The sequence below is a fragment of the Cajanus cajan genome, chromosome 8, assembly GCF_000230855.2.
Source record: "Cajanus cajan strain Asha chromosome 8, NIPB_CcT2T_4, whole genome shotgun sequence".
Classification (NCBI taxonomy): domain Eukaryota; kingdom Viridiplantae; phylum Streptophyta; class Magnoliopsida; order Fabales; family Fabaceae; genus Cajanus; species Cajanus cajan.
Window position 1 is genome coordinate 47,846,002 of NC_138524.1, and position 72,089 is coordinate 47,918,090.

The window sequence follows — 72,089 nt, forward strand, 5'->3', positions numbered from 1 at the left end:
TGTATTTTTTCAGTAGGGAAAAAGGGGGTGGCATTTAGCAAAGCTAGGGAGTGTGCTTAGAAATTGGGCCTGAGTTGGGCCTAGGCAAAATTTTGCATATTAGACTCATTTTGCTCCTAATTTTTCATAGATTTGATTTATCTAGGTCTCATCATCATATGATGAACCTAACTAAACCAAATCAAGGATTTTCAAATTAATTCATGGAGCAATTTGGGAACCAAGGCCGCCTGGCTCACTTGTCTTCCTTGGCCGAAATTCTTAGCTACACTTCTTGGTTTTTGAAGCTTGCCTTGCAAGCTTCTAAACCTTAGTAGGTTAAGCTTACCTTACTATGGTTCTTAAGTGAACCATGGTCAAGGTTAGCTTCTCCTACAAGCTTGCTAAACCGTGGGAAGTTAAGCTTACCTTACCATGGTTCCTAGTGAACCATGGTTAAGGTTAGCTTCTCCTAGAAGCTACCTCTCCCTATATATTTGTAATTACCTCTCATGTACTCACTTTTGACAAAATTGAGAAATAAACTTCAGATTTCTCTCTCAAGAGTCTTCTCAAAACCGAAGAGAAAACCTTCTCTTTAAGGTTTCACCAAAGGTTCTTCAACCTTTACTTGGTTCCTCAAGCTTCTACATCAAGCTAAGGAGTAACTGAATCACCTAAGGCTTCTCCTCCATTGAAGACTTCTTCATGGAGATTGAAGCTTCTTCTAAGGTCAACCTCAAGGGTTCACGGTCCTAAGCATGGAACACTTGAAGAACATCAACCTTCTCCAAGTGACTTCCATCATTTTTGGTATCTAGAGCCTAGTGCTCTTGAGGTTTTTGTTTCTAACTTTTCCTACTTGAATCCGTGTTGTCTAATCTTCCTTTTCTATGTCTTAAACTTGTGTTTTCTGTATGGATCTAGTTCTAATACATTGTTTGATGGATCCTATATGTCAAGTATGAACTAATTGATTCATTTTTGCTTGTTCCTATTCTTGTGAATCAATTTCGGTTTTGTGCTTTTAGGTACTCTTGAACTTGTGCGTTTTTGTATTTGCTTGAGTCTTCTCCATTCATTCACATGTGTCCATGATTGGACAACATGCATTGAGTATAGATTTTGTTTTTGAATCAATTGTTTTGTCTTAGAAAGTCATGTGTAGTCCTTTGTATGTTGAAACTTCCTAGACTAGCTTGTTTGACCTAATTTTTGTTTTGTGTTGTTATGTCCGAAATTTGTGTGTCTTTTGCTTATTGAATCTGTACCTTACTATATGTGCTTTTTCTTTGCATGTTTGAGTTCTTAATTTGCTATTAGTTCTAGCAAATTTCCTAGAGTTAGGTTTCTATTATGTCTTGTTAAAAGTTTTGTCAAAAAAAAAAAATTGTTAAACACTTTTCCTATTAGGTTTCTTTGTGTCTTGTTGTGTGGCTGAAACCTATTGCAATTTTTTGAACCTTAAAACAGAGACAAAACAGAGGTGTAAGTGTTCTAAATGCATGAGAAAAAAAAAGAATGAGTGCTTGAAAATTTGACCTAAAAATACTACAAAATTATGAAGCACTAGTGAAAACATGCTTGTGAACACCTCTTGTTTTGTGTGAAATTTTTGCTGCAGTTTTTCTAACCTAAAACCGAGAATTACAAGTGATCAAAAGGCATTTAAACTCCTGATTAATCAAAGGAAAAGAAGTGAAAAATATTTTGCAAAAAGAAAATAAAGAAAATAGCAAAAGAAAAAGCCAAAAGGAGTGAAAAATCTAGTAAACATAGCTCTCGGTTTTGGTGTGTGTTTGCTTACATATTTTCGGTCCAGCCACATAAATTGTGTCTTATTTTTGTTTCTAATCTTAGCTTTTGTTTTGTAATCCATTCTAGTGCCTTTGATAGGATATCTCTTGTGTGCTAGCTTTCCAAATTAGCCTTAATTGTTGCTTGTCATTTTTTGTGAAACTCCTTCTAGTTTGTCTCAATTCATTCTACCATTTGGTGTAGCCATTCTAAATTGTGCATTTTCAGTTTTTACACTAATATTCCAGTCTTGAAGGTGGTTGAGTGCTTCTTAAAGGTGTAGGAGGCCAAGTCAAAGGAAATCAACTTGAAGGCTTTGGTGGTTGCTTAGGGAGTTTGTTCTCTCTTGGTGGCAAGACTCTTGAACATACCTAGGAGTGACCAAAGTCAAGGTTGCTTCTAAAATAGGAGTGAAACACCTTGTGAGGCTGCAGCTTGGTGGCTGGATTGGAGCAAGAAGGAGCCAAATTAATTGTGAAAATTTTTGTGAAAATTTAGAGACTAATTTTAGTGACGGAATTTTTAGTTTCAAAAAGTTGTTTTTCCTTACAAAATCCGTCTCTAAAATTTATCTCTAATTAGTGGCTAATTTGTTTTCTTTGAAATTAAGTGCAGCCACTAATTTCATTTGAATGTGAATTTACATTTCATGTGGAGTGTGAATTTGCATTTCATTTGAGAAAAATTTGAATTTCAAATTTTCTTGTAAATTTTTATTTCCAAATTTTTGTACAAGGCCTTTATTAAGGAGTGTCTTGGAGTGCTTTTGGTGTATCTTCATCTCTCCTTAAGAGTTCTCATAGTCAAATTCGTGTAGTACTTGTGAGAGGGTCCTTGAAGGTCTTTGGTGCCTTTCAAGCTCTCACCTAGGTTTAATTGCTTTCAACGCCTAGTTTATGTTTTCTTGTCTTTAAGTTTTCAAGCAATTTATGTTTTAAGCAATTTATGTTTTCAGTCATTTAAGTTTTCAAGCAATTTATGTTTTCTTTCCCTTTATGATTTCAAGCATTGTTTAATTGTACACTTTAGGCACTTGCTTGTTATTTTTCTTTGAAAAATAATTTTGTGAAAATTGTTTTGTGCAAGGCAAAAGTACAAGGGGGTTTAGAGATTTTTACTTGAAGAGGCTTGGTTATTAAGTGGCTCTTTAGTAGCTCACCTCCCTCCAAAGTTCAATTTGTACTCTTAGACCTCCAAGTGCCAAGTCTAAAGCACTTCAAAAATCTTATTTTCATAAAAACTATTTTTGTGTGGAAAAATCTTCTTGAATTAAAATGTCTCAAAATTCCTCCAATAGTGAAAGTGATGGCTCTCCAAAAAGTATTTCATATATCACTAAAGAGCTTAAATCACTTAAGCTATGGAAACAACAAGAGTCCATTCAAAGAGAAAAAGAAAAGATTGAAAGAGAAGGACAACTTGCTTACTTAGAGGAAGAATTGAGAATTTTAAGACAAGAGGAAGAAAAATTAAAAGAAGACATGAGAAAACATAGAAGAAAGAGTAGGAGCTCACATTCCCAATACACATCCCCTAATGAAAGTATGAATCAAGGGGATCACTACCAACATACTCCTAGGAGGACCACTAGGCCAAGGGAAGTCAAAGTTGACCTCCCACAATTCTTTGGCAAAGATGACGTGGAGTTATATTTAGATTGGGAAATGAAGGTTGAGCAACTCTTTGCTTGCCACAGGGTGAGTGAAGAAAGAAAAGTCCCTCTGGCTGCCCTTAGCTTCCAAGGGCATGCCATGTATTGGTGGACAGCTCTAGAGAGAGAGACGCCTCCACAATGATCCTCCAATTCAATATTGGAATGATCTTAAAAGTGCTATGAGAAGGAGGCACATTCCCACCTACTATGGGAGGGAGCTTATGAATAAGCTCCAAAGGCTCCAACAAAGGGATTTGTCTGTAGAGCAGTACAAGCAACAAATGGAGCTTTTAATGATGAGGGCATGCATAAGAGAAGAGGAAGCTACAAATGTAGCTAGATTCTTAAGTGGTATTAATTTAGAAATAAGAGACCAAGTGGAGCTACTACCCTACAGGGACCTAAATGATTTGGTCCAACTTTGTGTAAGGGTAGAACAACAAAGAATGAGAAAATATTATAAAAAAGATAGCTCCCACTCTTCATTTCTAAAGAAAGATTCCAAGAAGGAGGAAAAAATTTTGAGAAAAAGAAAACTTTTGAACCCTCCAAGAATCTAGCAACAGGAAAAGATAAGGGAAAGGGGAAAGACACTACACACACTTGTTCTAGGACTAGTGATATAAAATGCTTTAAATGTTTAGGGAGAGGTCACATTGCCTCCCAATGCCCCACAAAGAAGGTCATGATCATGAGGGGGCATGACATTTATAGTATCCAAGATAAGGCTACTACTTCCTCTAGTAATAGTGAGGAAGAAGCAAGTGAGCAAGAGGAAGGTGTAGAGTCTACTTTTCCTTATGAAGGGGAGCTCTTAATGCTTAGGAGACTCCTCAACAACCAACCTAGTGATACTCTATCACAAAGGGAGAACATTTTTCATACTAGATGCAAAGTTTTAAACAGTGCATGTTCTCTCATTGTTGATAGTGGTTCATGGTGCAACTGCTGTAGCACTAGGCTGGTTGAGAAATTGGGCTTGACTACTAGTCCCCATCCTAAACCTTATCAACTTCATTGGATTAATGAGGATGGTGACTTAGAAGCTGACCAACAAGTGAAGGTCAAGCTTTCCATTGGGAATTATGAAGATGAAGTGCTATGTGATGTAGTACCAATGGAAGCTTGTCATATCTTATTAGGAAGGCCATGGCAATTTGATAAGAAAACCATGCATAATGGCCTTACTAACGAGATTACCTTTACACATAAGGAAAAGAAATTTTTGCTTCATCCTCTTTCTCCTCAAAAGGTGGCTGAGGATCAAGCACAGATGAAACTGAAAAGAGACAGTGAGAAAAGATTTCAAAAAAAAAGGAAAAAAGAGAAAAAAAAAAGTCCTTGAAACTTAAGGATAAAGAGGAATCTAGGGAGAAAGGAGTTCCCTCCCTAGAGGTTTTTAATCAAGAGAAGAACTCTTCTAAACAAACCCTCTTGGTTCAACAACCCTCTTATATCCTTCTCTGTAAAGGAACTCTCTCTTGCACTACCACATCTAGTGGACATGAGACTTTACCTAAGGGGGTAAAAGCAGTTTTAAAAGAGTTTGATGATCTATTTCCTCCCGAGGGTCCAATGGGCCTTCCTTCTTCAAGAGGAATAGAACATCAAATTGATTTGGTGCCTGGGGCTAGCCTACCTAATAGGACTGCCTATAGGACCAACCCCCAAGAAACAAAAGAAATTGAGTCTCAGGACCAAAAGTTGTTGGAAAAGGGCTGGGTTCGAAAGAGCTTAAGTCCTTGTGTTGTTCTAGTGTTGTTGGTTCCCAAGAAAGATGGCAAGTGGAGAATGTGTTGTGATAGTAGGGCCATCAACAACATCACTGTGAAGTATAGACATCCTATCCCTAGACTTGATGACATGTTAGATGAGCTTCATGGAGCCATCATATTCTCTAAAGTTGATCTTAAAAGTGGTTATAATCAAATAAGAATTAAAGAAGGTGATGAATGGAAAACCGCTTTCAAGACCAAGTTTGGATTGTATGAATGGTTGGTGATGCCCTTTGGACTCACCAATGCTCCTAGTACCTTTATGCGTCTCATGAATCATGTTCTAAGGGATTGTATAGGTAAATTTGTTGTAGTATATTTTGATGATATTCTCATATATATTAGGTGCCTAAGTGATCACATAGGACACTTAAGGCAAGTTTTCAATATTCTTAGGAAAAATCAACTTTTTGATAATCTAGAGAAATGTACATTTTGTGTAGATAGTGTTGTATTCCTAGGGTTTATCATTAGTAAAAAAGGGGTTCATGTGGACCCCGAGAAAATCAAGGCCATCCAAGAATGGCCCACTTCTAAAAGTGTTGGAGATATTAGGAGCTTCCATGGGTTGGCAAGCTTCTATAGGAGGTTTGTTCCTAATTTCTCCACACTAGCCTCCCCATTAAATGAGTTAGTCAAGAAAAATGTGGAGTTTATATGGGGAGAAAAACAAGAAAATCCCTTCCTAACCTTAAAGAATAAGCTTACTCATGCACCACTTCTAGCTTTACCTGATTTTTCAAAAACTTTTGAGTTAGAATGTGATGCCTCTGGAGTTGGCATAGGGGCGATTTTGTTACAGGGTGGGCACCCTATTGCATATTTCAGTGAAAAACTTAAGGGTGCCTCTCTTAACTACCCTACCTATGACAAAAAGCTCTATGCTTTGGTTAGGGCCCTTCAAACTTGGGAACACTACCTGATTCCCAAGGAGTTTTTCATTCATAGTGACCATGAGTCACTTAAGTATTTGAGGGGTCAAGGAAAACTCAATAAAAGGCATGCTAAGTGGGTAGAGTTTTTGGAACAATTCCCATATGTGATCAAGTACAAGAAAGGGAAAAATAATATTGTGGCTGATGCCCTTTCTAGGAGACACACTTTATTGATCTCCCTTGGATCTCAAATCTTGGGATTTGATCACATTAAGGAATTATATTCCAATGACTCAGAGTTTAGTGAAAATTATACCCAATGCTTGGTTAAGCCTCAAGGAGGTTTCTATATTTCTGAGGGGTACTTATATAAAGAAGGACGAATTTGCATACCCCAAGGATCTGTTAGAAAACTCCTTGTAAGAGAAAGTCATGAGGGTGGTCTCATGGGGCACTTTGGAGTTGAAAAGACTCTAAGTTTTCTAAAAGAAAAATTCTTTTGGCCCCATATGAGAAGGAATGTTGAGAGGTTTTGCTCTATATGCATAGCTTGTTTACAAGCAAAGTCTAAAGTAATGCCTCATGGCACCTATACACCCTTGCCTGTTGCTAACTCTCCATGGGTTGATATTAGTATGGACTTTATTTTGGGCTTGCCCAAGACCAAGAGAGACATGGATTCGATTTTTGTGGTAGTGGACAAATTTAGTAAAATGGCCCACTTTATACCCTGCCACAAAATAGATGATGCAAGCAACATAGCAAGGCTCTTCTCTAAGGAAGTGGTTAGACTTCAAGGTCTACCCAAAACTATTGTTTCAGATAGGGATACCAAGTTCCTTAGCCATTTCTGGAAAACTCTTTGGAGTAGGCTAGGAACTAAACTACTTTTCTCTACTACTTGTCACCCACAAACTGATGGGCAAACAGAAGTAGTTAATAGATCCCTATCTACAATGTTAAGGGCAGTCCTTAAGGGTAACCATAAGTCTTGGGATGAGTACTTGACACATATTGAATTTGCTTATAACAGGGTAGTCCATAAGACTACCAAAATCTCACCTTTTGAGGTTGTGTATGGTTTTAACCCTCTTACTCCTTTAGACCTAATACCCCTACCAGATTCTTCTCATTATTTTCATAAAGAAGGGGTATCTAGGGCTGAATTTGTTAAGAAATTGCATGAGAAGGTTAAAACTCATATACAACAACAAAATGAGAGAACTGCTTTGGATAGAAGCAAAGGAAAGAAAAACCTCATTTTTGAGGAAGGAGATTGGGTTTGGCTTCATTTGAGAAAGGAAAGGTTTCCTTCTCAAAGGAAGTCTAAACTCAACCTAAGAGGAGATGGTCCCTTTCAAGTCCTCCAAAGAATCAATGATAATGCCTACAGGTTAGATCTTCCCAGTGATTATGGAGTAAGTAACACTTTTAATGTGAGTGATCTTATTCCCTTTGCAGGATATGATGAGGAATATGAACCTACAGATTTGTGGACAAATCCTTCTCAAGAAGGAGGGGATGATAGACCATGGGCCAAGGGCCCAGTTACCAGAGCTATGGCTAGAAGAATACAGGAAGAGTTGGACCTTGTGAAGACTAGTGGACTTGTCAAGCCCAAGGTATTATTCACTTGGAATGCTCTATCATAAAGAGAAGGCCTAGTTCTACTTGTGTATATTGTACAGTTTATGCATAGTCTCTTGTATAGGTTATTTTTTGCCTTTGTATTTGTGAGGCACTTTACTTGCTTTTTCTAGTGTTTGTATATTAATTTTAAGGTAGGCTACTTGGAGAGTTTAACTCCATTTAACCTCCCTAGTTGATACATTCATTTTGTATTTTTTCAGTAGGGAAAAAGGGGTGGCATTTAGCAAAGCTAGGGAGTGTGCTTAGAAATTGGGCCTGAGTTGGGCCTAGGCAAAATTTTGCATATTGGACTCATTTTGCTCCTAATTTTTCATAGATTTGATTTAGCTAGGTCTCATCATCATATGATGAACCTAACTAAACCAAATCAAGGATTTTCAAATTAATTCATGGAGCAATTTGGGAACCAAGGCCGCCTAGCTCACTTGTCTTCCTTGGCCGAAATTCTTAGCTACACTTCTTGGTTTTTGAAGCTTGCCTTGCAAGCTTCTAAACCTTAGTAGGTTAAGCTTACCTTACCATGGTTCTTAAGTGAACCATGGTCAAGGTTAGCTTCTCCTACAAGCTTGCTAAACCGTGGGAAGTTAAGCTTACCTTACCATGGTTCCTAGTGAACCATGGTTAAGGTTAGTTTCTCCTAGAAGCTACCTCTCCCTATATATTTGTAATTACCTCTCATGTACTCACTTTTAACAAAATTGAGAAATAAACTTCAGATTTCTCTCTCAAGGGTCTTCTCAAAACCGAAGAGAAAACCTTCTCTTTAAGGTTTCACCAAAGGTTCTTCAACCTTTACTTGGTTCCTCAAGCTTCTACATCAAGCTAAGGAGTAACCGAATCACCTAAGGCTTCTCCTCCATTGAAGACTTCTTCATGGAGATTCAAGCTTCTTCTAAGGTTAACCTCAAGGGTTCACAGTCCTAAGCATGGAACACTTGAAGAACATCAACCTTCTCCAAGTGACTTCCATCAGGCCGAATCCTACACTAACCCTAATCTACTTGGGCTTGAGTCAAAGCCCAAGTAAACAAAGAGATGGGCTTTTGATGTATGGAAAACCGCAAGTGTACGGTTGTCGTCAAGTAATAAATATCGAATCACAGGGACTACGTGTTTGACCTAGAATTACTAGTATTTTAATTTGAATTTTAAAACAGATGGAATTTTTGTTTTGAGATGATAAGATCAGATTCGATGGTAAAAGAGATAGTAATGCAATTAATGAATAAGATAAAACTTTAAGATAAGATAAGGAGATTTCCGGGAATCTAGGGTTCGCACAAAGAGTTCCAACATTATTGAATTATTATTTTCATTAATTAATTCTATTCCATCTTGAAGGTAGTCTTAACCTAATTTAATCCTTGCACCTTCTCAGGCTACGAGGACGTGTTTAATTAAAATTAATCTCTACTCTCGTGGTAATTACGTTCAATTAAACCCATTAAGATCTTTGTTAATCTATTGCTCCTCGAAAGCTTAAATCTACTCTCGTGATTTAACACTCAAGTCTGTTCCTTTAGGTTCCGATAATTAGGTTCTCCTCTCAGTTCATCCCTAATTATCTATGATTATGAAAATTAAGATTAATTGTTTATCATAATTATAATCAAGTTCTCCTCTCAGTTCATCCTTAATTAATGTTATTATGAAAACAATAATATTAAAGTTCATATATAAAATATAAAAGAACAGATCAAGAATTGGAATAAAATTAAGAAACTGAATAATGCATTAATAAAGAGGTTCTCAGAGGCTAAGCCCTGATCCCAGAAAAAGGGAAACTACTCACAGGAGTTCATAGTAGTTCTCCAAGAAAAAAGAATAGAAGAAAAGCAAACCTTAGAGTCGATGGCACAGGCGCCCAACCTTCTCCAAGTGTCAAAAACTAAAAACTCTCTCCCATCAAAAAATCCCCGTTCTAGGCTAACCTAATCTAATTTATAACCTAAAAGGGTAAAAAGGTAAAACTACCAAGATAAAAATTACAAAGATAAAATAAAAAATAAAACATAAAACTTAAAAAGCTGGGACGCGAAGTGAATCACGGCCGTGACTGAGAATCACGACCGTGATCTTCTCTGGAGCACATCTATGAAGGGTCAGTGGCGTTCACGGGTGTGATTGGGAATCACGGCCGTGATTTTCTCTGGTGAATCACGGGCGTGATTTAGAATCACGGCCGTGATTTTCCCTGTAGCTCAGCATTTCCTCTTTAATTCTTAAATCTTGATCCTGCTCAGAGAAAACACAACACATACCAAGAAAAGCATAAAATAGGAAAATGATATAAAAATTTATTAAAAACATGAAAGATATGCATGATTATGCTATGAATTCTTGTGAATTAAAGTGCTAAAATATGAGTAAAATACACAACATCAAATAACCCCAAACTTGAACTTTTGTTTGTCCTCAAACAATAATTAGCACTTTGAAAAAAAGTCATCAAGAATTAACTGAGCATTTAAAATCTTCACTCTTAGTCTCACAAGGTCCAATTAGAATCTTAATCTTTCATTACTAGCGCCAACTCTTAGTTTCTAAGAGTTTCATGATGTCAAATCTTGTAAAGCTCATTAGTCAAATGAAGATAATTTAACAGAATTAATTTTTCAATGCTTGTGACAGAAATAGGGGTAATATTTTTATTTTTGTTTTTGTCTCACCTAAAACATTTCCCCAGTAGCCAATCAGTGTAGAGAGGATGATAATTTCAAGAACACGTAGCCTCAAAGGGGTGCTAGCTATTTTACTAAACAATTCCCCAGTAGCTAATTAGTTCCCTTAGTTTTCTAAGGTTAAGAATATTCTCCCTCTAACCTATGACCTCAAAGGGGTGCTAGGTGATTTTTTTTTTTTTTTTTTTTTTTTTTTTTTTTTTTTACCCCCCAAAAGCTTTTAAGCACGAATTAAAAAGAATTTATCTTCAAGAGACTATTTTTATAATTCTCGATCATTTCAAGCCTCAATACTAAGAACCAAGTGCTAGCCACAAAACCAGCTAATTTTTCAACCTTTTGTTCTGAGACTTCAAGATTCAATTCATCACATTCAGTGTTTTCAAAGACGAACAATTTCATTAAAAATATTTACTTTTCAAACACAAATTCAAGCTGGGATTAACTGAATATGTATATATGCATGATTTTTTTTTTTTTTTTTTTATTTTTAATTTTTTATTTTATTTTATTTTATTTTTTTTTTTTTGCATGAATGAATGAAATGCGTACATCCTCCTAACCCCAAACTTAAAGATTTGCTTGTCCCGAAGCAAAGAGCTAATGAATGCATGATAGATTATTTTGACAAAATTATAAAATGCATGAATATGCAACCAACCCACAACAGAAAGAAATGCTTGTCCCTAAGCATCAGAGTAAAATTTTCCAGAGAAGATCACGCCCGTGATTTAGAATCACGGTCGTGATTCTCTCTGGGGTTTTCCAAAAATTTTCCAGAGAAGATCACGCCCGTGATTTAGAATCACGGTCGTGATTCTCTCTGGAACTCTGAAATTTTTGGGGTTTTTTTTTTTTTTTTTTTTTTTTTTTTTTTTTTTCATGATGCTTGAGTAGGTTCCTGAAGAACCATAGAGTATAATTTTTCTAAGTGTTCCCCATGGAAATATAACTTCAATCTCTGTGCATTGACCTTGAATATGTCGCCTTTATCGTTTCTGATTTCTACAGCTCCATAGGGATATACTTTTTGAACTGTAAAAGGCCCTGACCATCTTGACTTCAATTTTCCAGGAAACAATCTGAGTCTGGAATTAAATAATAGCACTGAGTCCCCTTGCTTGAATTCTCTTCTATGTATATGCTTGTCATGCCACCTCTTTGTTCTTTCTTTGTAAATCTTAGCATTTTCATATGAGTCTAATCTGATTTCATCAAGCTCATTGAGTTCCAATTTCCTTTTTTCTCCAGCATCCTTTAGGTCATAGTTGAAGTATTTTATTGCCCACAAAGCCTTGTGTTCTAGCTCTACAGGAAGATGGCAAGATTTGCCATAAATCAGCCTAAATGGAGACATGCCAATAGGTGTTTTGTAAGCAGTCCTGTAGGCCCAAAGAGCTTCATCTAATCTTAAAGACCAGTCCTTTCTTGTTGTAGATACAGTCTTCTCAAGAATCTTGCTGGCATAGTATATAGCATGAACCTTCTTGTCCTTTCTTTGTCCCAATACAGCTCCTATAGCATAGTCACTTGCATCACACATGATTTCAAAAGGAAGGCTCCAGTCAGGAGTTTGCAGAATAGGAGCTGTAGTGAGAGCTTCTTTCAACCTGTAGAATGCATTCTTACAAGAAACATCAAAGTTAAAAGGTACCTCTTTCACAAGTAGATTAGATAATGGTTTAGAGATTTTTGAAAAATCTTTAATAAACCTTCGGTAGAAACCGGCATGCCCTAAGAAACTTCTAACACCTTTAACATCAATTGGAAGAGGCAATTTATCAATTACTTCTATTTTTGCTCTATCTACCTCAATTCCTCTCCCAGATATTAGGTGTCCTAAGACAATTCCTTCTTGTACCATAAAATGACATTTTTCCCAATTTAAGACTAAATTCACTTCAGAGCAACGCTGCAATACTTTAGTTAGATTTAATAGACAGTCATCAAAGGAAATACCATAAACTGAAAAGTCATCCATGAAAACTTCCATCTCTTTTTCTAATAAATCACTAAAGATTGCAGTCATACATCTTTGAAAGGTAGCAGGTGCATTACATAGGCCAAAAGGCATTCTCCTATAAGCAAAAGTACCATAGGGACATGTAAAAGTAGTTTTCTCTTGGTCTAATGGATGAATAGGGATTTGATGAAAACCGGAGTATCCGTCCAAATAACAAAAGTATGAATGCATTGCTAACCTTTCAAGCATTTGATCAATAAAAGGTAAGGGAAAGTGATCCTTTCTAGTGGCATTATTTAATTTTCTATAATCAACACACATACGCCACCCAGTCACAGTTCTTGTGGGAATTAATTCATTATTATCATTTTTAACTACTGTCATCCCACCTTTCTTAGGAACCACATGAACTGGACTTACCCAAGGACTATCAGATATAGCATAAATTACCTTAGCATCCAATAATTTCAAAATTTCTTTCTTTACCTCTTCTTTCATCTTGGGATTTAGTCTTCTTTGAGCTTCAACAGAAGGTTTGGATCCTTCCTCCAAGAAGATGCGATGCATACAAAATGAAGAACTAATTCCCTTTATATCAGCCATAGTATATCCAATAACTTTTCTAAATTTTCTCAACTCATTGAGAAGTTTTTCAGTTTCTTTTTCATTTAAAGCTGAATTTACTATGACTGGATAAGTGGAATTAGCCCCCAAAAACTCATACCTTAAAGATGAAGGAAGTGGTTTAAGTTCTAACTTTGGAGAGTTTTCTTCTTGCCAATCTGTTGAAGACTCAAGAAGACTTTCTACTAGAGGATCTTTTTCTTTACACGGGGGACTTGAATCGATCAAGCAAGCATAATTAGGTTGAATCCCCTCAAGATCTATGTGCTTTCCTCCAACTAGAAAATTCTCCAAGGGATCCCTCAAAATAGATCTCATGACTTCTTCCTCCATGTCTTTAGGCAATATATCAACCCTGCAGCAAATATTTTCAAGAGAAGGTTGTCTAACAGATTTAGCAATATTAAATTCCATTGTTTCATCATTAATGGATAAAGACAATTTTCCATGTTTGACATCTACTATCACGCCTGCTGTAGCCAAAAATGGTCTACCTAGTATGATTGGTATTTGGTTGTCCTCTTCCATTTCTAAAACAACAAAATCTCCCGGAATTAAAAATTTACCTATCTTAACTGGAACATCTTCTAAAATTCCTATGGGATATTTTATAGATCTATCTGCTAACTGGATTGACATTGCTGTAGGCTTTAATTCTCCCATATCTAATTTCTTGCAAATTGATAAAGGCATTAAACTGATACTTGCCCCAAGGTCACATAAGGCTTTTTCAAACCTTAGATTTCCAATGAGACAAGGTATAGAGAAACTACCAGGATCCTTAAGTTTTTTGGGCAAATTATGATGGATCAATGTAACAGTCTCTCTATCATCCAATTTCCTTCGGTTAGCTAAAAGATCCTTAAGAAATTTAGCATATGTAGGCATCTGTTGTAGAGCTTCTACAAATGGAATGTTTACATACACTTGTTTGATCATATTTAAAAATTTTTCAAATTGTCTATCAAGTTTAGTCCTTGCTAACCTTTGAGGAAAAGGAATTGGAGGGTGATAAACAGTTTGAGGCTTTGATGAAGATACTTTTTCTTTTTCTAATCTCTCTTTTTCAGGTTTTTCAACCATAGGAGAAGCGTCTTCATCAATCTCAATATTATCATTTTGATTAGACACAGGTCCGTCTAATTTCTTCCCACTCCTTAAAGTAACAGCATTAACATTTTCAGCTGGGTTTGCAACTGTTTTACCTGGGAACTTACCTGGAGAATTGTTTGAACTAGGCATCAACTGTGCAATTTGATTTTCCAGCATCTTGTTGTGGAGAGTAATATTCTCAACCTTGACAGCAAGGTTTTGAATAGAATTTGCCATTGAGTCATTGGTCTGTTTTTGATTAGTGACAAAATTCTCCATAAGGCTTTCTAATCTTGAAACACTTTGTTGAATTGAGGGTGTCTGTACTGGATTTCCTTGCCCATTAATGAAGTGATTGGACGGACGGAAATTAGGTTGCTGATTGCTACTTCCTTGAACTGGGTTATTCTTCCAAGAAAAGTTAGGATGATTCTTCCAACCAGGGTTGTATGTGTTGGAATATGGATTACTCTCCTCTCTTCGAGGAGTGTCATAGAAATTATGAGAAGCTGCCACTTGTTCAGTAGTATCTTCTTTTTCTCCAGTAAAAATTGAGGTACAATCTACTGCAGTGTGCCCTTGTTCCCTACAAAGGTCACATACTTGATTTGTAGCCACTGAATTAACCTTAGCTTTTTCCATCTTGTCTAATCTTTGATTAAGAGTATCAAATTTTGCTAAGAGTAACTCAATATTGTTCACTTCATATCGCCCCGGAGTTCCTTTCCTTGCTGTGACTTCTCTTTCACTGTATTGGCTGTGATTTGAGGCTACATTTTCCAAAATAATCATGCAGTCATTAATAGGTTTCCCCATGAAAGATCCTCCAGCTGCTGAGTCTAATATCATGGTGCTTTGTTGGTCCAATCCTTCAAAGAAAAATTGGATGGTAAGCCAACGGTTGAAGCCATGTTGTGGGCATGCTTGAAGATATCCTTTGAACCGCTCCCATGCTTCATAAATAGTCTCTCCAGTGCCTTGTTGGAAATTAGTGATTTTCTTCCTCAATTCTTTAGTTTTAGAAGGAGGAAAGAATTTCTCTAGAAAAGCTCTTTCACATAATTCCCAAGTTGCTATCTTTTCTCTAGGCACTGTTCTTAGCCACACCTTTGCCTTATCTCTCAAGGTGAGTGAGAATAAGCGGAGTCGCATTCCATCAGAAACTTCATCATCAAATTGCTGGGTCTCACAGATTTCCAAGAACCCCTCTGAGTGGTCATTAGGATCTTCTGATGGTAGTCCTCCAAAGGTGTTCTGTTTGAGCATATTCACCAGAGAAGCTGGTATAGTAGCTCCAGTTTGCATCTCCCCTCCAGGTATCCCACGAGCTATGGGTGCAGAGTAATCCCGAAGCGGTAAATTATCTCGTTGTGCAGCCATGTCAAATTCTCTAGAAAGGTTTCTTTTCCTTCTCAGGAGAGTTCTTTCAATCTCAGGATCAAGTGGTGTTGGTTTCCCAAGACGTAGAGATCTCTTTTGCATTAACCCTAAGGCACTGCAAAAAAAAAGAAAGTGACCCGTGAAATCTGAATTGGAGAAGTAAACACTAAAAAAAAAAAAATTATTTATTTATTTAATTATTATTATTATTTTTTTTTTTTAAATTCGAATTAAAATAATTGTAATTTAAATCAAGAGACGTAGTCCCCGGCAACGGCGCCAAAAACTTGATGTATGGAAAACCGCAAGTGTACGGTTGTCGTCAAGTAATAAATATCGAATCACAGGGACTACGTGTTTGACCTAGAATTACTAGTATTTTAATTTGAATTTTAAAACAGATGGAATTTTTGTTTTGAGATGATAAGATCAGATTCGATGGTAAAAGAGATAGTAATGCAATTAATGAATAAGATAAAACTTTAAGATAAGATAAGGAGATTTCCGGGAATCTAGGATTCGCACAAAGAGTTCCAACATTATTGAATTATTATTTTCATTAATTAATTCTATTCCATCTTGAAGGTAGTCTTAACCTAATTTAATCCTTGCACCTTCTCAGGCTACGAGGACGTGTTTAATTAAAATTAATCTCTACTCTCGTGGTAATTACGTTCAATTAAACCCATTAAGATCTTTGTTAATCTATTGCTCCTCGAAAGCTTAAATCTACTCTCGTGATTTAACACTCAAGTCTGTTCCTTTAGGTTCCGATAATTAGGTTCTCCTCTCAGTTCATCCCTAATTATCTATGATTATGAAAATTAAGATTAATTGTTTATCATAATTATAATCAAGTTCTCCTCTCAGTTCATCCTTAATTAATGTTATTATGAAAACAATAATATTAAAGTTCATATATAAAATATAAAAGAACAGATCAAGAATTGGAATAAAATTAAGAAACTGAATAATGCATTAATAAAGAGGTTCTCAGAGGCTAAGCCCTGATCCCAGAAAAAGGGAAACTACTCACAGGAGTTCATAGTAGTTCTCCAAGAAAAAAGAATAGAAGAAAAGCAAACCTTAGAGTCGATGGCACAGGCGCCCAACCTTCTCCAAGTGTCAAAAACTAAAAACTCTCTCCCATCAAAAAATCCCCGTTCTAGGCTAACCTAATCTAATTTATAACCTAAAAGGGTAAAAAGGTAAAACTACCAAGATAAAAATTACAAATATAAAATAAAAAATAAAACATAAAACTTAAAAAGCTGGGACGCGAAGTGAATCACGGCCGTGACTGAGAATCACGACCGTGATCTTCTCTGGAGCACATCTATGAAGGGTCAGTGGCGTTCACGGGTGTGATTGGGAATCACGGCCGTGATTTTCTCTGGTGAATCACGGGCGTGATTTAGAATCACGGCCGTGATTTTCCCTGTAGCTCAGCATTTCCTCTTTAATTCTTAAATCTTGATCCTGCTCAGAGAAAACACAACACATACCAAGAAAAGCATAAAATAGGAAAATGATATAAAAATTTATTAAAAACATGAAAGATATGCATGATTATGCTATGAATTCTTGTGAATTAAAGTGCTAAAATATGAGTAAAATACACAACATCAGCTTTCCTTGGGCTTGGGCCCACTCCTCATGTATCCTTCTTGCCATAGCCCTAGTAGTTGGGCCCTTGGCCCATCGGCTTCCTCCATCATCCCCTCCCTCTTGAAGAGGATTTGTCCTAAAATCCAAAGCATCCTCCTCTTGGGTAGCCAGTCCTGTAAAGAGAGATAAATCAGAAACATTAAAACTAGGACTTACACCATATTCAGAAAGGAGATCTAAGACATATGCATTATTATTTATTTTCCTAAGGACTTGAAAGGGTCCATCCCCTCTAGGACTAAGCTTTGACTTTCTTTTGGAAGGAAATCTATCCTTCCTAAGGTGTAGCCAAACCCAGTCACCTTCCTTGAAGACAACTTCCTTTCTTCCCTTATTATTATATTTTTGGTATTTTTTTGTTTGGGATTGAATATGATCTCTAACCCTCTCATGTAATTTCTTGACAAACTCAGCCCTAGATGTTCCTTCTTTATGAATAAAGGAAGCAACATTGGGTAGGGGTAATAAATCCAAAGGGGTAAGAGGATTGAAACCATAGACAATCTCAAAAAGAGACATGTTAGTGGTCTTGTGAACCACTCTATTATAGGCAAACTCCACATGAGGGAGATAGTCATCCCATGACTTTTTATTGCCTTTGAGGATTGTCCTCAACATAGTCCCTAGAGACCTATTCACTACCTCAGTTTTCCCATCAGTTTGGGGATGACATGTGTAGAAAATAGAAGTTAGTTCCTAGCCTTTCCCAAAGTGTTTTCAAAAAATGGCTAAGGAACTTAACATCTCTATCTGAAACTATAGTTTTGGGTAACCCATGTAGTCTCACAATTTCTTGAAAGAATAATTTAGCAATGTTACTTGCATCATCCACTTTGTGGCATGGAATAAAGTGTGCCATTTTGCTAAAACGGTCCACAACCACAAATATGGAATCCTTTCCTCTTTGGGTTCTAGGCAAACCAAGGATAAAATCCATGGAAATATCTACCCAAGGAGAAGTGGATATTGGCAAGGGGGTGTATAGTCCATGAGGTTTAGTGGTAGACTTTGCTTGTAAACAAGCAATGCAACTACTACAAAACCTCTAAACATCTCTTTTCATATGAGGCCAAAAGATTTTCTCTCTCAAAAGTGAAAGAGTTTTCTCAATCCCAAAATGCCCCATGAGCCCACCCTCATGGCTCTCCTTGACCAAGAGTTTCCTAATAGATCCTTGGGGTATACAAAGTTTATTTTCTTTAAAAAGATACCCCTCAGAAATATAGTACCCTTGATAAGGTTTTTGAATACATAAAGAATAAAAGTTAGCAAAATCAAGGTCTTTCTCATACAATTCCTTGATGTCATCAAACCCTAGTATTTGAGAACCTAGGATGTTTAACAAAACATGTCTTCTTGACAAAGCATCAGCTACTACATTTGTAGAGCCCTTTTTATATTTGATGACATAAGGAAATTGCTCAAGGTACTCAACCCATTTTGCATGCCTTTTATTTAACTTATGTTGACCCTTCAAGTATTTAAGTGATTCATGATCACTATGGATAACAAATTCCTTGGTCACAAGGTAATGTTCCCAAGTTTGAAGGGCACGAACTAAAGCATATAACTCCTTGTCATAGGTAGGGTAGTTCAAGGCAGCCCCATGAAGTTTTTCACTGAAATATGCTATGGGGTGTCCACCTTGTAACAACACAGCTCCTATGCCAAGACCTGAAGCATCACATTCTAGCTCAAAGGTTTTGCTAAAATCAGGTAAAGCTAGAACAGGTGCTTGAGTGAGTTTATGCTTAAGCTCTTGAAAAGCTAAGTTATGTATTTCTTGCCACTCAAAGACCACATCCTTCTTCACCAACTCATTGAGGGGTGAAGCTAATGTAGAGAAGTTAGGAACAAATCTTCTATAAAAGCTTGCCAAACCATGGAAGCTCCTAACTTCACTAACATTAGTAGGAATAGGCCATTCTTGGATGGCTTTGATTTTCTCGGGGTCCACATGAACCCCCTTTTTGCTTACCACAAACCCTAGAAAAATAACATTATCCACACAAAAAGTGCACTTGTCTACATTGGCAAACAAGTGATTGTCTCTAAGAACAAGTAGGACTTGTCTTAGGTGATCCACATGATCACTTAGACTCTTGCTATAGATTAAAATGTCATCAAAATAAACAACTACAAACCTACCAATGCAATCCCTAAGGGTATGATTCATTAGCCTCATGAATGTGCTAGGTGCATTAGTAAGCCCAAAAGGCATTACTAACCATTCATATAAACCAAACTTAGTCTTAAAAGCAGTTTTCCACTCATCACCTTCCTTGATTCTAATTTGGTGATATCCACTTTTAAGATCTATTTTGGAGAATATGGATGACCCATGCAATTCATCAAGCATGTCATCAAGCCTAGGGATTGGGTGCCTATATTTTATTGTGATTTTGTTGATGGCTCTACAGTCACAACACATCCTCCATTTTCCATCATTTTTTGGCACCAAGATGACAGGCACAACACAAGGGCTTAGACTCTTTTGAATCCAACCCTTATCCAACAACTCTTGTATTTGCTTCTCTATCTCTTTAGTCTCTTGTGGATTGGTCCTATAGGCTGGTCTATTTGGAAGACTAGCCCCAGGCACAAGATCTATTTGATGCTCTATTCCCCTAAAAGGTGGAAGTCCCACTGGGCCTTCTCTAGGGAATACATCATCAAATTCTTTTAAAAGATTTTTGATTTGAAGAGGTAGAGAAGTTTCCAAAGAACTTGTGGCAGTGCATGTGAGTGTTCCTCTACACATGAGGATATGAGAAGATGGTTCAAGAAAGAGAGAAGTTTTGTGTAAAGGTTTTGTATCAAAATTCTCTTTTTGAACTATCTCTAGAGAGGGAACACTAGTCTCTCTAGAATCCTCTTGTTCACTAATTTTTAGAACTTTTTTTTTTTGCAATTTGTTTTTGTTTTCCTTTTTCTTGCTCACATTTGGTCTTCATTTGTACTTGATCTTCCATCACTTGTGAAGGTGATAGAGGATAAAGCACAAACTTTTTACCCTTATGAGTGAAAGTTATTTTATTAGTTAGGCCATCATGATGAGTTTGTTTGTCAAATTGCCATGGCCTACCCAATAGAATATGACAAGCTTCCATGGGAACTACATCACATTTAACTTTATCTTGATAGTTCCCAATAGAAAACTCTACTTCCACTTGTTGGTTGACCACCATATCCCCATCATCATTAAGCCAATAAAGTTGATAAGGTTTGGCATGGGGTGTGGTAGTCAAGCCCAACTTTTCAACCATTCTAGTGCTACAACAATTGCACCATGATCCACTATCCCTATGAGAGAACAAGCCTTGTTTGAAATATTACATCTTGTATGAATGATGTTCTCTCGTTGTGATTGTGTTTCACTAGGTTGGTTATTGAGGACCCTTCTCATCATAAGAAGTTCCCCATTGTAAGGGTAAGTGACCTCACATGACTTTTCCTCACTTGCTTCTTCTTCATCCTCACTTGAAGATGAAGAAGTAGTAGCTTCATCTTGGCTACTATAAATATCTTGGCCCCTTAGAATCATGATTTTTTTGTTGGGGCATTGAGAAGCAATGTGGCCTCTCCCAAGACATTTAAAGCATTTTATGTCACTAGACTTAGTGCTAGTGTGTGAGGTGTTTTTTTTTGTCTTTTTCTTTTTCCTTACCCTTGTCTAGATTTTTGTGGGAGTCAAAAGTATTTTTATTTTCAAAAGTATTTTTCTTGCCCTCCCTCTTGTAATCAACCTTTGAGTAAGAAGATGAGTATGAGCTTGTTTTGAAAACTTTTCTCAAATTTTGTTGTTCAACCTTGATACAAAGTTGAACCAAGTCATTTAAATCTCTATAAGGAAGAAGCTCAACCTTATCTCTTATCTCAAAAGTTAATCTACTCAAAAATCTAGCAATGGTAATGTTTTCTTCCTCCCTAATTCATTAAGTATAACTCCATCGTTTGCCTATACTCTTCCACAGTCAATTTTTTTGATGGAGTCTTTGGAGCTTGTTGATAAGCTCCCTAGTGTAATAAGAGGGAATATGCCTCCTTCTCAAGGCACTCCTTAACTCATTCCAATATTGAATTGGAGGATCATTATGAAGACGCCTATCCCTCACAAGGGAGGTCCACCAATACATGGCATGACCTTAGAAGCTTAAGGTGGCTAAGGAGACTTTTCTTTCTTCACTCACTTGGTGGCAAGTGAAGATTTGTTCCACCTTCATCTCCCAATCAAGGTACCCCTCAACATCATCTTTCCCATGAAAATAAGGGAGATCTACCCTAGATTCCCTTGTCTTGCGGGTCCTATGAACTCTTTTAGGAGGTTGTTGGTAATGTTCACCTAAGGCTAGGCTATCATCATGCATTGACTCTCCTAGGGTTGAACTATGTTGGGAGCTATGTCTACTTCGGTGCTTGTGGTGTAATTTTTCTTCTTTCTCCTTTAATAAACGAATTTATTCCTCTAAAAGAGCAAGTTGAGCCTCTCTTTCAAGTTTTTCTTTGAGTCTTTGTTTAGACTCTTGCTCTTTCCAAATTTTAAGTGATCTTAATTCATGTGTTACTTTTGACATGTCATTGTAATCACTTGAATTACTATCACTTTGAGGAGTAGAAAATTCTTCCATTATAGGAGAAAGGTTTCTTTTAATGAAAGAAGTTTGAAAAGTAATTTTTTTTATGCAAGGTTAAGACTAAGTACTTGGAGGATTAAGTATACAAATTGAACTTTGGAGGGAGGTGAGCTACTAAGAGCCACTTAAAAACCAAGTCTCTTCAAGTAAAAATTACTAATCCCCTTTGTAGTTAATCTCTACCAAACCCTTTTCAATGAAAATTATTTTTGATGATTTGTGATCTAAAATATGTTAGTCGAAACGAAAGCAATTAAAACAATTAAGATTGCAAGAATTTAAACTTTCTAAACGTGTCCTAGGGTGAGAGCTTGAGAGATACCAAAGATCAATCAAGAACCACTCCCACCAAGTTCTAACGAAAATGAATACCTAAGGAGAGATGGTTGTATACCAAAGACACACCCAAGACACTCCTTAAAATGGCCAATTACAAGGTAAATACAAAGCTAAACAGCAAAGAACAAGTAGCTTAAGAAGAAATTAGAAAACAGCCACCAAGAATTAGTGAGAGATTAGTGACCATTTTTGTAACAAAATTTTCAAGTTAGTAAGGAAAAGTTGGTCTCTAAATCCGTCACTAATACTTCTATTTTTTTTTTAAATTTCAATTACAAATCAATTTGAATCTCAATGATCTTCACGGTTGACAAGTCCAGCAGTCACACAAATTTTTCCAGCTCCAAGTGTTTAGTGTTTATGCTTTTGAGTAGCCAAATCCGAGAGCCACCTATGTCTTTTCCTTCTCCTTTTCTTAGTCCTCTTTTGATGACCCTTGTAGAACTAGCTTCTAGGGAGATAGGATAGGTCAAACATAGGTCACACTTGAGTTCAAACAATGATAATGAACAACAAAGAGAATTTGAGAATTATTGAAGACAAGAGTAGAGTAGAAGAAGACAAGATAGATGACACAAGATAAGAAATGGCTAGGACAAGAAAGAATTGACCTAAGAAAGGTTCTAAAATTTGATTCACAAAACTAAAACACTCAAGATATGTAAGTTGAAAATATGATGTAACAATAAGCAATATCAAACCAAGAAGAATTCTTGTAACAAAAACTCCTTAATTGGCTTTTTCTTTTGAAAATTAGTTTTAGCACTTTTTTTTAATCACTTTGTTTTTGCATTTTCTTTTAATCTTTCTTCTATATATTTTTTTTATCTTAGGAGTTGCCTTTTTCTTTCAAATATTATGTAACATATAAGCCTCGGTCACACTTAAGAAGCACTAAAAACCGGATTCAAATTTGAATTCTAAATGACATCCAAATTAGGTTTAGATGTAATAGAAATGTAACATGCTTTTGATGCTTGCTATTTTGAATGGCACATGCACGGTTTTGGCTCCAATTTCCAAATTCAAAATGATATACAAACACAAATCTTCAGCACACACAATTAACACAAGATCAAACACTCACGGATTAAGGAAAATTTTTTTTTTATGACATTTTCTAGCATAGGAAACCTAAAATTTTCTAAGAAAACTACTAATGATCTAGTAGTAGTTTATGAACTCAAAGTGAAACAAAAATTTATGATCATATACCAAAGGCTATGGATCTCGGCCAAATCCAAAAATATTTTCAAGATGCAATTCAAAAATTCAAAACGGATCCACAAGCATGGCTAGGAAAGATGAACATACAAGAACTACACATTACTACTAGACATGGATTCAAAAAAAATGGACTCAAGCATACAATGACCGAATAAAATTTCAAGTATGACTCAAAGAAAACAAAAAGATCATAGGCAGAAAATTCCTAATAGGCAAAAAGAATGGAGCATGATTCATGGAAGCATATTGTCATAAAAGCATAAATGAATCATTCAAGCATATGATACTAGATCCATCAAATTTTGAGACAAAAAATTAGATCTAGGAAATAGTAAACTCTCGGTGACAAAAACTCAAGGAAAAGATGAACACAAGATGAACACAAAAAAAAGATAGCCACGGATCCAAACTTCAAATGACAAGAACAATGACTTATCTCTTGAAGAACCGAATGCTCTTGATACCACTTGATGAGATTCCACTTGGAAATCTCAAGAACACTTCAAGCCTCTTTGGAACTCCTTGGAAGATCTTCAAGGAAGTGGACTCCAAAATGGCTTCAATGTGACCTAGGCTTGCTTCTAGCTAAGGCCGGAGAAGAAAGCTTTCCTAACTCTACAAGGAGAGAAGCTCAAGTAGGGTAGCGTTTAGGAGGAAGGTGACTTCGGAGAAGGAGAATTCTAAGAGAGAAAAACTCATTCAATCATCCAAAGTGAATTACAAGGCTCGGTCATAAGGATTTATAAGGGGAAAATTAGGTCAAGGTAACCATGGGTTAGCCTAAGGTTAAGTGGAACCAAGGTAGGGTTCACTTAACCTTAGGCGCCCAAAATTTGAATTCAAAATTCAAATTTTGGAGCCTAAACCCGGATCACCCATGTGCAAGTCATTTGGAATGTCATTAGGCTTCCATTTGAGTTGCATTTCGGATCACACCATGTGCATGTGTTGCACATGGCCGAAATGCACACCAAATATGAATCTAATTACATTCTAATGCAACTACACATGCAACCTAAATAACCCTAAATTCAAATGACCTTCAAATGAAAATCCTAAGCTAAATAGCCGTGAATACAAGGCCCAAAATAAATACAAGGCACTAAGGCCCAATCCTACACTAACCCTAATCTACTTGGGCTTGAGTCAAAGCCCAACTAAACAAAGAGATGGGCTTTCCTTGGGCTTGGGCCCACTCCTCATGTATTCTTCTTGCCATAGCCCTAGTAGTTGGGCCCTTGGCCCATGGGCTTCCTTCATCACAATCCTAGTATGACGGATGAGCTAGTAGGGATGAATCAACTAACCAAGCATGGTTCGAATTGAGTAGTACAATTTCCCATTGAGCTTCGAGCTTCTTTGAGGGGAAAAGTTTTGATTTTATTTTAGGTCATCCAATTTTTTGAGTTACGGCTAGGTCAACTTTGTCAAGTAGTTACTTCAATGTGTACACTAAAGTTGGAGAGACATGTAACATAGATTGAAATGTGTTGTTCACCTATTAGTGGTTCGCATCCTTTTGTAGGTAATCCTTATGGAGAGACATGTAACTCATTTTTACATGTTTAGCTCACTGAAAGTGATTATTAGTAGTAATGACTAATGTATAATTGTTTAAGATAATAAACCCCAATGCTTATAAGTGACTATCCCATAACCATTAAGATAAATAAGCTTGGAAGCTTGTAAGTTATTAGCTCATAATTATTTAAGATAAATAAGTGGGAAAGCTCATAAGTAATTGTAATCATTAAGATGAGCTCGAAAGATCTTGAAAACTCGTAAATGATTAGCTTGTAATTGTTAAGATGATAAACTCAAAAGCTTGTAAATGATTGGTGTCTAATCGTTAAGTTGAAGAGTAGGGGAACTAGTAAATGATTAGCTTGTAATTTGTGGAGAAAAGAGAAACACTAGAAGTGGGTTGAATAGTGTTACTCAAAAACTCACATTTTTTTGCATAGCAATGAAGTAATAGTGTGACAAATATATGAAAGGGAAAACGAAACAAAAAAATGAACTTAGGGATTTATACTAATTCGAAGCATCAAGACTACATCCAATTCTTAATCCAGCCAGATCAAGTTCCACTATCTTATTCAAAGATACAAGTATTCTTGGCAAATCACTTTTGGATCAAACCTAAGTATTCTTTGACTTGCCTCTTCAAGAAACTACCCACTTTTTCTTTAAACACAGCCTCTCTAGGCTTTAACAATCGAGTATTCTTTTAAAGACTAGTCTAGGCTCAAACCAACAAGTTTTTTTTATAGTCAAGCTTCTTTAGACTCAAACCAACAATGATTATTCTACAATCAAGCCTTTTTAGGTTCAAAACAATAATACAAAGTTAAAACTAGGTAAGCTAACTACGTTGTTTCATTTTACTATCAAGATGTGATAAACCAATTAAGTAAAATTTACTTTTATAGAAAGAAAGAATATAATTTTTTACAATTATTTATTTCTCTCTTCTTTTTAAATTGCAAACTTCCTTTTATAGGGCTTCAATGAAGATGACCATTGCAATTTTTTTGAGCTTCTTTCTCATGACTTGCTTCATCTATTTTCACAATTTTCTTCTTGAGGAGAGAAATGTTTATTGGTGTAATAAATGTTTGCATTAAATTCTTTCACCAAATTGTTACTTTTTATCTGATTAAAGAAGATACTTATCACCTTTTGAGTACCAAGTGGGTAGAGCCATGCATATGTTAGGATGTTGCAATGCTAAAACAAATTTTGACTACATTTTTCCGTGTTTATAAAGATCTGCTTATCCTTTTTTGACTCAAAGCATGTCTTTCTTTCCTTTTTGTAAAATGTTGGTGGTCTCACCTAAGATCGGCCTGGGGGACGATCACTCCGATGAGATTGGTGAGCCTCCTCTCCTGGGTACGTTAGTCGTGTCGGGATGGGGGTGGTACCTGCAAAAGAGAATCTGATGCTAAAGTTAGTCCTTGATTGTGTAGATGTCTCGTATTTATAGTAGATGTACCTTGGTGATTTTAGGGTTTTCTCTCTTTTAGGCGAGAATGGGTTTGAAGTCAGCCCAACATTGGCCGCGAGCCGCATTGATTATGGGACCGCGCATGTGGATAACATTGTAGCATAATTTAGATCTACGTGGAGCTCGATATTTGGTACGGGCAGCACTAGCCCCCCAAGCTCTAAGCTCTTTGGGCGAGGAGTTCATGCCGAGTTGGAGACGATTGGGTGAAGGGTCGTGACCTTTCGTTTCTACGTTTTGAGTTGAATGCCACATGTTATCAGAAGGTCACCTCATTGCTTGAAACGTTGGCAGCTGTAATAAAGAGTGACAACTCATAATGATGGGACGCACCCTGTCATTGTGAGCCCCATTTAATGTACCTTTGTTCCTGTCGGGTACAAGTGTTTTAAACTCAAGGGTCATATTTCCCTTTCCCTCACTTCTTTTTCTTCCCTCCATTTCCTCTTAGAGTTTATCTTTGCCGTCGTGTTTTGTGTGTTTCCGGTGATACCTTCGTCGTTCCTTATCTTTGTCTTTCGAGTTTTCGAGGGTTGCTCCAGGTATTTCTTCTTCGTACTCGCACTTGTTCCTCTTCTATTCCCTCTTTCTCAATGTCGTGAGTATGTCTAATGACAGAGAGCAAATTTCCATTCTCGTTCGAGTTACCTCGGCAAAGGGCAAGGGGAAGGCCCCGGTTCAGGGGAAAAATATGGTGGCTACCGGTGGGGTAGTCATCGATGAGGGTAACCAGAAGAAGAAATGGGGAACATTCGAAAAGATTCATATCCCCCCATCTCGGTGCCCGGTTACGAGTGGGTTACGGGTGATGTGGGAGAGTTCGAGAGTAGGTTTAGGACCTTTCTAGAAGTGAATGCCCTTTAGAAATCGCTGATGATATGTACGTCGTCCATTTCCAAGCTTATCCGGGTTGAGCCTTGCCAATCTGGTGAGTGTCTATATATGTCGGGTACAGTGAATACCCCATTCTTCTACATGTACTGATGTCTCTTTAGGGACCTCGGCGTTTGTCTCCCTTTCACTCCATTTGAGTGCTCTTTTTTGAGGCACGTCAACGTTGCCCCTAGCCAACTTCACCCCAACAGCTGGGGTTTTCTCCGAGCATTCCAAGTTTTAAGCTCGGCTCTAGGAATGGATGCGTCGCTTCCCATCTTCTTTCACTTTTACTAGTTGAAACTGGGAGAGCCTCCCTTAGGTTGGGTTTCCCTTAGTGGTAGCCAAGTTGGGGGCTGTTTCAATTGTACTATCAGTCTTACAAAAATTTCAAGAAGGAATTTGTCCAAGTTCGCCCAATAAGTATCGACCTTAAGACTGAGGATGTCTTCCATCTCGAGGGGAAGCTGAGGTTTCCCTTCTTTTGGCAGGAAAATCCAGTTAAGTTTAATGGGACCAATTGCGTTCGCTTGGCGGCTTCGGAACAGGCCGACATAGACAATCTCAAGGAGCTGCCACGTCCGCTAGATAGCAAACTCATCCTTGCCCTTGCAGACTTAACAAATAAAGAGAAGGTTTAGAGAGTGAGTATCTTTGAGATTGTAATTGATGAATTCACTCATTATTTGCTATTGCTTTAATAGAGTTTGTGTTTGGGTTTTCAGATCTAATGGTAAAAAGCAAGTGGCGTGAACTAAAGGGGAAGTTCAATGTCACCGAGCTCGAGGTTGATGATTGCGCTGAGGAGGGGGCCGCCAATCTCCGACCTCGCCACAAAAGGAAGAGGGGCTTGAAAGAGGTGGGCGAGGCTTCATCTGGCCCGGTGACAGAAGAGGTGACCTCGGCCGCTCCAAAACAGGCGGCGATGATAGACTTGACTGTGAGTCCTCGTGCGAAATCTCTGGCTAGGGAGCCTGTTATTGAGATTATCCCGGAGAAGCCAGTATTGGTTATTTCCTCGTATTGTAGGATTTGCTTTACTTTTGATTTTTCTAAGTTATTTTACACAAATGTTTGTTCATTGTAGGTGGTGTCTACAGTTGTTAATCCCGAGGTGACCCGTGAAGCTACTGATTTGGGGGCACCGTCTACGCTTCCTCTGTCGACGACTTCGTTGACTCCAGGGAGCGCTGGGCCTAGGTTGAGGTGCTTGTACTAGAGGTTCGATGTGACTCGACCTTTGGCCCGTTTGGACCATGTGAGCATGTCACCGGATGTGGCGTTGTTGTGGAATCCCGAGTTGACTGCTCAGGGATTCTACAAGGAGAATCCAGCCTTCAAGGCCGATAAGGACATCATAGAAAAAGTTAGCCCGGTCTAAGGGCTCGACTCGGCTGAGGTGTTTATGCAGAGGTCGATTGCCATCGTGGATCACTGGAGACGTCAATGGTAACGTCATCAAGCCGAACTGAAGGTGGCGCAGAGGGAGCATGCTGAGCTCAAGGTGATGAGGTAGGATTTTTCAAAAGCTCATAAGTCCTTGGAGGTCGTAGTTCGGGCCAATGAGACATATTCCGTGAAGGTTAGCGAACTCCTCGAAGTCACCAAGGTGGCTAAGGGTGAGTTTGAGGCTACTTCTGGTCGGGCTCAATCCTTGGAGGAGGAGGTGGAGGCTTTGAAGGCCAAGTTGAAGGCGGTCGAGGAGAAATAACTATGCGACAAGGTCCTCCTTGTGGGCAGGACTGAAGAAGTGAATTCCTTGAAGTCTGATGTTGAGGTACTTGCTTCTTCGAAGAAGAAGTTGGAGGATGAGCTTCGTGATACTGAACGGGTCGTCCTTATTGAGCACAAGAAGGGTTTTGCGAAGGCGGCTCGTCAGGCCAAACTGCTTGCCCCGGGTGCTGATTTCTCCTTGATGGACATTAATAAGGACATTCAGGGTGGCCAATTGGTGAACGAGGACGATCTCAAAAGTTCGAGTGAAGACACTACTATTGAGACTAGGATTTTACATGCTTTTTATTGTTCGTGCATTTTTAGACTTTGTAATGAATATTTATTTTTGTTTGAATGAAGCATAATTTGCTTTGATTTTGTCGTGCGTTGTTATAATGTGACTACACCAAGGTATAAATTGCACCAAGGTTCGAATTCGACCTTGGCTAAGTATAAATTGTACCAAGGTTCGAATTCGACCTTGGCTAAGTATAAATTACACCAAGGTTCGAATTCGACCTTGGCTAAGTATAAATTATACAAAGGTTCAAATTCGACCTAGGCTAAGTATAAATTACACCAAGGTTCGAATTCGACCTTGGCTAAGTTTAAATTGTACCAAGGTTCGAATTCGACCTTGGCTAAGTATAAATTGCACCAAGGTTCGGATTTGACCTTGGCTAAGTATAAATTGAACCAAGGTTCGAATTTGACCTTGGTTAAGTATAAATTGCACCAAGGTTCGAATTCGACTTTGGCTAAAAATAGTCTAGATAATGTGAAGTTAAGAATATATGAAGAAAAGGAGTCGTTCTTATTGATTCGAAGGGTGTGCCTTGTTAAAATCCCCTTTAGCCAAAACCCATTTTTATTCTATTTTTAGGGAAAAAAGACTGAGGAGGGAAAATAGTACAACACTATATTTTACAATTTAGCTAAAATAAAACTTGAGGTGTGTGGAATTCCATGTTCTTGGGATGGTTTTTCCATTGAGTTCTTCTAGATGGTATGCCCCATTGTTCAGGTCATTGGTTACTTGCAATAGGCCTTCCCAGTTGGGAGCGAGTTTTCCTTGTCGCCAGACTAGGTCTCTAACTCGGAATGATCAGGGTCGTACCCTGGTGTTGTATCTCTTAGAGGCCCGGAGTTTGCAAGATTCTTCTCTGATCCAAGCTTCCTCCCTGAGTTCATCTATTGTGTCGAGGTTGGTTGTGATCTCTTGGACATTTTGCTCGTTGTGGAAGGTGATCCACCGATGAGATGTCTTGCTGACTTCCACCAGGATCATGGCGTCAAAACCATAGGTCAACCTATAGGGTGTTTCTTGGGTTGTTGAATGTGGGGTACAATGGTATGCCTAGAGGATGCTCGGGAGCTCGTCAACCCACTGTCCTTTAACACTCCCTAGCCACTTCTTAAGCTCTCGGAGGATGACCTTGTTGGCAGCCTCGACTTGACCATTAGTTTGTGGGTGTTCTACAGAGGTGGCGAGGTGTTTGATGCCGAGCTCTCGGAGGAAGTCTTTGAAGTTTTGGGCAATGAATTATCGTCCATTGTCGGTGATGAGAGAGTTCGGCAATCCAAATCAGCAAATGATGTTCTTCCATGTGAACTTTTAGATGTTTTTGGCTGTGATTTTGGCGAGCGGGCACGTTTCAATCCACTTGGTGAAGTAGTCAACATCAACGAGGAGGAATTTCAGTTGGCCTTTGGCGGGGGGAATGGTCCGAGCATGTCCATTCCCCACTAGGCGAAAGGCCACGGGGATGCCATTTGGTGGAGGACCTCCGGTGGTTGGCGACGTACGTTGCCAAATTGCTGACACACCTTGCACTTTTACATGTAGGCCTTGCAGTCCGACTTTAGCGTGGGCCAATAGTACCCAGCTCGGATCACTCTAGCCGCCATGGAGCATGCACTAGAGTGCATGTCGTATATGCCTCGGTGAATTTCTTCAATGACGTAGCTAGCCTGGGACTTGGTTAGGCATTTGAGTAGAGGGGCTGAGATACTCATTTTGAAAAGTTCTCCTATGATGATGATGAATTGGGATGATCTTATCCTCATTTTTCAAGCCTCGATTTTGTCCTCGGGTAATGCTCCATCTTGCAAGTAGTTCCAGATGTCGGTCATCCACTTCTTATCCTCAATATCATTGGTGTGGATGACCTTCATGTCTAGGCTGGGGGAGTTGAAGGTCTCTTGAATGATGGTCCGATGTTGTCATGGGCGCTTTGTGCTGGCAAGCTTGGATAGGAGATCTGCCCTAACATTCTACTCCCGAGGCACGTGGTGTATTGTGAATTCCTCGAAGGATGCTATCCACTAGGATGCCTCGTGATAGTATCCTTGTAGTAGCGAGTCCTTGGTTTGGTAAGAATCGGTAAGTTGTTCCACCATGAGTTTTGAATCACTGTTGCAGCTTATCCTCTGCGCCGATGTCCCGGGCCAACCTCAATCCTGCCAACAGTACTTCGTATTCTACCTGGTTTTTGGTGATTTTGAATCCGAATTTGAGGGATTGTTCAATGGCGACCTGGTTGGGGCCTTCAAGGATGATTCCCACGCCCCCGCCTTTAGTGTTGGAGGAATTGTCGACGTGTAAGGTCCAGATTGGATTTGCCTCTATGGAGGTTGGGGTGAGCTTGGCCACAAAATTTTCTAGGCATTGAGCTTTAAGGGGTCCTCGGGCTTCGTATCGGATGCCAAATTCGGATAATTCGATGGACCAACCGATCATGTGCCCCGCGAGTTCTGGTTTTCTCAGTATTTTCCTGATCGGGTAGTCTATCTTTACGATGACCTGGTGGCTTTGGAAGTAAGGTCGGAGACGTCGGGCGAAAGTGACTAGTGCTTGTGCTAACTTCTCAATCGTCTGCTACCATTTTTCTATATCTTAGAGAACTCGACTAATGAAATAAACGGGAATTTGTTCTTTGTGGCGCTCTTGCACTATTACTGCACTAATGGCATCCTCTGCTACAACCAAGTAGAGTAGGAGGTTGGAGTGATGGTCCAGTCTTTGTAGGATTGGTGGGGTGAAAAGAAGCTTTTGAAAGCTTCTTCACACTGGTCAGTCCATTCAAAGTTTTACGGCTTCTATAGCAGGGTGAAGATGGGTCCTGCCTTTTCTGCCAACTTGGGTATGAAACGTGACAAGGAGACTAACCTGCCCGCCAATCTCTAAACGTCTTTGTTAGTTTGGGGGCTTCGCATTTGTATGACGGCTTCTCATTTCTCCAGGTTGGCCTTGATTGCCCTGTTGGTGATCATGAATCCAAGAAACTTACCTCCTTGGACCCCGAAGACGCATTTATCGGGGTTTAGGCGCATGTTGTGCTTCTGTATTTGGTTGAACACATCGACAAGGTCGGGGACGTGGGATTCGGTCGATGTGGTTTTTATAACCATGTCATCGACATAAACCTCCATGTTCCTCCCAATTTGTTGATGGAAGACCTTGTCCATTAGCCTCTGGTAAGTGGCTTCGGCGTTTTTGAGGCCGAATGGCACCACGCGGTAGCAAAAGTTGGCTTGGTTGGTGATGAAAGCTATGTTTTCCTCGTCCGGTGGGTACATCATGATCTGATTGTATCCCGAGTACACGTCTAAGAAGCTGAGAAGAGCATGGCCGAAAGCTCCGTCCACCAACCTATCAATGCTCGGTAGGGGGTATGCGTCTTTTGGGCAGGCCTTATTCAAGTCGGTGTAGTTGACACACATATGCCACTTACTTGAGCTCTTCTTGACGAGTACTACATTAGCCAGCCATGTGGTGTATCTAACTTCTTGAATAAAGCCCGCATTCATCAGTTTTTGAGTCTTGACCGTGATGGACTCTCGTCTTTCTCCTCCCACTTTTCTTTTCCTATGGACTATTAGTTTAGCTTCTTTGTGGATCACCAACCTGTGGCAGATAAGAGTGAGATCTATACCTGACATGTCAGCGCTTGACCATGCGAAGAGGTTGGCGTTTTTAGAGATCTCGTCCATGAGTTGTTTTTGCAACTTTGGGTTTAGCCGTTGGCTTATCTTTGAGCATTGTCCGGGCAATTTGCCAATCTGAAAATTGACTAACTCGTCAATAGGGCTTGGGCGATTATCGTGAGATTCTGACCTTGGGTAGAGGTCGGTGAATTCATCTTGAGCTATGTGGGCCACGGTGGGAGTGTCACCTTGGCGTTGCTCCTCCGTTGATGGTGACGCCTTCAAACTTTTCGCGTAGCACTACTAAGCCATTCGTTAATTGGCCTTGATGGAGACTATCTAGTCGGTGGTCCTCGGGAACTTCATCATCAAATGTGGGGTGGACACGATAGCCCCGAGTTGGTTCAACGTAGGTCTACCTATGATAATGTTATAGGATGTGTTGGCGTCGACAAGGAGGTATCTGACCATCATTCTTTTGGAGTTGGGAGGTGCTCCGAAGGTCATCAGCAGTTCTATGTAACCGCGAGTATGTACTCGTTCACCAGCAAAAATGACTAGGGGTTCTGTATGAGGTTAGATAAGAGTATAAGGGATGTCTAACCTCAAAAATGTTGGCCAATACAAGATGTCAGCCGAGATCCCTTGGTCAATTAATGTCTTGTGGACCTCCCAATTGGCTACTTCAACCGCAATGACCATAGGATCGTCTTGATTTTGGCAAATGCCGACATAGTCATCACCCGTGAAGGTAATAGGCAGCGTGTTGCGCCGCGAAGCTAAGGTGTCAACATGGACGATGTTGATACTCCGTAGGTGTCATTTGCGCGCCGAGCTGCTAGGGCCTCCCCGACAAATCCACTCGCAATTGTGTTAATGACTCCCCGCAGGGGAGGGGTTTCTGTGTCATGACTTACCTCAGCCTGTACTGTGTCGCTGACATTTTGTCGAGATCCGGAGGGCTGGTCTGCCCAGAAGTTGGAGCCTCGACCTCGCCCTCATCCTCTATCTTGCCCCTGGTAGCTGTTTCTCTAAGACTAGGACTGCTAGACCTATTAATCGAGGTGTCTTTCTTGGACAAGTTCCTCAATGCGATCCCTGAATGTCTGGTACTCCTCAGTGGTGTGATCGTAGTTTCTGTGATAGCGATAATGTTTTGTCTTGTCGAAACTATTGGGACTGTGCCCGGGTGGTGGTAGGGTGATCAGGTCGGCGTTACTGACCTCTTCTAGTATGTGCACTCGAGGTGCGTTTAGAGGGGTGTAGAATTCGTACTTCCCGCCCCTGTTTTGCCATGTTTTTTTAAATTGGCTGTCGTTGGAAATTTTCAACTTATCCTTGTGACCTTGGTCTTGTTTCCCCTACAATTTTCCACGGATTTGATTGAGGACCTCGCTATGCTCCTCCATCTGGATGTATCCAGTGGCCCGAGCACGCAAGTCATCCATGTTTGGGGGAGGTTGACGGCAGAGGCTGTCGACGAATGGGCCCGACTTTAGTGCCATGAGCATAGCATGTAGGGCGACTTCGGGATTCAGGTTGTGGATCTGAATGGAGACGTTGGCGAATCGTTCCATGAATTTTCGCAGCAGCTCATCATCGCCCTGCCTAAGGTTGGCCAAGGCAGCGGTTGTGTTTTGAATGGATCTCTATAAAGAATAAGTTTAGACCAGTTAGAAATAAACATGATTGAGATCACATTGCATGTAATTTCCATGGCACATATCCATATTTGATCTATGTCATTGAGTGCATACAATTGTGGTGATCATTGTGGTTTAGTCACATTAGATAATGATGAAATCTGTAGTGGTTCTTTGTTGTTTTATGAGATTGGCTAGATTGTTTAAGGGGAGTCTACAATTAAATAGCATACGGTTGCGCACCTAAAGAATTTTGTGATATAAATACTTAAATGAATATGAAGTTCAAGTAAGAGATTGTTAGAAATTTTATTTCTAATAATTAACGTGAGCTACATATTTTATTTGTAAGATTTATATTAGTTATTTACATTTAGTTGGGTTCAACCAAAGTGATCTAAGTTTAGTGAACCTTTATACTGCCAATAGAAAAAAATGATATGAGCCCAAATAAGTGAAAACTAGATTTGGCCCGTTAGGGGTTAATGGAAACACTAATGGGTTTAAAATTATAAAAATGGTCATGGTTCCTAATATGCCAAATCAGAAACACACGTCTCTTTGTCTCCCATTAGAAGAGGAACATCAACTCTCGTTAAGGAATCCAGTGATTTGGCTGAGGAAGATCATTGTACCAAAAGACTATTCTACTGCAACTTTTTGGTCAACATCAATAGATACATGTATGTGTTATTAACCTTAAATCTGTAATCTGAGACAACGGTTCTTAATAATGATTAATGAAAAATTTCTATTTAGTTAAAAAAATTTATCCCAATATGTATGTCGTATATCAATTTCTCACTTTGAATGCAAAATCACAAATTACAATTATAACTATTAAAACACATTTAAGATTTCCCACAATATTAAATTTCACCTTCGAGCTAAGCACTTTTTGGGGGTAGCTTGAGAAATCATTAGGCGAGAAGCATATTTCCTTTTTAAGTACAAATTCTCTATTAATTTATTTAGGAACTGTGATGAAATAAGTTAACCAATTTGTTTGGCTAAATTATTCACACAACAATAGTGTACTATCCGTACTGCTATGCCGAGCTCGAGCTCGGCATCACAGCGCGGAGTGACCTCGGACACGCGCCACGCGACATCGGCCAAGACAAGGCCCACCATCTAAATAGATCATAACCGATCTCAGGCCCAAGGCCCAAAAAAACCCTAATTCACACCAAGGTACGTGCATTACTTATACGAGACCCATACATCCACAAACACTAACTTTAGCGTCGGAGTCTCTTTTGTAGGTACCACCCCCTCTCGGAACAACAACCGTACCCAGCGAAGGAGGCTCACCAATCTTACCTAGTAGATTGCCTCTACGACCGATCTCCAGTAAGAACATTTGGCACCCACCGTGGGGCTGATCAAGATAGCTCTTATCGGCCACGCTTATGGTTTTCACCCGAAGCCATAGTAGACGAGTAACAAACGACCTAGATCGCACAACTAGAATGGACAGCGAAACAGCACTGAGAAGACTGATCGAACAAGTCAAACAGATGCGGCAGCAACACGCTGTCGACCTGCAGAGCATTCGTGCCAAGCACGAAACCGACCTAGCAGCGCTGCATGCCGCGAATGAATCTGACCTAGCGGCGCTGCGCGCCGAGAATGAGCGTATTCGCGCCCAGCTCCCTCGACGCCCTTCTGATCAACCCCCTCAACCGAGTAATCAACACGAGGAAAAGGGGCACTCGGTCTCTCAACCACCGACTGCACCTAAGGCACCTACCCCCTGGCCCGCCACACATAGGTCGCATGCGCCGACGAACAGGTCGGCCAATGAAGTCAGCAACGCGCCCGTCCAGGATCCGGGACATAGGGCAAGCATCCGCTACCACCCCTTCGGGGATGGCATTATGGAGACGCCCCTCCCTTTTGGATGGAAGCCTCTCAACATCGACCGTTATGACGGAACTACTGACCCGGACGAGCACATCGACCTATACGTTACACAGGTAAACCTATACACTAATGATGATGCTATTTTGTGTAGGGTTTTTTCTGACCTGGCTCAAGGGGGCAGCACTCGCTTGGTATACCCAACTGCCAGCGAGATCAATCGACAGCTTTGACACCCTGGTCAGACGGTTTACGACACAATATGCAACAAGCCGACCTCATCACGTCACATCAGCCGCACTAGCCAATCTCAGACAGGGCGACGACGAACCACTGAGGACGTTCATGGAGCACTTTGCTAGCATCTCGGTCAAGATTCAAAATTTGAATCCCGAGGTCGCCCTACACGCCATGCTCAAGGCACTCAAGCCAGGACCGTTCGTCGATAGCCTGTGTCGGCGACCTCCTGTTGACATGGACGAACTCCGTGCTTGAGCTGCAGGGTATATCCAGGTGGAGGAACACTCTGCCTTTCGTGACCAGGTCTGCGGAAAATCACAGGTCAAGCCGGATCATGGTCACAAAGACAAGATAAAGGTCACTATTGACAGTCAGTTTAAGAAGGCTGCTAGGACAAATAAAGGGGGAAGGTACGACTTCTACACCCCTTGAATGCGCCCCGAGTACACATCTTGGAGGAGGCCAGCAACAACAATCTACTCACTCTGCCACCACCTGGACACAGTCCCAATAGTGCAGACAAATCAAAGCATTGCAGGTACCATAGAAATTATGGTCACACAACTGAGGAGTGTCGCACACTCAGAGATCGCATAGAGGAACTTGTCCATGGGGGACACCTCGAACATTACGTCCAACGACAACAAGGCCACCGAGGAGGTCACAATGGACGAGGACGAGGGCGAGGTCGAGGTTCGAGAACTCGCACGGACCAACCCTGTGGTTCTCAGCAAAATGCTGGCGATGCGATGCAGGCCAAGGTAAGTCAGGAAACAGGGTCAGCTCCCTTGTGGGGAGTCATCAACACAATTGCAGGAGGTTTCGTAGGGGGAGGCTCTAGTAGCTCGACGCGAAAAAGAAACTTGCGCAGCATCAACAATGTTCACTCCGCTACCTCGGCCCCACACCCCAGCACACCACCGATCACCTTCACCGACGACGACTACACTGGCGTCTGCCCAAACCAAGATGATCCAATGTGTTGAGCTTAGGAGAGCTGAAAAAGAGTTTTGATGATCACAACAGCCGGAGACAACAAGTGTGCAACAACAACATTGAACACAAAAACAAAGTCAAGGAAGTTCAAGAAAAATGCTTTGAAGTATAGCTATGTAATAGTGTTTAGGAAATAAAGTGTTAAAAGAATTGTTATATTTGTGCTTGTGTGTGTGCTTTGTGCATTAAGAAAATCTTGTCTAAAATCAAGTAGGGAGTAGATGATGATGAGTTGAGAACATTGGAAAATTATTTTGAGACTTAAAATGAAGTTTTAAGAACTGACTCAAAATAATCGATTATTGTTAAATATAATCGATTATTTCAGCAAATGGGCTAAGTGGAATGCCTTGCTGTAATAATCGATTATTTGCCAAAATAATCGATTATTTCAGAAACAACTCTCTGGAATAATCGATTATCCAGCTAAATAATCGATTAAATTGTTCTTGGTTGATTTCCAGAAATCTGAAGAACAAAATAATCGATTATTCTTTAAAATAATCGATTATCTGGGTTTGAACTTTTATAAATAGACTTGAACTATTTTGAAACATAAGACAATTGAGTGAGAACTGATAATCAACTTCTAAAAGCACTTTAGAGAGTCTGTGTGACATCTTGGAAAGGTTTCTTTGTGAAATTCCAAGAAGAAAAACATTTGTGAAAGAACTTGTGAAAATCATCATCATCATCATACTCTTGAAAGAGAAGGACAAAGAATTGTTCAAGAATTCCAGGTGAATTCGTTTCATTTTTGTTTCTTTGTGAATCTTTGTGGAAAATCTTGAGAAGGGTTTCTCAAGTGATTAAGGTTCTTGTAGTGGGATCTACAAGGGGTACTTTCTTGGGGTCAAGAAAGTGATTATCTTTTAGTAGTGAAGTATATGCATGTGTGTTTGCTTGTAAACCTTCTTGCTTAAAGATAGTGGAAAAATCTTAATCAGGTGGTGATTAAGGACTGGATGTAGGTCACATGTGGAGTGGCTGAACCAGTATAAAAGACTTGTGCAATCTTCTTCAACCTTATCTTTTGTTTTGTAATTTCTTGATTGAGTTTTAAGGAAGATAAAATTTGATTAACAAGTGAATGTAATTCTTGATGTTTTAAATCTGTAAATTGAACATTGTTGATGAACCTCATGATGTTGTAATCAAGTTAGCATATTGCATTCATATTATCATAACAAGTCTTGAGAAGTGCTTCAAGTGAGAATTCTGTCATAGAAAAGTTTGTAATTGAAAGTGAAGATCCAAAAACTCTGATAAATTTTTAAAGGGTCATTGAATCCAATTCACCCCCCCTCTTGGATTTGGCCATTCTTTTCTATCAATTGGTATCTAGAGCAAGGTTCTTGAGAGTTGTTCAAGACTTAAAAATGGCCAACAACAACCTACCCTATGGTGAGGGTGTCTCTATACATAGACCTCCTGTTTTCAATGGTGAAAATTATGTCTATTGGAAAATTAGGATGAGAATTTTCATTGAAGCTATTGATATTGCTGTATGGGATGCTATAGAAAATGGACCCTATGTTCCAATGAAAAAGAATGATGATGGTGAGCTTAAGGAGAAACATTGGAGTGAGTGGAGTGATGAGGAAAGGAGAAGAGCCCAACATGATAAGAGAGCAAAAAATATAATCACATCTGCATTGTCTATTGATGAATTTTTCAGGATTTCACAATGCTCATCAGCTAAAGAAATGTGGGACACCTTGCAAGTCATTCATGAAGGAACAAGTGATGTCAAAAGATCAAGAAAACATACTCTCATTAGAGAATATGAATTGTTTAGAATGCAAAATGGTGAATCCATCTCTGATTTTCAAAAAAGATTTACACATTTGATAAATCACCTTATTGATCTTGGCAGGAAATTTGAAAAGGAAGAGCTGAATCTAAAAGTGCTGCAATGCTTGGATAGAACATGGCAAGCAAAGGTGACAGCCATTGAAGAATCAAAGGACTTGACCTCCTTAACATTAGCTACTCTCTTTGGAAAATTAAGGGAGCATGAACAAAAGCTGCACATATTTGATGAACATGAGCAGCAAGACAAGAAAGGTAAAGGAGTGTCATTGAAGGCCTTAAAAACTGCCAAAGGAAAAGAGGTATATGAAGAAACAAGCTCCGATGACTCCGAAACTAAAAATTTCAACCTGCTAGTGAAGAAATTCAGAAAGTTTATAAGAAGAAAAAGAAACTCTCCCTATAAGTTCAACAAAAAGCCAAACAAGAAAGAGGAAGCATCCTCCTCCTCCTTCAATTTCTTTGAATGCGGAAAGCCTGGACACATGAAAGATGACTGTCCAAATATCTTAAAGAAGCAACAAGAGGAGAAGAAGTTTAAGAAAAATGCAAAAGGAAAAAGAGCCTATATTGCTTGGGAAGACAATGACTCAAGCACAACAAGTGGAGAATCTGAAAGTGAGGAAAACAATCTGTGTTTGATGGCTGGAACTGCACAAGACACAATAGTAAGTGACTCAGACCTTGAATCAAATCCTGATTATGACCAACTTCAAGAAGCTTTCATTCAAATTCATGAAGAGGCTGTCAAATTAGGTGCCTCAAATTTAAAATTGAAAAACAAGCTGAAATGGTATGAAAATGCTTTAATTAAAGCTGAACAAAAATTTGAAGATTTGAAGCATGAGCATGATGATCTTCAAACTATGTTTAACTTTAGTGAAGCTCATTCCTTAAAAGATGTTTGTGAACATTGCAAAGTTTTTGAAAAGGAAAATGCTGATTTAAAATTCACACTTGCAAGGTTCACAAAGGGAAATGCAAATTTGAACATTCTTTTTGGGAAAACAAAGAAACACTTTTGATAGGAGTGGACTTGGCTTTAATCCAAGCACAAGCATACCATTTGAGTCTAGGAAAGTAGCTTTTGTGAAAAGTCAAAATTTTAGAAAACTCAAAAGTAACTTTTCTAAACAAGCAACTTGTTTTTATTGTTGTAAAATGGGTCATACTATTAGGAACTGTTACTCAAGAAAATTTGGAGTTCCAAGTGGAAAAATGATTTGGGTTGAGAAGAGTCAAGGGCTGAGAACTAACCAAAAAGGACCCTCCACATGGGTACCTAAATTTTTCCTCTGAATTTATTTTGTAGGAATGCTTGAGGGCCAAAAATTTGCTGTGGTATCTTGATAGTGGCTGCTCAAGGAACATGACCGGGGATCCCTCCAAATTCTCAAGTCTGAAATTGAAGAATGAAGGGTATATTACCTATGGTGACAACAATAAAGGCAAAATTCTTGGTCATGGAAATATTGGTAATTCCTCCTCTCAAACATTGATTGAAAATGTATTGCTTGTTGAAGGTTTGAAGCACAATTTGCTGAGTATAAGTCAATTAAGTGACAAAGGCTTTAAAATTGAATTTGACAATACATGTTGCTTAATTTGTGATAAAAGGAGTAAAGAAATCAGATTTATAGGAAAAAGGATTGACAACATATACATGCTAGACTTAGAGCATTCAATATCAATGACAAACACTAAATGTCTAATAACTCAAGAAGAAAATATATGGCTTTGGCATAGGAGAGCTGCACACATTCACATGGATCACTTAAATAAATTGAGTAGGAAAGAATTGGTGGTTGGTCTACCTAAACTCAAGTTTGGAAAAGACAAATTATGTGATGCTTGTCAAAAGGGAAAGCAAGTGAAGGCTAGTTTTAAAAGAGAAAATCAGATTTCAACATCTAGACCTTTGCAATTAATTCACATGGATTTGTTTGGTCCATCAAGAACAATGAGCTTAGGTGGAAACTACTATGGCTTAGTAATTGTTGATGACTACTCAAGATATACATGGGTTATGTTTCTTGCAAATAAAAATGATGCTTTCACTGCCTTTAGAAAATTTGCTAAGCTTGTTCAAAATGAGAAGTGTTCAAACATCACCTCTATAAGAAGTGATCATGGAGGTGAATTCCAAAACATCATGTTTCAAAAATTCTGTGAGGAACATGGTATAAACCATAATTTCTCAGCACCTAGGACACCTCAACAAAATGGAGTTGTTGAGAGGAAAAATAGGTTCTTAGAAGAACTTGCAAGAACAATGTTAAATGAAACAAACCTACCAAAATAATTTTGGGCTGATGCTATTAACACAGCTTGTCATGTGTTAAATAGAGTTCTAATTCGGCCTATTTTAAAGAAAACACCCTATGAAATCTATAAAGGAAAGAAGCCTAACATTTCCTATTTTAGAGTGTTTGGTTGCAAGTGTTATGTGCTGAACAATGGGAAAGAACAACTTGGGAAGTTTGATGCAAAGGCTGATGAAGCAATATTTCTAGGATACTCTACAAATAGTAAGTCTTATAGAATTTACAATAAGAGAACTTTAGTGGTAGAGGAATCTGTTCATGTAGTATTTGATGAAGTAAATAAGCAAGAGACAAGGCAAACAGAAATTGAAGATTTAAATGAATTGCTTGATCAACCCCTATTGGAGAGTGAACCAAATGAAAAATCTAAGGAGAGTGTATCACATGAGAAAGAAAAGGTAACATGTGAACAATTGCCAAAAGAGTGGAAGACTTCTAGAGAATTATCAATAGATAACATAATTGGAAATATTGGTAAAGGTGTTACAACTAGGAGTGCTATCAAAAATATTTGCAACACTATGGCATTTGTTTCACAAGTTGAACCTAAGAACATTGATGAAGCACTTAAAGATGAGCATTGGTTAATGGCTATGCAAGAGGAACTAAATCAGTTTGAAAGAAATGAAGTGTGGGATTTAGTGCCATTACCAAAAGATTATCCAATTATTGGAACCAAGTGGGTTTTCAGAAATAAGCTTGATGAATCAGGAATAATTCTTAGAAATAAGGCAAGATTAGTGGCTAAGGGATATAATCAAGAAGAAGGAATTGACTATGATGAGACTTTTGCCCCTGTAGCAAGGATTGAAGCTATTAGACTACTTCTTGCTTATTCATCAATTGAGAATTTCAAGCTTTATCAAATGGATGTAAAAAGTGCTTTCCTCAATGGGTTGATACAAGAGGAAGTGTATGTGGAACAGCCACCTGGATTTGTGGACTTCAAAAATCCTAATCATGTGTACAAGCTCAAAAAGGCACTCTATGGCTTGAAGCAAGCTCCTAGATCTTGGTATGATAGGTTGAGCAAATTTCTAATTGAGAATGATTATGAAAGAGGAAAGGTGGACAATACATTGTTTGTTAAGAGATTTAAAAATGATACAATGTATGTGCAAATATATGTGGATGATATTGTGTTTGGATCTACAAATTCCTCTCTTTGTAAAGAATTTGCCAAAACAATGCAAGGAGAATTTGAGATGTCAATGATGGGAGAACTTACCTTCTTTTTGGGATTACAAATCAAACAAATGTATGATGGAACTTTCATAAGTCAAAGCAAGTATTGCAATGAACTTTTGAAAAAGTTTGGTATGGAAGGGTGTAAGGAGGCTTCCACACCAATATCAAACAATTGCAATCTTGACTTAGATGAGAAAGGAATTGCTGTTGATAATTCAAAATATAGAGGTATCATAGGATCACTCTTATACTTGACAGCAAGTAGGCCTGATATAATGTTTGTTGTGTGCCTATGTGCAAGATTTCAAGCAAATCCTAAAGAATCTCATATGAAAAGTGTAAAGAGAATCCTTAAGTATTTGAAGGGTACAACTAATGTTGGTTTGTGGTATCCAAAAGGAGTATCATTGAGTCTAATTGGCTACTCAGATTCAGATTTTGCTGGGTGCAGGCTAGACAGAAAGAGCACAAGTGGAACATGTCACTTGTTAGGTAGTGCACTTGTTTCATGGCATAGCAAAAAGCAAGCTTGTGTTGCTTTAAGTACAGCTGAAGCTGAGTATATAGCAGCTGGAAGTTGTTGTGCTCAAATCCTTTGGATGAAGCAACAATTAAGAGACTATGGAATTGAGTTGAACAAGATTCCTTTGAGGTGTGATAACACAAGTGCAATAAATCTGACCAAAAATCCAATTTTGCACTCTAGGACTAAGCATATTGAGATAAGACACCACTTTTTGAGAGATCATGTTCAAAGGAATGATTGTGTTGTGGAGTTTGTAGAGACAACCAAACAACTAGCTGATATTTTCACAAAACCTCTACCTAGAGAGAGGTTCAATCAATTGAGAATTGAGTTGGGAATAATTAGTGAAACAAGTTTGAATTGATTATGTTGTGAGAATGAATACAAGAGATGTGTGGAAGATAATATTTGGAAGTTGCAAACAAGACTTGGTGAAATTTGAGAAGTTAAAATTTTCAGTGAAACAAATCATCACTGGAATAATCGATTATCTTAAGATATAATCGATTATCTTAAAGTGACTCATGAAAATAATCGATTATCTGAGGAAATAATCGATTATCTGGAACATGAAGAATTCCAAGAGTTTCGGAAATAATCGATTATTTGGGTAATAATCGATTATCTGGTAAGCAAGAAACTCAAAAGTCACTGGAATAATCGATTATTTGGGTAATAATCGATTATTTGATAAGAAGAAACTCAAAGGTCACTGAAATAATCGATTATTTCAGTCAATAATCGATTATCTGGGAATGAGAATGTAAACAGTCACTGGAATAATCGATTATTCCAAAAATAATCGATTATCTGGGGAGTACAAGGAAAATGAACCCTCTGTAATAATCGATTATCCTTAAAATAATCGATTATTCATATCAGAAAATGGTTCAAATTGAGTTTACTGATGCAAATAATCGATTATTTGCACAAATAATCGATTATTTGGGTGGTTTTTTTTAAATTTTCTTAAAACGGTTAACTCCGCGCCAACTCATAAAACTACCCACTTTTTTCATACCCAGAACGTGCAAACACCTTAAAATCTTCTCAGAACCTCTCATTATCTCATTCTCTCATTCTCTCATTATTTCCCAAACCCTCCAAACCCTAACTCTCTCAAAACCTCTCAAATCCCTCTTCTTCTTCATCTTTCTCCAAGACCCAACCATGGCATCTTCCTCCAAGAGACCCAAGAAGCTGGAAGTGAGGGGGAGCAAGCGCCCTCTTCCCTCGGAGCAACTCATCTCGAAGTGGTTCGCCGATGAGAAGGCCCAAGAATACTACTTCGAATGGTATGCCGGTCGGAGAATCATCCCTCCGAAGACCCTAAAGCTTGATTGGTTCAAGAATGAGGGGTTTAGCTTTCCAACCCTCCTGGAGTACCAAGAGTTGAAGGCGTTTCTCGAGATGGACGGACCCTATTATCCGGAGCTCATCCGATTATTCCTCTGTTTTGCTACCACTAATAATGGGGTTATGCAATCGGTGGTTAAGGGGAAGTTAATCAGGCTGGACGGACCCACATTGAGAGCTGCTGCGGGTCTGAGCGGAACTGGAGCAGAGAAACCCCAGCCATTCAACTTTGGAGATTTTGAAGAACTGATCACATTCCGGGATTGTCAACGGAACCCATCCAACACAAACTATGAAAAGTTCTTGGCGGGAGGTATGAAAAAGAACTCTCGCTTGATTTCCTTCATTATTGCCTGGATGTTAAAACCTAGGTTGCACAACCATGCTCAGATGTCTCGGGATGACATTTTGTTAATGCATGTAATTAAGAAGAAAATTAAGATTGATTGGGTGGCGGTTGTGAATGACTGTATTTGGAAGGCAAGGAGAAAGGAAGACGGTCCAATTCCTTATGCTTTGCTTCTGTCAAAAATTTTTGAGATTGCTGGTGTAGATTTAACAGGTGAAAGAAAGATTGTTCTGCACGCATCGAACAAAATAGAGAAGTCTTCTTTGCATCATATGGGGATGCTAAAGCAAGAAGACAAGTGGGTGTTTAAAGGAGATGTTCCTCCTACCCCGGAGCCAGCTACAGATGAGGACGGTGTGCCTTCTCATGATGAGGATCAGCCACCACAGGTGGAAGCTGAGCCTGGAGAAGCTGAGCCGGAACTAAAGCCGTTCTCACCTTTTGAGCAGATCATGATTAACAAGATTGATGCTGTTATGGACATGTCAAGGAGACATGAGACTTTGTTTTCTGGTTTGCTTGACAGGTTTGATGATCTGGATCGCGAAGTTAGGCTGATCAAGACTCAGCTTGGAATTCCGGAGGATGAGGAGTGATTTCTATTTTTGTTATTCTGTGTCGTTTTTAAATTTACGTTTGGAACAATTTATAAGTTCAATTGGGTTGTAATGATTTTAATTCCTGAACAAGTTTATTGTTTTTGATGTTGAACAATTTAAGTTTGATGAATTTGAAGTTTGGTTTGCTTATGTGATTGGCTTGATTTTGATTCCAAAGGTTATTTTGGAATACTGGTGCACAATGCTCTGTTTTTGGTGAGCATATATGTTGTAATGTGATTATTTGAAATACTCTGTTTTTTTGTACTGAGATAATGGATATCTTGACTTGATTTGATTTGGTTTGTGGTATGGTGCACAATTGGCATCACACATTGGTTTATTTTGGTTTGAAGTATGGTTGAATAATGAGCAACTGATTTGGTTTGAGCTGCTGAAAAATTCTATACATGGCTTATAATTGTTAACCTTGGCTTACTTTGTTTTTGATAATGCCAAAGGGGGAGAAATGGTATTGTGTGTTGAGTTTTTGTTGCAGGTATTGTGCTTTGTGCAGGTATTGTGCTTTGTGTGTGTGTGTGTTGTACAGGTTTTGGTTCATGACACAATAAGAAGCAGGCACAAAGTGCATTATGGATTGATATCATTGTCCGTGGGTTGTGATGGGTTGTCATCATCAAAAAGGGGGAGATTGTTGAGCTTAGGAGAGCTGAAAAAGAGTTTTGATGATCACAACAGCCGGAGACAACAAGTGTGCAACAACAACATTGAACACAAAAACAAAGTCAAGGAAGTTCAAGAAAAATGCTTTGAAGTATAGCTATGTAATAGTGTTTAGGAAATAAAGTGTTAAAAGAATTGTTATATTTGTGCTTGTGTGTGTGCTTTGTGCATTAAGAAAATCTTGTCTAAAATCAAGTAGGGAGTAGATGATGATGAGTTGAGAACATTGGAAAATTATTTTGAGACTTAAAATGAAGTTTTAAGAACTGACTCAAAATAATCGATTATTGTTAAATATAATCGATTATTTCAGCAAATGGGCTAAGTGGAATGCCTTGCTGTAATAATCGATTATTTGCCAAAATAATCGATTATTTCAGAAACAACTCTCTGGAATAATCGATTATCCAGCTAAATAATCGATTAAATTGTTCTTGGTTGATTTCCAGAAATCTGAAGAACAAAATAATCGATTATTCTTTAAAATAATCGATTATCTGGGTTTGAACTTTTATAAATAGACTTGAACTATTTTGAAACATAAGACAATTGAGTGAGAACTGATAATCAACTTCTAAAAGCACTTTAGAGAGTCTGTGTGACATCTTGGAAAGGTTTCTTTGTGAAATTCCAAGAAGAAAAACATTTGTGAAAGAACTTGTGAAAATCATCATCATCATCATACTCTTGAAAGAGAAGGACAAAGAATTGTTCAAGAATTCCAGGTGAATTCGTTTCATTTTTGTTTCTTTGTGAATCTTTGTGGAAAATCTTGAGAAGGGTTTCTCAAGTGATTAAGGTTCTTGTAGTGGGATCTACAAGGGGTACTTTCTTGGGGTCAAGAAAGTGATTATCTTTTAGTAGTGAAGTATATGCATGTGTGTTTGCTTGTAAACCTTCTTGCTTAAAGATAGTGGAAAAATCTTAATCAGGTGGTGATTAAGGACTGGATGTAGGTCACATGTGGAGTGGCTGAACCAGTATAAAAGACTTGTGCAATCTTCTTCAACCTTATCTTTTGTTTTGTAATTTCTTGATTGAGTTTTAAGGAAGATAAAATTTGATTAACAAGTGAATGTAATTCTTGATGTTTTAAATCTGTAAATTGAACATTGTTGATGAACCTCATGATGTTGTAATCAAGTTAGCATATTGCATTCATATTATCATAACAAGTCTTGAGAAGTGCTTCAAGTGAGAATTCTGTCATAGAAAAGTTTGTAATTGAAAGTGAAGATCCAAAAACTCTGATAAATTTTTAAAGGGTCATTGAATCCAATTCACCCCCCTCTTGGATTTGGCCATTCTTTTCTATCACAATGGTCATCACCGTGGAGGTCACCAATTGGGAGGTCCACAAGACGCTGATCAACCAAGGAAGCTCGGCTGATGTCCTATACTGGTCGACGTTCCTAAGGTTAGATATCCCTCACTCCCTTATCCAACCTCACACAGGACCTCTAGTCAGTTTTGCAGGAGAACGAGTTCACACTCGAGGGTACGTGGATCTATTGACAACTTTCAGAACCTCTCCTGATTCAAGGAGAATCATGGTCCGCTACCTCCTCGTCGAGGCCAATACGTCGTATAACATTATCATCGGCAGGCCTACCCTAAACCAGCTAGGAGCCGTGGTATCCACTCCACACTTGACAATGAAGTTCACAGGGAATAATGGGAAAATCATCTCAGTTAGAACAAACCAAAAGATAGCTCGGCAGTGCTATGCCGAAAGTCTGAAAGTCTCGTCATCCGAAGAGCGTCGCAAAGGTGACCCTCCCACTGTAGCTCACATATCCTAGGTTGCCATCATTGACCTGGATCCAAGGTCGGAATCCCATGACGAACGGCCAAGTCCCATTGACGAGCTCGACGACCTTCAAGTCGGCAAACTCCCTAGAAAATGTACAAAGATAAGCAGACAGTTAAATCCGGAGTTACGGCAACAACTTGAAGCCAAAATCTCCAAGAATGCCGACCTCTTCGCATGGTCCAGTGCCGACATGCCAAGTATAGATGCTAACTTTATCTGTCACAGATTGGCAATCCACAGAGAGGCAAAACTAGTGGCCCAGAGGAAACAGAAGGTCAACGGTGAGAGGCGAGAAGCTATCATCACCGAGACACAAAAGCTGCTGAACGCGAGCTTCATCCGCGAGGTCAGATACACCACGTGGCTGGAAAACGTAGTACTGGTGAAGAAGAGCTCGGGGAAGTGGCACATGTGTGTTGAATACACCGACCTGAACAAAGCATGCCCCAAAGACTCATACCCCTTACCGAGCATCGACAAGCTAGTTGACGGATCATCCGGGCACGCCCTCCTCAGCTTCCTAGATGCTTACTCCGGGTATAACCAAATCATGATGTACCCCCCGGACGAGGTCCACACGTTGTTCATTACTGAACACGCCAACTTTTGCTACCGAGTGATGCCATTCGATCTCAAAAACGCAGGGGCCACTTACCAACGGCTGATGGACAAAGTTTTCCACCAACAGATTGGGCGGAACATGGAGGTTTACGTCGACGACATGGTAGTCAAAACCACTTCGGCCGATGGTCATGCTGCCGACCTGGCCGAGGTGTTCAGCCAGATCAGAAAACACAACATGCGCCTCAACCCAGAGAAGTGCGTCTTCGGCGTCCAAGGAGGTAAATTCCTTGGTTTCATGATCACCAGCAGGGGGATTGAGGCCAACCCGGAGAAGGCAGGACCCATCTTCACCCTGCTGCGAAAGCCAAAAAACTTCGAGTGGACGAACCAATGTGAAGAAGATTTCAAGAGCTTCAAAGTCTTCTTCACAACTCCACCAGTCCTCCAGAGGTTGGATCACCGCGCCGACCTCCTCCTCTACCTGGCCGTGGCAGAAGGCACAATCAGCGCAGTCATAGTACAAGAGAACCAGAAGGTGCAAACGCCGATCTACTTCATTAGCCGAGTCCTTCAAGACACGGAAATACGGTATCAGATGATTGAGAAGCTCGCACTAGCGCTAGTCACCGTAGCTCGGCGCCTCTGACCCTACTTTCAGAGTCACCAAGTGGTCGTCAAAACTGACTACCCGATCAAGCAAATCCTAAGAAAGCCGGAGCTCGCTGGACGGATGATAGCTTGGTCAGTAGAACTATCCGAGTTCGGTATCAAATATGAAAGTCGCGGCCCCCTCAAAGCTCAATGCCTGGCAGATTTTGTGGCCGAACTGACTCCAACATCGGTCGACGAACAACAGGTATGGACTTTACATGTTGATGGGTACTCCAATTCTAAGGGTGGTGGTGCAGGTATTATTCTGGAAGGGCCGAATAAGGTCACCTTAGAGCAATCCCTCAAGTTTGGCTTCAAAGTGACCAACAACCAAGCAGAATATGAAGCACTTCTTGCAAGGCTAAGGCTGGCTCACGACCTCGGAGCATGGAGAGTGAGCTGCAACAGCGATTCCAAGCACATGGTGGAGTAGCTCAGCGGGGCATACTAGACTAAGGACACCTTACTGCAGAGGTACTTCCACGTAGCCTCCCAGCAGATCTCCTCCTTCGAGGAGTTCACAATCCACCATGTGCCTTGCGAGCAAAATGCAAGAGTCGACCTCCTCTCCAAGTTCCCCAGCACGAAGCACCCCGGGCAACATCAGACTATCATACAGGAAACACTAAACTCACCCAGTCTGGACGACAAGGTCGTCAACACTAGTGACAGCGCAGACCGAGGGTGGATGACAGGGATTTGGGGCTACTTAAAGGAAAGGGACTTTGCCTCAAGACAAAGAAGAAGCTCGGAAAATAAGGACACGGTCGGCTAAGTTCGTCATCATTGGCGACGAACTATTCAAGCGTGGAATCTCCACTCCCCTTCTAAAATGCTTAGCTGAATCCCAGGCCACCTATGTCGTCGAGGAGATCCATCGAGGGATATGCGGCATGCACTCCGGAGCATGCTCGATGGCGACCAGAGTACTCCGAGATGGATATTACTGTCCCACCTTGAAGTCGGATTGCCAAGCCTATGTACAAAAATGCAAGGAATGCCAGCAGTTCGGCAATGCGCATCGGCAACTGCCCGAAGCCCTCCACCAGATGATGTCATCATGGCTTTTTGCCCAGTGGGGAATGGACATCCTCGGGCCATTCCCCCCCCTCCCCCGCGAAAGGTCAACTCAAATTCCTCCTGGTGGCAATCGACTACTTCACCAAGTGGATCGAGGCATGCCCACTCGCCAAGATCACCGCCGAGAATGTACAGAAATTCACCTGGAAGAACATCATATGCAGGTTTGGCATTCCACATTCTCTGGTTACCGACAACAGCAGGCAATTCATTGCACAAAGTTTCGAAGACTTCCTTCGTGAACTCGGAATCAAACACCTCCCGACCTCAGTGGAGCTCCCACAGACCAATGGCCAAGTCGAAGCTGAAAACAAGGTAATACTCCGAGAGCTCAAGAAGCGGCTAGGAAGCGCCAAAGGGCAATGGGTTGACGAGCTCCCTAGCATCCTCTAGGCGTACCATTGTACCCCCCAATCAACAACGCAGGAAACGCTTTACAGGCTAACCTATGGAGCCGATGCCATGATCTTGGTAGAAGTTGGAGAGATGTCCCACCGACGCCAGGTTTTCGATAGTGAGCAAAATGCTCAAGAGACAGCGACCGACCTCGACCTGATTGACGAACTCAGAGAAGAAGCTCAGATTCATGAGGACGCCTATAAGCTTCGAGCGACGAGAAGATACAATACGCGAGTCCGACCTCGCTCCTTTCGGGTTGGCGACTTGGTGTGGCGACTACTAGGCGACGCTCGCAGGGATTCATTAGAAGGGAAACTCGCGCCTAACTGGAATGGCCCATTCAGAGTCACAAAAAACTTAGAAAATGGGGCATACCGACTGGAAGAGCTTAATGGAAAACCCATCCCACGAACCTGGAATGCCATGCACCTCAAATTATACTTTATTTGAAATTGTATGAATGAGTTGTGCACTCTTTTCTCAACTCAGTCTTTTGTCCTAAAAAATAGAAAAATGGGTTTTGGCCGATAGGGTTTTTAACGAGGCACACCACGACATTAATAAAATGACTCATTCTGTTCATAGCTTCTTAATTTCACACTGTTTTATCACAAAATACTTTATCTTACACTGAGATCGAGTTCAAACCTTAGTACGAATCATTTCATCTCACACCGAGGTCGAGTTCGAACCTTAGTATGAATCGCTCTATCTTACCCGAGGTCGAGTTCAAACCTTAGCACGAATTATTTCATCTCACGCCGAGGTTGAGTTTGAACCTTAGTATGAATCGTTCTATCTTATCCGAGGTCGAGTTTGAACCTTAGCACGAATTTGATAGAAAAGAATGGCACAATCCAAGAGGGGGGTGAATTGGATTTAATGACCCTTTAAAAATTTATCAGAGTTTTTGGATCTTAATTTCAATCAAAACTTTTCTATGACAGAATTTTCAAATAAAGCCCTCCTAAAGACTTGTTATGATGATATGAATGCAATGTGCTCACTTGATTCAACACAGTAAGGTTCAGCAATAATATTCAATTACAAATTCAAACCATCAAGATTCACATGCACTTATTAATCAAGTTTTATATTCTTTAAAGTTCCACCAATGAATTACACAATATAAGAGATAGGGTAGAAGAAGATTGCACAAGTCTTTTATACTGGTTCAGCCACTCCACATGTGACCTACATCCAATCCTTAATCACCACCTGATTAAGATTTTTCCACTATCTTTAAGCAAGAAGGTTTACAAGCAAACACACATGCATATACTTCACTACTAAAAGATAACCACTTTCTTGACCCCAAGAAAGCAACCCTTGTAGATCCCACTACAAGAAACTTCACCACTTGAGAACCCCTTCTCAAGATTTTCCACAAAGATTCACAAAGAATTAAAATGGAACGAATTCACCTGGAATTCTTGAACAAATCTTTGTCTTCCTCTTTCAAGAGTATGATGATGATGATGATTTCCTCACAAGCTTTTCACAAACGTTTTTCTCTTGGATTTCACAAAGAAAACTCTCCAAGATGTCACACAGACTCTCTAAAACGTTTTCACAAGTTGATTATCAGTTCTTACTCAATTGTCTTTTGTTTCAAAAGAGTTCAAGTCTATTTATAAAAGTTCAAACTCAGATAATCGATTATTTTAAAGAATAATCGATTATTTTGTTCTTCAGATTTCTGGAAATCAACCAAGAACAATTTAATCGATTATTTAGCTGGATAATCGATTATTCCAGAGAGTTGTTTCTGAAATAATCGATTATTTTGGCAAATAATCGATTATTACAGCAAGGCATGCCACTTAGCCCATTTGCTGAAATAATCGATTATATTTAACAATAATCGATTATTTTGAGTTAGTTCTTAAAATTTCATTTTAAGCCTCAAAATAACTCTCCAATGTTTTTAACTCATAATCATCTACTCCCTACTTAATCCTAGACAAGATTTGCTCAATGCACAAAGCACACACAATTACAAAAATTCATTTCCTAAGTTCTATTACATAGTTCCAGTTCATAGCATTCTCTTTGACTCTTCTTTAACTTTGTTTTTGTGCTCTCCAAGTTGTTGCATGTTGTGATCATCAAAACTCTTTAAGCTTCAAGCTGTCCTAAGCTCAACAATCTCCCCCTTTTTGATGATGACAACCCATGAACAATGAATCATCCCGTAATGCACTAATCATCCTGTAATGCACTTTGTGCCTGCTTGTGTCATGAACCAAAACCTGTACAACACACACACACACAAGCACAATACCTGCAAACAACAACAACTAACACACATACTACCATACAATACCATTTCTCCCCCTTTGGCATTATCAAAAACAAAGTAAGCCAAGGTTAAGAATTATAGGCCACAATTCAGACCAAATAAAACTACGCAAGAATGTGCATCATTTCAAAAACAGAGTATGCCAATTTGAACCAGAAATAACCATACAAATCAACATATATGCTCACAAAAACAGAGCATATGATTAAAAACAGAGCATATGATACCCTGCACCAGCATTCCACATCAATCATTGGAATTAGAATCAAACCAACACATTAACAAACAAACTTCAAATTCATCAAGATGCAATTGTTCAACAACAGAAAATATTAAAAGTGTTCAGAAACTTAAACTATTACAACCATATTGAACTAAATTGTCTCAAAATAGAATTAAAAATCCTAATGAAAACTAGTTAAAAAAAAATCATTCTTCGTCCTCAGGAATGCCAAGTTGAGTCTTGATCAGCCTAACTTCGCGATCCAGATCATCAAACCTGTCCAGCAAACCTGAAAACAAAGACTCATGTCTCCTCGACATGTCCATCACTGCATCAATTTTATTAATCATAATCTGTTCAAAAGGTGAGAACGGCTTCAGCTCCGGCTCAGCTTCCCTAGGCTCAGCTTCCACCTGTGGTGGCTGATCCTCATCATGAGAAGGCACACCGTCCTCATCTGTAGCTGGCTCCGGGGTAGGAGGAACATCTCCTTTAAAAACCCACTTGTCTTCTTGCTTTAGCATCCCCATATGATGCAAAGAAGACTTCTCAATCTTGTTCGATGCGTGCAGTACAATCTTTCTTTCTCCTGTTAAATCTACACCAGCATTCTCAAAATTTTTTGACAAAAGCAAGGCATAAGGAATTGGACCATCTTCCTTTCTCCTTGCCTTCCAAATGCAGTCATTCACAACAGACACCCAATCAATCTTAATTTTCTTCTTAATCACATGCATTAATAAAATGTCATCCCGAGACATTTGTGCATGGTTGTGTAACCTTGGTTTTAACATCCAGGCAATAATGAAAGAAATTAAACGAGAGTTTTTCTTCATACCTCCCGCCAAAAATTTCTCGTAGTTGGTGTTAGATGGGTTCCGTTGACAATCCCGGAATGTGGTCAGCTCCTCAAAATCTCCAAAGTTGAATGGCTGGGGTTTCTCTGCTCCAGTTCCGCTCAGACCCGCAGCCGCCTTCAGTGTAGGTCCATCCAGCTTGATTAACTTTCCCTTAACCACAGATTGCATAACCCCATCATTAGTGGAAGCAAAACAGAGAAATAACCTGATGAGCTCCGGATAGTAGGGTCCATCCATCTCCAGGAAAGCTTTCAACTCCTGATACTCTAGAAGGGTTGGAAAGCTAAATCCCTCATTTTTGAACCAATCAAGTTTCAGGGTCTTCGGAGGGATGATTCTCCGACCAACGTACCACTCGAAGTAATATTCTTGCGCTTTTTCATCCGCAAACCACTTCGAAATTAGTTGCTCTGAGGGAAGAGGGCGCTTGCTCCCCCTCACTTCCAACTTCTTGGGTCTCTTGGAGGAAGATGCCATGGTTGGTTTTAGAGAAAGATGAAGAAGAAGAGAAATTTGGGAGGATTTGAGAGAGTTAGGGTTTTGAGGGTTTGGGGGAAAATGAGAGAATGAGAGAATGAGACAAGGGAGGTTCTGAGAAGAGATTTAAAGCCCTAGCACGTTCTGGGTATGAAGATAATGGGTAGTTTTAAGGTTTGGCGCGGAGTTAACCGTTTTAAGAAATTAAAAAAAAAAACCGCCCAGATAATCGATTATTTATGCAAATAATCGATTGTTTGCATCAGAAAAATCACCTAAAAACCAAATCTGATATGGATAATCGATTATTTTAAGGATAATCGATTATTACAGAGGTAGTTTTTCCTTATTCATTCCAGATAATCGATTATTTACAGAATAATCGATTATTCCAGTGGCCTTTCAGATTCCACTACTCAGATAATCAATTATTTCCCAAGATAATCGATTGTTTCCATAAATCACTTAAGATAATCGATTATATCTTAAGATAATCGATTATTCCAGTGAAGATTTGCTTCTCTGAAAAATTTTAACTTCTCAAATTTTACCAAGACTTGTTTGCCACTTTCAAATATAATCTTTCACACATCTCTTACTTTCATTCTCACAACACAATCAATTCAAACTTGATTCATTAATTATTCCCAACTCAATTCTCAATTGATTGAACCTTTCTCTAGGTAGAGGTTTTGTAAAAATATCAGCAAGTTGTTTACTTGTCTCTACAAACTCCACAGCACAATCATTTCTTTGAACATGATCTCTCAAAAAGTGGTCTCTTATCTCAATATGCTTAGTCCTAGAGTGCAAAATTGGATTCTTGGTCAGATTTATTGCACTAGTGTTATCACACCTCAAAGGAATCTTGTTCAACTCAATTCCATAGTCTCTTAGTTGTTGCTTCATCCAAAGAATTTGAGCACAACAACTTCCAGCTGCTATATACTCAGCCTCAGCTGTACTTAAAGCAACACAAGCTTGCTTTTTGCTATGCCATGAAACAAGTGCACTACCTAACAAGTGACAAGTTCCACTTGTGCTCTTTCTATCTAGCCTACACCCAGCAAAATCTGAATCTGAGTACCCAATTAGACTTAATGAAACTCCTTTTGGATACCACAAACCAACAGTAGTTGTACCTTTCAAATACTTAAGGATTCTCTTTACACTTTTCATATGAGATTCTTTAGGATTTGCTTGGAATCTTGCACATATGCACACAACAAACATTATATCAGGCCTACTTGCTGTCAAGTACAAGAGTGATCCTATGATACCTCTATATTTTGAATTATTAACAGCAATTCCTTTCTCATCTAAGTCAAGATTGCAATTGTTTGATATTGGTGTGGCAGCCTCCTTACACCCTTCCATACCAAACTTTTTCAAAAGTTCATTGCAATACTTACTTTGACTTATGAAAGTTCCATCATGCATTTGTTTGACTTGTAATCCCAAAAAGAAGGTAAGTTCTCCCATCATTGACATCTCAAATTCTCCTTGCATGGTTTTAGCAAATTCTTTACAAAGAGAGGTATTTGTAGATCCAAACACAATATCATCCACATATATCTGCACATACATTGTATCATTTTTAAACTTCTTGACAAACAATGTATTATCCACCTTTCCTCTTTCATAATCATTCTCAATTAGAAATTTGCTCAACCTATCATACCAAGATCTAGGAGCTTGCTTCAAGCCATAGAGTGCCTTTTTGAGCTTGTACACATGATTTGGATTTTTGAAATCCACAAATCCAGGTGGTTGTTCCACATACACTTCCTCTTGTATCAACCCATTGAGGAAAGCACTCTTTACGTCCATTTGATAAAGCTTGAAATTCTTTATAGTAGAATAAGCAAGAAGTAGTCTAATTGCTTCAATCCTTGCTACAGGGGCAAAAGTCTCATCATAGTCAATTCCTTCTTCTTGATTATACCCCTTAGCCACTAGTCTTGCCTTATTTCTAAGAATTATTCCAGATTCATCAAGCTTATTTCTGAAAACCCACTTGGTTCCAATAATTGGACAGTCTTTTGGTAATGGCACTAAATCCCACACTTCATTTCTTTCAAACTGATTTAGTTCCTCTTGCATAGCCATTAACCAATGCTCATCTTTAAGTGCTTCATCAATGTTCTTAGGTTCAACTTGTGAAACAAATGCCATAGTGTTGCAAATATTTTTGATAGCACTCCTAGTAGTAACACCCTTACCAATATTTCCAATTATGTTATCCATTGATAAGTCTCTAGAAGTCTTCCACTCTTTTGGCAATTGTTCACATGTTCCCTTTACTTTCTCATGTGATTCACTCTCCTTAGACTTTTCATTTGGTTCACTCTCCAATAGGGGTTGATCAAGCAATTCATTTAAATCTTCAATTTCAATTTGCCTTGTCTCTTGCTTATTTGATTCATCAAATACTACATGAACAGATTCTTCTACAACTAGAGTTCTCTTATTATAAATTCTATAAGACTTACTATTTGTAGAGTATCCTAGAAATATTGCTTCATCAGCCTTTGCATCAAACTTCCCAAGTTGTTCTTTCCCATTGTTCAGCACATAGCACTTGCAACCAAACACTCTAAAATAGGAAATGTTAGGCTTCTTTCCTTTATAGATTTCATAGGGTGTTTTCTTTAAAATAGGCCGAATCAAAACTTTATTTAACACATGACAAGCTGTGTTAATAGCATCAGCCCAAAAGTATTTTGGTAAGTTTGTTTCATTCAACATTGTTCTTGCAAGTTCTTCTAAGGACCTATTCTTTCTCTCAACAACCCCATTTTGTTGAGGTGTCCTAGGTGCTGAGAAATTATGGTTTATACCATGTTCCTCACAGAATTTTTGAAACATGATGTTTTGGAATTCACCTCCATGATCACTTCTTATAGAGGTGATGTTTGAACACTTCTCATTTTGAACAAGCTTAGTAAATTTTCTAAAGGCATTAAAAACATCATTTTTATTTGCAAGAAACATAACCCATGTATATCTTGAGTAGTCATCAACAATCACTAAGCCATAGTAGTTTCCACCTAAGCTCATTGTTCTTGATGGACCAAACAAATCCATGTGAATTAATTGCAAAGGTCTAGATGTTGAAATCTGATTTTTGCTTTTAAAGCTAGCCTTCACTTGCTTGCCCTTTTGACAAGCATCACATAGTTTGTCTTTTCCAAACTTGAGTTTAGGTAGACCAACCACTAATTCTTTCCTACTCAATTTATTCAAGTGATCCATATGAATGTGTGCAGCTCTCCTATGCCAAAGCCATATATTTTCTTCTTGAGTTATTAGACATTTAGTGTTTGACATTGATATAGAGTGCTCTAAGTCTAGCATATATATGTTGTCAATCCTTTTTCCTATGAATCTGATTTCTTTACTCTTTTTATCACAAATCAAGCAACATGTGTCATCAAATTCAATTTTAAAGCCTTTATCACTCAATTGACTAATACTCAGCAAATTATGTTTCAAGCCATCAACAAGCAAAACATTTTCAATCAATGTTTGAGAGGAGGAATTACCAACATTGCCATGGCCAAGAATTTTGCCTTTATTGTTGTCACCATAGGTAACATACCCTTCATTCTTCAATTTCAGACTTGAGAATTTGGAGGGATCCCCGGTCATGTGCCTTGAGCAGCCACTATCAAGATACCACAGTAAATTTTTGGCCCTCAAGCATTCCTACAACACAAATTTAGAGGAAAAATTTAGGTACCCATGTGGAGGGTCCTTGTTGGTTAGTTCTCAACCTTTGACTCTTCTCAACCCAAATCATTTTTTCACTTGGAACTCCATATTTTCTTGAATAGCAGCTCCTAATTGTATGACCCCTTTTACAACAATAAAAACAAGTTGCTTGTCTAGAAAAGTTGCTTTTGAGTTTTCTAAAATTTTGACTTTTCACAAAAGCTACTTTCTTTGACATAATTGGTATGCTTGTACTTGGATTAAAGCCAAGTCCACTCCTATCAAAAGTGTTTCTTTGCTTTCCCAAAAGAATATTCAAATTTACATTTCCCTTTGTGAACCTTGCAAGTGTGGATTTCAAATTAGCATTTTCTTTTTCAAAAACTTTGCAATGTTCACAAACATCTTTTGAGGAATGAGCTTCACTAAAGTTAAACATAGTTTGAAGATTTTCATGCTCATGCTTCAAATCTTCAAGTTCTTGTTCAGCTTTAATTAAAGCATTTTCATACCATTTCATCTTGTTTTTCAATTTTGAATTTGAGGCACCTAATTTGACAGCCTCTTCATGAATTTGAATAAAAGCTTCTTGGAGCTGGTCATAATCCGGATTTGATTCAAGGTCAGAGTCACTTACAATTGTGTCTTGTGCAGTTCCAGCCATTAAACACAAGTTGTTCTCCTCACATTCGGATTCTTCACTTGTTGTGCTTGAGTCATTGTCTTCCCAAGCAATATAAGCTCTTTTTCCTTTTGCATTTTTCTTAAACTTCTTCTCCTCTTGTTGCTTCTTTAAGGTATTTGGACACTCAGCTTTCATGTGTCCCGGCTTTCCGCATTCAAAGCAATTGAAGGAGGATGTGCTTGCTTCCTCTTTCTTGTTTGATTTTTTGTTGAATTTGTAGGGAGAGTTCTTCTTTCTTCTCATAAACTTTCTGAACTTCTTTACCAGCAAATTGAAATTTTCGGTTTCGGAATCATCGGAGCTTGTATCTTCACACACCTCTTTTCCTTTGGCAGATTTTAAGGCTTTCAATGACACTCCTTTACCTTTCTTATCTTGCTGCTCATGTTCATCAAATATATGCAGCTTTTGCTCATGCTCCCTCAACTTCCCAAAGAGAGTGGCTAGTGTTAAGGAGGTCAAATCCTTTGATTCTTCAATGGCTGTCACCTTTGCTTGCCATGTTCTGTCCAAGCATTGCAGCACTTTTAAATTGAGCTCTTCCTTCTCAAATTTCCTGCCAAGGTCAACAAGGTGATTTATCAAGTGTGTAAATCTCTTTTGAAAATCAGAAATAGATTCACCATTTTGCATTCTAAACAGCTCATATTCTCTAATGAGAGTATGCTTTCTTGATCTCTTTACATCACTTGTTCCTTCATGAGTGACTTGCAAAGTGTCCCACATTTCTTTAGCAGATAAGCATTGTGAAATTCTAAAAAATTCATCAATAGACAATGCAGATGTTATGATGTTTTTGGCTCTTTTGTCATGTTGGGCTCTTCTCTTTTCCTCATCACTCCACTCACTCCAATGTTTTTCCTCAAGCTCACCATCATCATTCTTTTTCATAGGGATATAGGATCCATTTTCTATAGCATCCCATACAGCAATATCAATAGCTTCAATGAAAATTCTCATCCTAATCTTCCAATAGACATAGTTTTCACCATTGAAAATAGGAGGTCTATGTATAGAGACACCCTCACCATAGGGTAAGTTGTTGTTGGCCATTTTTGAAATCTTGAATAACTCTCAAGAACCTTGCTCTGATACCAATTGATAGAAAAGAATGGCACAATCCAAGAGGGGGGGTGAATTGGATTTAATGACCCTTTAAAAATTTATCAGAGTTTTTGGATCTTAATTTCAATCAAAACTTTTCTATGACAGAATTTTCAAATAAAGCCCTCCTAAAGACTTGTTATGATGATATGAATGCAATGTGCTCACTTGATTCAACACAGTAAGGTTCAGCAATAATATTCAATTACAGATTCAAACCATCAAGATTCACATGCACTTATTAATCAAGTTTTATCTTCTTTAAAGTTCCACCAATGAATTACACAATATAAGAGATAGGGTAGAAGAAGATTGCACAAGTCTTTTATACTGGTTCAACCACTCCACATGTGACCTACATCCAGTCCTTAATCACCACCTGATTAAGATTTTTCACTATCTTTAAGCAAGAAGGTTTACAAGCAAACACACATGCATATACTTCACTACTAAAAGATAACCACTTTCTTGACCCCAAGAAAGCAACCCTTGTAGATCCCACTACAAGAAACTTCACCACTTGAGAACCCCTTCTCAAGATTTTCCACAAAGATTCACAAAGAATTAAAATGGAACGAATTCACCTGGAATTCTTGAACAAATCTTTGTCTTCCTCTTTCAAGAGTATGATGATGATGATGATTTCCTCACAAGCTTTTCACAAACGTTTTTCTCTTGGATTTCACAAAGAAAACTCTCCAAGATGTCACACAGACTCTCTAAAACGTTTTCACAAGTTGATTATCAGTTCTTACTCAATTGTCTTTTGTTTCAAAAGAGTTCAAGTCTATTTATAAAAGTTCAAACTCAGATAATCGATTATTTTAAAGAATAATCGATTATTTTGTTCTTCAGATTTCTGGAAATCAACCAAGAAAAATTTAATCGATTATTTAGCTGGATCATCGATTATTCCAGAGAGTTGTTTCTGAAATAATCGATTATTTTGGCAAATAATCGATTATTACAGCAAGGCATGCCACTTAGCCCATTTGCTGAAATAATCGATTATATTTAACAATAATCGATTATTTTGAGTTAGTTCTTAAAATTTCATTTTAAGCCTCAAAATAACTCTCCAATGTTTTTAACTCATAATCATCTACTCCCTACTTAATCCTAGACAATATTTGCTCAATGCACAAAGCACACACAATTACAAAAATTCATTTCCTAAGTTCTATTACATAGTTCCAGTTCATAGCATTCTCTTTGACTCTTCTTTAACTTTGTTTTTGTGCTCTCCAAGTTGTTGCATGTTGTGATCATCAAAACTCTTTAAGCTTCAAGCTCTCCTAAGCTCAACAGAATTAATTTATCATACACCGAGGTCGAGTTTGAACCTTAGTATGAATCGATCTATCTTACCCGAGGTCGAGTTCGAACATTAGCATGAATTAATTTATCTTACATCGAGGTCGAGTCCGAACCTTAGTACAAATTGCTTCATCTTACGCCGAGGTCGAGTTCAAACCTTAGTATGAATTGTTTTGTCTTAAGCCAAGGTTGATAGACCATGGGCCAAGGGCCCAGTTACTAGAGCTATGGTTAGAAGGATACAAGAAGAGTTGGACCTCTTGAAGACTAGTGGGCTTGTTAAGCCCAAGGTATTCTTCACTTGGACTACTCTATCATAAAGAGAAGGCCTAGTTCTACTTGTGAATATTGTATAGTTTGTACATAGTCATTTGTATAGGTTATTTTTGCCTTTGTATTTGTGAGGCACTTTACTTGCTTTTTCTAGTGTTTGTATATTGATTTTAAGGTAGGCTACTTGGAGAGTTTAACTCCATTTAACCTCCCTAGTTGATACATTCATTTTGTATTTTTTCAGTAGGGAAAAAGGGGTGGCATTTAGCAATGCTTGAGGGTGTGACTAGTAATTGGGCCAGGACTGGGCCTAGGCAAAATTTTACATATTGGACTCATTTTGCTCCTAATTTTTCATAGATTTGATTTAGGTAGGTCTCATCATCATTTGATGAACCTAACTAAACCAAATCAAATATTTTTGAATTAAATCAAGGAGCAAATTGAGTACTTGGCCGCCTAGCTTCATAAGTCTCTCTTTGGCCGAATTTCATGTCACCTTCTTCAAGTTTAGTAGCTTCTCCCCCAAGTTTCTAAACCTTGGTATGTTTGGCTGACCTTATGATGGAAATCTAATCCCCAAGGATCCCTTTGGAAGAGGTAAGACCAAGAAGGGTGAAGGGTGATCCAAGGATGCTCACACTTGAAGACCATTGGGCCTTTAACTAGGTCCATGGTTAGGAGGCTAGAGGAGGCTTCTAGAGAGGAGGTGCTTCTTAGACCTATGCTCAATATGAGTATTGAGTATGATTCCTCTTGTTAGTCTCATAGTCTCTATTGTAAATACATTGTATAGTTTGATTTCTTGTACATTGTATATAGTAGATACTTGTATAGGTGCATTTTTGCCTTTGTATTTGTAAGGCACTTTGTTTTCTTTTCTAGTAGCTTTTGTACATGGATTCTAGGGTAGGTTACTTGGACACTTTGACTCCATTTAACCTAACCTAGAAATACATTCCTTTTTAGTTTTCTAGTAGGAGTGGCAATAGCAAAATAGAGAGTGTCCTTAGTAAGCTAGAGAGTGCTCCTAGCAATTTAGCCAAAGGTGGTCCTAGGCTAAAATTTACATATTGGACTCATTTTACTCCTAATTTTTCATAGATTTGATTTAGCTAGGTTCCATTCACATTGAATGAACCTAACTAAACCAAATTAACCATTTTCAAACGTGATTGGAGTAAAATAAGTCCAAAAGGCCGCCCACCTAGATGTGTTCACACTTGTGTTCACACTTGTGTTCACACTTGGCCAAATTGCTTGGTTCTTCTCAAGCTTGGAAGCTTGAAGCACAAGCTTCTCCTTAGCTTGCTTACCAAGCAAGCTAAGTGAGTAGCTTGCACTCCAAGCCTCTAGACCGTGGGTGGTTAGCTAGACCTTACCATGGTTCCTAGTGAACCATGGTTAAGACTAGCTTACTCTCCAAGCTTCCTACTCCTATATTTTCGTTTTTCCCTCTTTGTAAAACACTTTTGATGAATTAGAGATTGCATTTTCTGAGTTGAGTTCAGATTTCTCTCTTCCAAAAGTCCCTAAACCTCTTTGAGTGCATCCAATTCTCTTATCCCTTCCATAGAAGAGTGTGGTGAGAATTGAAGGGGCTTATCTCTTTTTCAAGGAGTGGCGCCTCTTGGGAGAGTTTCTCCACCAACCGTGGTGGTCTTAAGGCCTCCTCCTCCATAGGAGACCTTAACCAAGCATAGGAAGAATCAAGGAGCCAAAGATCTAGGGAGGAACTTGAAGAGGATTCACATCAATCCGGATTCTCCAACAAGTTTTCCATCACCTTACCATGGTTCTTAAGTGAACCATGGTCAAGGTTAGCTTCTCCTACAAGTTTTAGAAACCATGGATGGTTAGCTACACCTTACCATGGTTCCTAGTGAACCATGGTTAAGGTTAGCTTCTCCTATAAGCTACCTCTCCCTATATATTTGTAAATCCCTCTCTTGTATTCACTTTTGGACATTTATGAGAAAAAGGATTCAGAATTCTCTCTCATTTTTCAAGAGTCAAAACTGTGAGAAACTTCTCTTAGTTTTCTCTCAAAGTTCCTTCTCCTAGAAGCTTGGTTCCTTAAGCTTCTTCACTTCTTTAAGAGGTGGCCGAACCTCCCTAGTTGCTTCTTCTCCATTGGAGTTTGCTTCATGGAGCTTCAAGAGATTTTTGAAGGTGTAACCTCAAGAGTTCTTCGGTCCTTGCATGGAAAACTTGAAGAATCAACTTTGTTCTCCAAGTGCTTCCATCAATTTTGGTATCTAGAGCCTAGTGCTCTTGAGGTTTTGTGTTCTAACTTTTTCTAAGTGAATCCATGTTGTATCTTCCTTCTCCTATGTCTAAATATGTGTTTGCTGCATGGATCTAAATTTTCTAAATTTTTATGATAGATCCTATATGTCACATAAGAAGTAAATTGATTCATGTTCTTGCTTGTTCCTAATCCGTGAATCAATTGTGTTATGCTTTAGGTTTCCTATACTTGTGTGTGTTTTGCTTTTTGTTTGAGTTTTCTCCATTCCTTAACATGTGTCCGTGATTGGACTTCATTCACATTGCATTAGTTTTATTTTTGAATCAATTGTTTTGTCATAGAAGTCATGTGTAGTCCTTTTCATGTTGAAAATTCCTAGACTAGCTTCTTGACCTAATTTTTGTGTGTTGTTTGTGTCCGAAATTTTTTGTGTATTTTCTTATTGAATATGAACCTTACCTATATGTGATTTTGTTTTACATATTTGTGTTCATAATTTGCTATTAGTTCTAGCAAATTTCCTAGAGTTAGGTTTCTATTATGTCTTGTTAAAAGTTTTGTCAAAAAAATTACTAAACACTAATTCCTATTAGGTTTCCTTGAGTCTTATTGTGTGGCTGAAACTTTTAACAAACTTTATACATTAGAAACAGAGGCAAAACAGAGGTGTATATGTTACAAATGCATGAGAAAAACAAAAGAATGAGTGCTTAAAAATTTGACCTAAAAACACTATAAAATTGTGAAGCACTAATAGAAACATGCTTGTGAACACCTCTTGTTTTGTGTGAAAATTTTTGCAGCAGTTTTTCTAGCCTAAGGCCGAGACCTATAAGTGTTCGAAGGGACCTTGATCTCGGCAACGTTATAGCGAGACTTCAACTTGTGCCACTTGCTCCTTCCCATTATGCCTACAAGTACAAAAGCCAAATACATCAATAAAATAAAATTTTACGAACCCTAACAACTAAAAAAGACGAGATACTCACTCTCTAGACCCCTCTTCTTGTACGCCGAGCTAGCAAACGACAAAACAAGCTTGCAATCCAAGGGACAAGGAAGCGCTTCTAGGTCTTTAATGGCAGCAGCATCCGAGGTCGACAATTCAAGGTTGGCCGACCGATTAAACCTGATCGGAGCCTGCTGCCAGTAGAGTGGGAACCTTGGCAATCCGCCGAAGTGGAATACCTCATCCTCTAGTGGGTCGACCTCCTTGGGCAGAACCCGGGAGAACTCTTGTTTGAAATTAGACTGAGAGTAAAGAGAAAACAGTCCCCCAGCCTTAACACATTCAAAGACACCCAACCATAGGGAGGTACGCCCAACTTCAGTTGGTAAAAGTGAAGAAAAATAGGAAGGGACAACCCTATCCCTAGGGTCGAGCATAGGACCTGAAAAACCCTCAAAAAACCCCAACTATTGGGGTGCAACTAGCAAGGAGCCGAGTTGACGAAATTCAAAAAATCGCACTCAAATTGGGTAAAGGGAAGGCTTACGCCTAAATCCCTAAAGAAACACTGGTACATGTAAAAGAAGGGAGGGTTAGAGGTACACCCCATATATACACGCTCACCGGGCTGACAAGGTTCAAGCCGGATGAGCTTAGAAATGGATGATTCACAGATCCTATGCGACTTCCACATCGCATTGATCTTCAGGAATGACTTGAAGACGCTCTGGACTCTCCAACGTCACCCCTGACCCATTCGTAGCCAGAGATGACGGGGAAGGGTTCCCTAGGCTGGTTTCCCCCCTTTTTCTTTTCGACGGTTGCCGTCTCGGCGACCACCGCCTTGCCGCGCGCCCTGCCTTTACCCTTGGCCGGCGTAGAAGATGCGGCACCACTGTCCCCAGCCATCAAGAAGATGAAAAGATTCGAAGAAGACAGAGAAATCGAAGTACCTGTTACTCCCTTGACAAACGAAAGAACACTAACGAGAGATAGGGACTAGATTGCCAGAAATGGCGATGGAGAAGAATGGAGGCAAGAAAAACGAAGACGGAGAGTGAAGAAGCGTCGAGAGCAAGCCAGAGGAAAAAGAGTAAAGTGAAGGGGGAAGGGTGCGCGAGAGAGAGAAAAGGGGTTCTCCCAAAATTCAAACCGGACACGACACGTAGAGAGAGAAAGACAAAATTGACGACACATTAATGGGACCCCATTATGATGGGCACAACCATCATTGCATAACCGTCACTTCCCATTAACACGCCACCCATGCGTTATGGGAACGAGGTGACGGTTATGACACATGGCATCATGACAAACAGGCGTACGCGAAGGGTTACGGCCCCTTGTCGAGCTCGGTCTTAACTCCTCGACCTGCGGTCTTCGGAGCTCGGGAGGCTAATGTACTATCCGTACTGCTATGCCGAGCTCGAGCTCGGCATTACAGCGCGGAGTGACCTCGGACACGCGCCGCACGACATCGACCAAGACAAGGCCCACCATCTAAACAGATCATAACCGATCTCAGGCCCAAGGCCCAGAAAAACCCTAATTCACACCAAGGTACGTGTATTACTTATACGAGACTCATACATCCACAAAACACTAATTTTAACATCGGAGTCTCTTTTGCAGGTACCACCCCCTCTCGGAACAGCAATTGTACCCAGCGAAGGAGGCTCACCAATCTTACCTAGCAGATCGCCTCTACGGCCGATCTCCGGTAAGAACAAATAGTATTAAATTTTTTGAAGATGAATACATTAAACAGAAATAATATATTGATGTACTTTTATTGTTATAAAATTTTCTTAAAATGCATGATAAATATACGAACATGATAACAAACACGTACGAACGTGTTGACATTGTATTGTGTAATGTAATTAAACTCCAAAAAGTATGCACCACGTACTGTTTTCTTTAATTTTTAGTCCCAGATTTCAAAATGAATATCTTTATTTATTTGGCCAAATAAATATTTTAATTATAATTTATTTTATTTTCTTTGAATTATTTTGGTTTAGATTGAATTTTAAATGCTCTCCAAATTAATTAGTTGTATTCAGACACCCTCTAACAATTTAATTTGAAAAAAAAAAAAAAAGTGATGGTCCAAGCAACTAGGCTCCCTAGGCCTTGGTGGACAATAGATGCAGCAACCTGTTATCCCTCCACTGTTGGGAGAAGGAGGTTTTCGCTGCTCTGTGAAGCCAGCCTCACGCTGTGCCCTCCTATCTAAGAACCAAGAAACATGTGCATTCGCTCAAGTCCCATGCTTCAACTCTCAACTTGGAGTGGGCAGGCCAACATTTTGCATCCATTGCCCAACCCAGTGAAGCCAAAGTGTTGTTCCATCACCTTTGTGCCCTCACTTGAGTCACAAGCTGGCGTAACTCAGCTCGGCGAACTAACACTCTTGTTAGAAGGTTTATAAATACTTTGCTTTTTCATCTTCCGCTCCATGTGGGACATCTAAGTGAGAAAACAGATTGTTATTTAACACTAACAATATCAACGTACTTTTCTTAGAGGATGTATAGCCTTGGTTATCAGAATATCTTTTTTATTTCCATCGTAGATTTTTTCTAATTCTACTAAAGAATGAAAAAAATCATTGTTTATCATCTTAAAGATGTCGGAATTAATTGAACTGAATATCTCTTGATGTGCCCATACAGGACGCTTAATTTGGACTTGTTAGTTTTATGCTCCTCAACGCAATACACTCAACTTCTAATATTTATTATTAATTCTTGATGCCAAATGTTATGTGTGAAAACTGATAACTTCTAAAAGGAGCATTGGAGTGGAATTTTGAGAGTCTCACTACATCCTATAACCAAACAGTTGGACATTTCATATAGTTGATGCATCTCTATACCTTTCTCGTAATACCAGAAATTTGCCAGTTTGTTTTTTCTTATGTTAACTATTAGTCTTTATATTTGTGTTTTAGCTTAATGTTATCTGACAAATGTAGAAATTCGTGCAAATGGAATGAATGCAATTTATTTGATTCTCTATAAGTAATGGACTTGTAGAAAATTGAATGGCATCATGGTTCAATGATGTTTTTAAAGTCTGTATGAAAACAAATCTGATTAAACATTTGCTAGCTAAGTTCTAATAAAAGAATTGTGAATCTTTATTTCACATGGATTGGTTTGTTTTCGTGATTACGTGAGATGTAGTTGACTTTTGTAAACCGAGTTTTATGTATAAAGGTGTACAATACTTGGAAAATGTAAATAGAACATTTTGATATAGTTGTCATATCCCCGGTCAAGGCAAATTGACAAACAGGTAACCAAGATTCACACAAGCAAGATTTGGCTAAAGAGTAACCTATTCTCCAATAGCGTATATATACCAAGCCTGGAGAGGCTATAGTTAAACAATACTCATGCGCTAAATGCCACCAGTAGACGAATCAGCTTGAAATAGGTCTTTCTAGTAGTTTGGAACGACTTGTTCTAGATTGGGAATGACCCGTTCTGGACTACTAAATCATCCATATTGGCTTTTAGGCCTTCGTACAATCTGTGAAAATCGGGTTGTTACAATTCTCCCCTCCTTTTAAAAATTTCGTCCCCAAAATTCGCCTGAAAATAGAAATAGGTAAGCTCTTCATATCATGCTTGCTAATTCGTAAGTCATAGTCTCTCCAGTTCCCTTTCAGAAAGTCTACTAGTAGGAAAATTCATATAACCTCACTATCCCACTGATGTACATCTCTATCAATCTCTCTAGAGCATATCTAATATCAATAAGGGTAAAGTGAGCCACCTTGGTGAGTTTATCTACTATAACCCAAAAAGAATCAAATTTCTTAAACATCTTTAGGCAAAACTACCACTAAGTTCATAGATACAGAGTCTCACTTCCAAAATGGGACATCTAAAGGCTGCAGAAAAATATAATACTAATTAAATTAAGTTTTGGTTATCACAGATTTGTAATTTTACTGCATCTAGTGTTGGAAATCCCACACGACTCATCAGAATGCTAGAATGCAACATGAAGAACATAACTTTTTTTGTGAGTTTCAATATCAAACCTATTACAAGTCTGAAGCCTAACCTTTTAATAGTGTGGTGATTGGGAGACATTTTACTGATCTCCTACTATTATAATAGCTGGATAATTGGTTGTAAGGAAGTTGATATCTGCATACTTTTTTTCTTTGACAGGTTGTGAAAGTAGAACCAGAAACCTCTTATTGTGGGTGATAACCATAAATTGCAGGTGAGTTTCTTCATTTACTGTTGTATGATTTATGAAGTTGGAACTTTGCCTTTACATGTTGATTCTTACATAAGAATGTAACTATGAAATTTGGAAACTTTTTATATGCTTCTATAACAATTCTGTAGCTCTTAGGACAAGTTGGTAGTGCCAGTAATGTAATGACCCAATCTTCCAAAGAGCCTTTGTTCCCTATAGGGAAAAAACAATCCTATCTTTAAAACTATTGTAATGAAATAAAACTATTGTATTATAGTCCTACTTAAATAAATTTCTCTTGAAATATTTATAAAAAATAAAAATAATAGATGAAATAAGTTTCTCTCACAAATTAAAAAATAGTTAACGCATAGGTTAAAATAGTAGTTTTTCCAAAAAAAAAAAAAAACTTATTTAACCTGCGTATGTGCAAATTTTTTTAACTTATAGTAAAAATTTATATATTTTCTTTTCTTTTTCCAATACACAAACATAATTTAAATATTTATTTCTACAAATATAATTAAAAAATAATAATACATTTTAATACTTAAAAATAATGTTTTAAAATCAAATGATAAATTTAGTTCTATAAACCATTATTTTACAATAAGTTTTTTTTACCATGGGGAAGTTTTGCGAGGGCAATTGTGAATAGCACTAATTGGATAAGGTGGTGATACACACCTCCATTTTTATATAAATACACCTCCTTTTTTTTTTAAATATATAAAATTTCTAAATTATCCTTATTTGCACCTCTTTTTTTTTTTTTTTTTTTTTTTTTTTTTTTTTTTTTTTTTTTTTTTTTTTTTTTTTTTTTTCGTCCGTGCACCTTTCTTTTTCTTCCTCCTCTGCATGTACACCTCTCTTTTTCTTTTCTTTCTCCTCCGCACACCTCTCTTCTTCTTCCTCCTCCGCACCTCTCTTTATAAGTTGTATCATTGACGTTGTTATATGCGTGAGGTTTACAAAATTATGCATACCTTTGAGATCTACTTTGGTACCAGCTAAAGTAGAAACAACATACAACCTGTTTTTCTTGTCCTGTTTAAATTAAAAAAAAAGTGTAGCAATCAGAGCACAAAACGCATAACAATTTAAAACCAAAAAAGGATAAAGAATATATAGATTTCAAATTTCAGTTAAATTATAGCATACCTTGAGAAACAAGTTCTTGCTCAGCCCACCCCCCAAGTGTCCAACATATTGAGCCTGAAAAGTGAAAACGGATACTGAATCAGAAATATGAAAATAAAATGAACAAGACATGGCAGATAGTATTAAAGGATTTTACCTGAGCGTCAACGGTCAGAACAACTGGATGCTCATACTGGGAAAATAGAATCTGAAGCTCCTGTGAAGAAAAGAGAAAAAAACGCAACAGTTAGTGAGGGGCAATGAGGGAAGCGAAGGTGCACAAAACAAAAATGTTGGAAGCTCGTTTTGTAAAACCTTCAAGCGTGCCAGAAGTTGTTCCTTTGAGAAACCCATGATGACTACGAGCGGAGAAATGAATGGTGATGGAGTCGAAGCGATTGCAATTCGCAGTGCAAAACAAACTACTGCGTTCCAATTCCAAACTCGAAAACAGTGTGTAATAATAATATGGGTTATGGGTTATGGGTCAGTCACTCAATGTCCACACCTCCAAACCCGTAAATCGTAATAACATTTAGGCAGATGATAAAGACACCAATGGTTTATGCTGGACGATGGGGAATCCATGGAATCAGTCTCTCCGGAAGAGAGGTGCGCGTGAAGAGAGGTGTGCGTGCGGAGGAGAAAGAAGAAGAGAGGAGCACGAAAGAAAAATGAAGAAAAGAGGTGCAAATAAGGGTAATTTAGAGATTTCATATATTTAAAAAAAAGGGGGTGTATTTATATAAAAATTGAGGTGTGTTTATCACTGGTTTTTAAGTTTGGTTTAAGTAGATTAGAGTTGGCCCATTAGGTCTTGACGGGCTTCCCCACTCTATAACTTGAACCAACTAGTTGCTGTTTTGCTTTTATTAATGCAACTAGTTTTACGAATGAAATTACAAGGGCATTTGATTTTAGTTTGTAGTAAGATTTTATATCATGATATAAATAAAGTAACTAGACTTTGAAAATAATTATTTAAAATGAAGTTCTTTAAATGTAAAATATATTTTTTACACTAATTAAAATTAAACCTAGGGTTTTGACAACCCCCACCCAAAAAAAAAATTGTTAAAAGGGAAAAGTTTTATTTTATTTACTGTGCGGGGTGCCTACTAGACAGAGTTTTGGTTGAAGAGAGTCACGTGATAAGAACTCTAATTATCGTTAGCGGTCTAAATCATGTTCACCAAAGGGTCCAGCTGTTTCTATCTAGTTTTCAAGAAATTGACATATCAATGAAACGGAGACTTAATTTTACTCGATAACTATAACTTTTTCCCTTTAAATCTATCTTCATTTTATAAAATCAAAGTAAATTTTGTGCCATTTTTTGCTGCATGAATGGCTCTAAAAGATGACCTTATTCACATAATAATATCTTCATTGTTAAGCTGAGTTCTGTTAGATTCCAGTCATGGCTAACAAGTATTTGAAAAATAGAACAGTTTTTTTACCTTTCGCTAACTATCAAGACTAGTTAATATAATGCTCCAATTATTTTCAAAGATTAGTTAATATACCACTTTCTCCGACAAAACATACATGTTGATAATTAATTAATTTAGTTTTACGCATGTGTGCTAATTGTTGAGTCCACTTTAATTTCTGACCTG

The 72,089-nt window shown here is 38.6% G+C and overlaps 2 protein-coding genes, 1 long non-coding RNA gene and 1 other non-coding gene across 4 annotated transcripts; 2 read left to right on the top strand and 2 right to left on the bottom strand.

The window, feature by feature from the left end:
* Nucleotides 1–14,994: 14,994 nt before the first annotated feature.
* On the top strand, nucleotides 14,995–15,101 carry LOC145950994 (small nucleolar RNA R71). Its single transcript, XR_014428820.1, has one exon. It is a non-coding gene; the product is annotated as a small nucleolar RNA R71 (small nucleolar RNA).
* A 16,246-nt stretch (nucleotides 15,102–31,347) lies between these two features.
* Nucleotides 31,348–34,160, bottom strand: LOC145950471 (uncharacterized). Its single transcript, XM_083061562.1, has 5 exons — nucleotides 34,088–34,160; nucleotides 33,782–34,001; nucleotides 32,228–33,150; nucleotides 31,861–31,916; nucleotides 31,348–31,812 (listed from the first exon to the last, which is right to left on the bottom strand). The coding sequence occupies exons 1-5, from the start codon at nucleotides 34,158–34,160 to the stop codon at nucleotides 31,348–31,350; spliced, it is 1,737 nt and encodes a 578-aa protein (XP_082917688.1).
* A 13,603-nt stretch (nucleotides 34,161–47,763) lies between these two features.
* On the top strand, nucleotides 47,764–48,246 carry LOC145950472 (uncharacterized). The gene has a single exon (XM_083061563.1). It carries the CDS (start codon nucleotides 47,764–47,766, stop codon nucleotides 48,244–48,246), a length of 483 nt encoding a protein of 160 aa, XP_082917689.1.
* Nucleotides 48,247–70,250: 22,004 nt separating this feature from the next.
* On the bottom strand, nucleotides 70,251–70,952 carry LOC145950621 (uncharacterized). The gene is made up of 3 exons (XR_014428419.1): nucleotides 70,628–70,952; nucleotides 70,492–70,545; nucleotides 70,251–70,377 (listed from the first exon to the last, which is right to left on the bottom strand). It is a non-coding gene; the product is annotated as an uncharacterized LOC145950621 (long non-coding RNA).
* Between the last annotated feature and the right edge of the window lie 1,137 nt (nucleotides 70,953–72,089).

Coding starts and splice junctions, on each gene's coding strand:
- LOC145950471 (XM_083061562.1), bottom strand. CDS start 34,160: ATGGCAAAACAGGGGCGGGAAGTACGAATTCTACACCCCTCTAAACGC. Junction 31,917..32,227: donor CGTCTTCGGGGTCCAAGGAG/GTAAGTTTCTTG, acceptor ACTTGGTTGTAG/CAGAGGATGCCATTAGTGCA. Junction 31,813..31,860: donor GCCACAAAGAACAAATTCCC/GTTTATTTCATT, acceptor AAATGGTAGCAG/ACGATTGAGAAGTTAGCACA.
- LOC145950472 (XM_083061563.1), top strand. CDS start 47,764: ATGGTCATCACCGTGGAGGTCACCAATTGGGAGGTCCACAAGACGCTG.